The sequence below is a fragment of the Polyergus mexicanus genome, unplaced genomic scaffold (genome assembly GCF_030449975.1).
Source record: "Polyergus mexicanus isolate NDT 795.1 unplaced genomic scaffold, iyPolMexi1.0 SCAF_10, whole genome shotgun sequence".
In the NCBI taxonomy this organism is placed as follows: domain Eukaryota; kingdom Metazoa; phylum Arthropoda; class Insecta; order Hymenoptera; family Formicidae; genus Polyergus; species Polyergus mexicanus.
Genome location: NW_027223330.1, coordinates 4,059,886 through 4,131,974, shown reverse-complemented (window position 1 = coordinate 4,131,974; position 72,089 = coordinate 4,059,886). Strand labels below are relative to the sequence as shown.

General features: G+C 33.3%; 2 protein-coding genes across 6 annotated transcripts; one reads left to right on the top strand and one right to left on the bottom strand.

Moving 5' to 3' along the window:
* The first annotated feature begins 950 nt into the window (after window positions 1–950).
* Window positions 951–8,467, top strand: LOC138936776 (1-acyl-sn-glycerol-3-phosphate acyltransferase gamma). 5 transcript variants are annotated; one of them, XM_070302419.1, is made up of 8 exons: window positions 951–1,128; window positions 1,410–1,649; window positions 3,602–3,846; window positions 3,926–4,098; window positions 4,185–4,346; window positions 4,500–4,838; window positions 5,754–5,973; window positions 6,289–8,467. In XM_070302419.1, exons 3-8 carry the CDS (start codon window positions 3,666–3,668, stop codon window positions 6,375–6,377), a joined length of 1,164 nt encoding a protein of 387 aa, XP_070158520.1. In that variant the 5' UTR covers window positions 951–1,128; window positions 1,410–1,649; window positions 3,602–3,665; the 3' UTR covers window positions 6,378–8,467. The 5 variants fall into 5 exon arrangements, with proteins under 5 accessions (XP_070158520.1, XP_070158518.1, XP_070158519.1 ...); XM_070302417.1 differs by having other exon boundaries at window positions 1,227–1,649; XM_070302418.1 differs by lacking the exon at window positions 951–1,128 and adding an exon at window positions 1,182–1,316.
* An 8,779-nt stretch (window positions 8,468–17,246) lies between these two features.
* Window positions 17,247–40,273, bottom strand: LOC138936939 (uncharacterized). The gene is given in 12 exon segments (XM_070302730.1): window positions 17,247–17,422; window positions 17,797–17,965; window positions 18,218–18,441; window positions 18,591–18,752; window positions 24,813–24,900; window positions 25,513–25,716; window positions 26,323–26,608; window positions 27,612–27,636; window positions 27,639–27,714; window positions 36,227–36,776; window positions 38,936–39,044; window positions 40,183–40,273. Coding segments are annotated over 12 exon segments (2,109 nt in total). The 3' UTR covers window positions 17,247–17,297.
* Between the last annotated feature and the right edge of the window lie 31,816 nt (window positions 40,274–72,089).

The window sequence follows — 72,089 nt, the reverse complement described above, 5'->3', positions numbered from 1 at the left end:
TATCGAGATTCTCCGAATTCTCCATCTGATAGCCAATCGACAAACATTTTGTTTGAATATCAGCATTATGGCTCTTGCAGATAAGCGCGATGACGCGACGCGCGAATCCAATGAGAGCTTTATTTTTTCCGAAAAGCAGAGCTCTCATTGGATATCGCATCATCGCGCTGCTGCGAGAGCCATTACACGACGAAGATACGCGCAGGCGCAGGAATAGCGCACATGGTTTTATAATCATAGTAGCTTAATAATTAACTACCAAACGTTGTAATTAGACTACCAATCACCACCAAACGATTGTCTTTCAATTAAGACCAATTTGAACAAAATTGGTTGGTAAATAATATATTTGTTCGGCTAACTTTACAGCTTCCAGTTAGCCATTCCCACTACTTAACCACACATGGTTTTTTTTTACTTTTTGGATAAATTATGGACCACCAAACGTTGTAAATAAAGAATTTGTGACCACCTAACGATTTTGCATCGAATAAGCCTTGATTTAATCGATTAGACTAAAAATTAAAAATGTCCGGCTAACTTTACACCAATATTTTAATTATTTAATTTAAAAAATACGATTGACCACCAAACGTTTTAATTAGGCTACCAATCATCACCAAACGACCACCAAACGATTAAATAATTTTAATTATCAAAAAGTTAAAGTGATCCGGCTAACTTTACGGAGCCGAATAGAAGCGAGAAAAATTGATATTTCAGTAGAGCCAACTTAACTTTTGCTTATGAATGTAAATAAACATAATCTTTGGCAATTTTTTTGTTAATTTTCCATTTTGATAATTAATACAAACAAACGATAACTGTTACAAACATCGATATATAGATTATATATCGATTACATATTGATGGTTACGAAATAATGAAAAGTAAAAGTTGGCACCATCTACTCTCAACCGTTTCCACCGACTAAATTTCGTGTCAATTCGATGCTACTCCGATAAAGCTTGTAGATCGAAGTGGGAGTGAAATGAACGCAGTCAGTCGTGTTTCCATTGACTTAAATTTGGTTCTACGCCGCACTAGATGCGAATTAATACTTCGGTGGAAACTAGACCAGAGTATGTTTTACAATTGGAGTTCGGTATTAGAGTAGTAGCAGAGGGGGTAAGTAAATATAAATTGTGTGGTGTGTGTGAGTGTGTGTGCGCGCGCGCGCGTATGTGTGTACACATACATGACACACTATATTTTTCGAGATGCAGAATCCAGATTATCATCACTACACATCTCGCATATATAATAGTGACTTCACAAGCTCAAGATATAACAAATATTGTCATTGGCGTGCATAGGTGTTAATTAATTGTCCCATTAACTTTCTGCCGCCAGACTTTCCCGTAAAGTCATTGATATTGTATATTTTCATTTTGTAATATTTTAATCAGGTCGTGCGCAAACGGCCACTCATTTTATCGCACTATCATTTGGGTTCGCGCGCACGACATGGAAACATGATTCCACTGTTTTATGAGGCATAAAACAGCAATCAAACACCAAGGCGCACACATTGAAGCACATTGTTGACGTATTGTCAATGTGAACTTTGGAATTCCATACTTTGATCCTTTCTACATTCAACGCACTTTGACACGCACAATTTTTCTTCACTGGGAACACTAAATTAGGTAAGCTATAATCTACGTTCTCACGACAAATATTCTACAATCGAATCTACATTGTATATGTGGTTAGAATTATATATAGTAGGGGAGATATATAGTTTAAAGTATTATATAATATATATATATATATATATGTATATATATATATATGTTTTATGTATATGTATTTTGCTGAAATATACACTTTGTAGAAATAAAAACTTAGAGAGTTTATGATAATATATGTTTTGTAAATCTGGATCTCTAATAAAACATAGAAACAAATATTTGTTTGCTGCTTGTAATTCATTGTGTATTTTATAAGTTGATCAAGTATATGTTTTTAATTTTTTATCGCTTTTATATTAGTCCCAAATATTATATAGATATCTCCAAGTATTTCCTCAAAGTCTTTAATGATACTAGCTTTTTAAGCCGCTATCAGTTTTATTTCTTAGTGTTATATTGATTTTTTTATAAATATTGTTATGGTTTGTTTGTAGGAGAAATGTAAATAAAATTATATAATGTTATTGTAATAATGGTTGCTGTTTCTTCCAGAAATTAATATTTAGAATTAATACTTAAGAGTTTTTATTTAATCTGACACATTTCTTCCTTTCTTTCTCTGTCTTTCTCTGTCTGTCTGTCTCTCCCCTTCTTTTTCTATTACATTCCTTCTATAATATTTTTGACATACATACATAATTATAGTAATTCAACTTGTAAAAATCAAAATTTATAACAAGTTTAATTTTCAATTTTTTAAATTTAAGCAGCCCTAAGAAAAAAGAAACAAGCTTTATAAAAGCTGTTATATCATTAGTAGCAGTTATAATTATTAATATTGTAAGGATTTATGACAATAATAAACTTAAAAGCAAAATTGAAGGCTTTGATGAGTAATATTACTTAGAGTAATATTACTATTATATAATAGAAAATCGGACTAAATGAGAACTAGGTATGGTAAATGAAGTGTTTCTTTTTAGTGTGAATTTATTAATAATTAAGTTTTGTATGTTTTGGTTTCTAACCATCATTTGCAACTATCATATTCTATATAATATTGTAACACTTGTTGATGATGGTTCAAATCAGAGATCAAAACATACGAAACTGAATTATTAATAAAATCACACCGAAAAGAAAGATTTTGTGCTTTATTTATTACATCTTACTTTCATTTAGCTTGATTTTTTACATTAAACCTAATCTAGCCGATTTATTTAAAAAATTAATTTAAACTTTGATTATAAAACTGAAGTTAATTAAAACTTTAAAGTTGATTAAAAATTAATATTTATTTGTATCCAAATTATTGACATGAATGACATAATTTAATGCTTTTTTACTCTTAAGAATGTATTAAAGAGCAGAAAATGTATTCTGTTTGTTTATATCTGAAGAACAAACTCTCTAGCAAATGTTATTGTATACAAAACTTGTATCTCTATATACATTCGAAATATATATTTTTTTAAGAAAATTTTACTTTATACTGGTATATATTTGATTATTATATATATATATATATATATATATATATACATGTATATATAAACTATAGTTTTTTTTTACTGTATATATTTATCACACCTATATAAACTGAATTTAAATAATGAGCCAATTGATATTAAAGCAATGTAATATAATCTCAATTTGTATGACAACATCCAGACATCAGAAAATTGTACATAACAACGCTACAATAATTTTTTTCATCTTCAGGCAAGTTCTTATATATTTGCTTGTGTAAATACTTGCACATATAGTTATCTATTATCATAAGATACCATCTTGAAATTTCTAAGTCCATTGGTCTTCCACCATAATTATTATGAGTATAATGATAATTGCAACAATTAAATTTTAACAAAAATAAGAAAAATTAAAGACTTTTTTTGTAAATGCGTGTGTGTGAATATAATTTTATCTTATTAATTAAAAAACTGATCCGTGTGCTTTTGTTGCAGGTAAAAAAAGTGAACATTTATGTTTTCTATAAAGTGTACAGTTTAATACTATTTGCTTATCATTATGGGAGTACTCACTTCCATAAAACAATCATCAGTGATACATCTTATGTTTGCTATTACATTTTTTACATCTGGCTTGATAATAAATTTCTTCCAATGCGTTTTATATTTTGGACTAAGGCCCTTTTCCAAGTATCTGTATCGCAAGATTAATTATTATCTCTGTTATTCCTTCTATTGTCGTAAGTTTATTTTATCTCTTGAATTACTTTAGTCTTTCATTTATTTCTAAGATATTAATGTTTTGAATTTTACTTTTAGAGTTAGTATTTATGGCAGAATGGTGGGCAGGATCAGACCTGATATTGTACATAGATAAGAAGGATTTTGACAAATATTTCGGCAATGAACATGGCTACCTTTTAATGAATCATAGTTATGAAACTGATTGGTTGATAGGTTTTCTATTGTGCGATCGCGTGAGATTGCTAGGCGTAAGTATTTTCTCACAAAAGAAAACTTAATTTACACACCACATTTTTTTTAAAAAGATATTTATTTCTTAATTTTTATTCTTTAGAATTGCAAAGCATATGCTAAGAAATCGATACAATTTATTCCAACGCTGGGATGGGCATGGAAATTTGCTGAGAGTATCTTTCTTGAGAGGAGTTGGGAGAAAGACAAGGAAAACATTAAGAATCAAATTAAGGAATTGGTCGAATATCCTGACACAATGTGGGTATGTCTTTTCGTTTCTTTTATCTAATTGTAAGTGCAAATATATATATATTTGATAATTTATTTTAAATGTTGTTTAAAAAATAATAAACATAAGTAATAATAATAAATAATTTGTTGTTAACATTTAAAAATAACTATGAATTGATTATAGCTTTTGCTCTATCCCGAGGGTACGCGCTTTACATCAAAAAAATTGGAAGCCAGTCAAAAATTCGCCATTGAAAAAGGTCTACCAGTATTAAAGTATCACTTAACACCACGCACAAAAGGCTTTACTGCCAGCATTCAGCACATAAGAGGCAAAGCAATGGCCATCTATGATATTCAAATAGCATTCAAACCATCTGATTCAATAAAACCGACCATGAAGAATCTCCTTTTAGGAAAACCACTGGAGGGTCATATGTATGCCAAAAGAATTCCCATTGAAGAAGTGCCAGAGGGAGAAGAGGCTGCTGCCGAATGGCTACACAAGCTTTATCAGCAAAAAGTAATATACTATGTGTACATTTTTTTATTATATTGAGTAGAGAAAATATTATTTTAGTAATAATATACAATACCATATATAATACTGATTATACAATAAAAAATCTGTTCTTTTCAATATACAGAGTGTCCTAGAATTACCGCTAATCTGACACGATCTGCTAATGGCAAATTCTTGAGATCATTTGGAGACGATTTTTCCTCAGCGAAAATGTCGAAAGAGGTCATTATTTTTTGCAAGTTCCTAATTTTTTTCATCGTATATCTTTGTAACTAAGCCTTAAATTAAAATTATCTCTCTTTATGAAAGTAACCCTAACAGCACACGTGTCCAGAGGACATCCAGCGACCATCCAGAGGTTATCTAGAGGATGTTTAATATCCTCTGGATGTCATCTGGATACTCTCCGGATGTCGTCCAGAGAAGGTGTGTTGTTAGGGAAACTATCTGAAATTAACTAAAAAAACTTTCCCTTCTTTTTGAATCGCCTGTAACACGGAAATTATTGATTCCTCGATATTTTTGCTGAGAAAGGTCATCTTAAAATAATCTCAAGAATTTGTCATTAGTAGATGGTGCGGTAATCCTGGGACACCCTATATATTAATGATTTTTGAATTTAAATAAATGTCTAATTGAATAGTTCTGAGTAATTATATATTTCATAAAAAGTAATAGTAGATTGTCATATTATTATTATTAATGAACAATTTAAATCAAGCATGTCTAACTGAAGTATTTTAAGAAAGACATATATTACAAATAAAAGGATTGTTGCTTTAAATGTTAATGAGTATAATAATAATGTTTTACAAGTTGATGATATTGAATGAAATAATGCGCACAGATCACTTTTTATTTTACCTCAATTCAATTAATATAATACACTAACGTTAGATAAACTCTGCTTTGTAGGATCGTATGACAGAGAGTTTTTATAAGACCGGCGATTTTTTTGCCACGAGCGGAGTATCTAGGACAGACTCGTTCACGTTGAAAAGGAGATATTATTCCCTCATTAACACTATATTCTGGGCGATAGTTGTTCTTGTACCAATGTTGTATTACCTTCTAAGGCTTCTTCTATCCGGGTCGATTATCTATTTTCTCATCGGAATTGCAATTATTTTTTTATGTAAGTAGTATCCTTATATTAATTTTTATGTATCATTATCTATAATCATTACTGTTACATTATTGTTCGTATGTTAACTCGAAAGAAGTAATCATTATATTTAAAAAAATTAATTTATAACTTTTTTAATATAACACATATGATTAATTAAATTTGTATTTAAGAACAACTGGATTGCGATTATTCGATTTGCTTGCTTAAGAAACTACTCTTTTTTTTTCCTTAATTTTTTTATGTACTATGATCTTAAATCACAAAACATTTTGATAGATTTTAAAAATGATTTTGTGTTCATGGAAATAAATTGAATTACAGTTTATCTGCTAATGTACAAAACGCTCGGAATGTCAGAAATAAGTAAGGGCTCGTCATATGGCGCAGCGGATGCAAAAAAGGATAAATAATTTGGAAACAATTGCTAACGAAAACCTAACTTAACGAAGAACGACTCTTGAAAAGAAGTATCAAAGGAATCTGGAAAATTTTCAAGTGGTTTAGAGAAAAAAGAAAGAAATTATAGGAGAAGGCAGATATGTATACATTTGATTTATACTTCCATGTAATTCATTCAGTGACAAATTCTTTGTATAGATTCAATATGTAACACATATATACACAGATTTACATGCATATTAAGTGTATAAACATATACGCGTGTACGCGTATGTACAAGTGTATGTGACATATGTGTGTACATATATGTGCGAATGTGCATGTGCTAATATACAGATTAGGTAATAATTTGGTAATAATCGTATCATCTGTCATATAGGTAGAATGAATTAATAAACCGCATAGGAAAGTCTTCTACCGTTTTTCGATTTTCGCAATAATTAATGAAAAAATTAGTTTTAAAAAATTGGTCTATTCGTGTGAGTTATTACCGGACATCCTGTATATGTATACAAGAGATATCTTCTTATAATTGGATGTCCCCTTTTATCTTTTAAACTAATTATAAGGGAGATAGACCATAACATGTACATATTATATTGTATATACATCTTTGAATTTGTTGCACCACATATGCATTTCTTTTCAGTTTAAAACATTCTGGTCATAAACATTCACTATAAACCTAATGATGAATCTCACTCTGATTCACATTTTCAGCTTGCAAAAATCTGATAATGCATTACACGTTTGATTGCATGCATCTCAAACTTGGAATAATTTTTGATCACACCGGCCATTTCGTTCGCTTGACAAACATTGACTAATGAATGGAAAACTACAATGGTTACTATACTCCTTTCCCTCAAGTAACAATACATATCTATGACTTCGAAATTGTGTGCACAGATTACATATAATCAATGCCTGCATCTTTATTATTGGACTGCCTATGTATATCAAATTAAATGTCTCAAATAGAATTCTCTATTACGTGTGTAGTGACAGCTTATAAAAACTATCTGTATTAAAGAACGAAAAGATATGCATATTTTTTCGATATAATAAAAATTGTAGCACTGTTGAAGCAAATACAATGATATATGTTTCAATATAATTATTTTACATATTACAAGAGTTTTATCGGCTTGAAATATCGTGGACAATATCTATTTTTTCAGTATCAGCCTTGCGATATGGCCAACTTCCGACTTTTTTGAACACTGAATATTATGATCAATCAAATGATAAAATAATATATGTCAGTCTCTCTCTAATGTAAGAGTCGCAAGTTGATTATATTGCAGAATCGAAATTTAAAAAATAGATGTTACTTCTGATATTTCAAGACAATAAAACTTGTATAATATATAAAATAATTACATTGAATCATACATCATTGTATTTGTTTTGAAAAACAGTACAATTTTTATTCTATCGAAATTTGTATATTATTATACAAAATTTATGCATACCTCTCTATTTTTTAATACAAAAAGATTTTGTAAATAACCACTATACTTACAAAAGAGTTTAGTTTAAGCTATTTAATTTGATATATATATTTGATATATACAGGGTGTCCGGAGTTAAATGCATCACCCGTTGTGTGTAGGTAAAGTAAGTAAAACCGAATCTTTTATCATTTTGTGACTTTTGTAATAATTATTGAGAAATTACAAAAATTGTATGGTTTTGAGGGAAACATAAGATAGTGTCATTGGTTTGACCTTGGATGGCATTGTTAAGGTCAAGTCAAGGACACCTTTAATTTCTTAAATAGAACTCCCTATTTTTTATTGCACATTATTATAGCTTATGTCGAGAGCTTTCCAAAACACTATAATAATATTTTTTCATAAAGTACTTTTTGAGTTATTTTATATTTTAATCTGACATATTTATAATAAAATATTTCGTAAAATACTCAGTTTTCAATAATCTTATCGTAATACTTTTATGTACAGAATAATGAGACAAATCAACTAGTGCCACAAAAAAACAAATAATTATTTTAAAAAATACATTGTAAATAATTTTCTTAAAAACAATTATTTTTTTATACTAATTAATTTGTCTCGTTATTCTGTACATAAAAGTATTGTGGTAAGATTATCGAAAATTGAATATTTTACGAAATATTTTATTTTTTATATCAAAATATGTCAGATTAAAATATAAAATAACTCAAAAAGTACTTTCTGAAAAAATACTTTATTATAGTGTTTTGGAAATCTCTCGACATAAGCTATGAGAATATGCAATAAAAAATAGTGGGTTCCATTTAAGAAATTAAAAGTGTCCTTGACTTGATCTTAACAATGCCATTCAAGGTCAAACCAATGACATCATCTTATATTCCTCTTAAAACCATACAATTTTTGTTCAAAACGTTTTTCTCTAAAATGTTTAGTTTTTGAAAGAAAAGGAATGTACGGGTGGTCTAGGACACCCTGTATATATATACTTGTCGGACACCCTGTATATATATATATATACAGGGTGCCCGACAAGTAAGTGACCAAACGAAAAGTGGAGGTAGATTGGGTCAAATTGAGTCGAAAAGTCCTGAACCATTTTTTTTTTCATAACGGTTAATAAAGGAATTAGTAGAGAGCCTCTAGGAGAGAGAGGCGCCAACCCAACCAGCTTTTTCGTGATTGGCTGGCATAATATATTTGGTCATTGCGAGGCCAATGCAAAGCAGATGGAATACGAATTCTCGGACTGAAGATATCAAATGTTTGAGGTTATATTACGCATTATATTTTGTAATATGCGTAATATAACCTTAAATATTTGATATCAAACCATTTTTTTATAACGCTTAATAAAGGAGTTATTATTGAGTAAAGTCTGGCTAATCAGCACCGATTTTTAGCTGGGCGCACGTCGGTGAGCCGCGCTCCTGTTAGTATGCGGCGGCACACACTTCACGGCGCGCGGCTCACCGACATGCGCCTGGCTAAAAGTCGGCGCTGATTGGCCAGATTTTACTCAATAATAACTTCTTTATTAAGCGTTATAAAAAAAATCAAGACTTTTCGTCTCAGTTTTTTGTAAGGAATAACACTATATATTTAGTGGGCGATCACTGTATATATATGTATATTGTATAAACACGGTACACCTTATATATACAGGGTGTCCGGGAATAGACAGATCACCTCTCATGTAGATCATGTACATGTAGAACAGGTTAAACCGAGTAAAAAAGTTCTATACCGATCTTCATAATAATTAATGAGATATTAATTAAAAAAGATCGGTCAATTCGCGCGAGTAGAAACGTGGCGAAGCATTGGGAGGGGCGTTTTTCAAAGGACAAGGGCTATGTACGATCGGCGCATAACGCTGAAGTCTGCCGCTCATACATAGCCATTGTTTTTTGAAGAACACTCCTCCCACTGCCTCGCCATGCATTTCTACGCGTGGATTGGCCGATTTTTTAAAATTAATATTTCATTAATTATTATGAAAATCGCAAAATGGTACAGGACTTTTCTACTCGATTTAACTTGTTCTATATGCACACGAGAGATGATCCTTCTATTCCCGAACACTATATATATATATATATATATATATATATATATATATACACAGTGTTTCAGAGCGACCGTATCAGCAGTTTTTTGAAGAAACAACACATTTTCGTGAAAAACGTTTCATACAAAAGCTGTAGAGCTCTAAGTAGCGCATTATATAATAATATTAGTATGACCTTGAATAGCACCATCAAGATCATATAAAATTCACTTTAAATTTTTAAAATGGAGATCCTCATTTTTTATTGCATATTCTTGTAGCTTATCGCGAGAGCTTTTCAAAACACTTTAATAAAGTATTTTTTCATTAAGTAATTTTTGAGTTATTTTATATCTTAATCTGACATATTTTGATATAAAAAATAAAATATCTCGTGAAATATTTAGTTTTCGATAATCTTATCGTAATACTTTTATGTACAGAATAATGAGACAAATCAATTATTGTAAAGAAAAAACAAATAATTGTTTAAAAAAATACATTGTAAATAATTGCATACTTTTTCTTAAAAACAATTATTTTTTTTTATACTAATTGATTTGTCTCATTATTTTGTACATAAAACTATTATGGTCAAATTATCGAAAACTAAACATTTTACGAGATATTTTAATTTTTATATCAAAATTTGTCAGATTAAAATATAAAAGAACTCAAAAAGTACTTGAAAAAAAAAACACTTTATTATAGTGTTTTAGAAAGCTGTCAAGATGGGCTACAAGAATATGTAATAAAAAATATAGTATTACATTTAAAAAATTTAATGTGACCTTTATGTGACCTTTAAATAACTCTTCAAGTTCAAACCAATGGTATCATATTATGGCCCCATCGAAACCATACAACTTTTGTCTAAAACATTTTTGTCTTAAACTTGTTGATTTTAAGATATTTCAGTGGATACATTAAAATGGCCTACCCTGTATATATTATATATATGTATATATATATATATATATATATATATATATATATATATATATATATAATAGTATATCTCTCTTATTTCAATTTTAAATAATAAAAAGGTATTCATTTATGATAGGACATCTTTTGGGTGTATGCATGCGTGCGTGTGATAGACGTGTATACGTGCGTGCATACTTATATAAGCAAGCAATTTTTCGTTTTACTTTATGATTCTGAGTTACTCTCATTTCTAGAGCGACGGAATATTCTTACTTGGTATCCGATATACATAAGGCAGCACTAAATTATACATAAGTCATTTTATATATATAATAAAATTTTGACATTTTCTATTTTATATTGTTAAAAATAATTTTAAACTGAGACTTTTTTTGTAAATGATCTGAGATGTTTGATTAAACTGGTTATTTTAACTAGAAAAATATCTCAAAAATCCATTAAAATTACTTTCATAAAGATAAAATAAAATATGCAAAGATTTTATTGGATAACTTTTTCATGAATGATTTATTACTGTCATATAAATTATATTCAAGTAAAATAAAGCTTATTCAAGTAAAAAAATGTATTCGCTCGAAAAATAGCAGGGATGTTACAAGTCAGCGTCAAAGTGCAGGAAAAAATCATTCATGAAGCGATATAATATTGTGTGTATATGTACACGCGTGCGTGCGAGCGTGTGCGCTTAGTATTGTTATATAATGTTTATACTTTTCTCTGCATTGGCATTTTTTCAAATATAGCGATCGTTATTGTTGAATAAATGGTTCAATCCTCTAATGCGCCATTAGCAATAATTGAAATTTCGGACGCATACTATATTTTCTTCCAATTTTGAATTATATATGACATGTATTTATCAGGTATTATGTATCTTATATTTTGTATAACTCAAAAATTGTCTTAACAAATGTTATTTGTTAATTAATCTGGATTATTTGATATGTATCAATTTATTGATTTAATATTGACTGCAAAACTCTTCTTGCTAAGAGTTCGCGCCCACTCTTATATAAGAATCGCGATATTATTTTCATTATATAGATTGAAACATCTATAAAATAATACATTTAAATATTTTTGTTTTTCTTTTAAATACGAAATAGGAAAATATTGTTTAGTACAAAGTTGCCTTTTTTGGGGTAAATATGGTAATAAAGAAAAAAATTGCTTAAGACTATTTTTTCGAGATTTTAAGATTAAGATAATGTCTGAGGACTATTATAGAATTGATGATTCAGAACATCAAAGACATTAACAACAGAAGATAACAGAGGTCCAATCTGCGAGGAAACGGAAGCACATCAAGTCATAAGATTTGTCATATATGTTTGTCATTAACATTTTTTAAAATAAAATTATATATTTTTTTTGTATATTCTAATTTTTCCTATATATATGTCTCTGCAAAGCGTAAACAGATTATAATAATACATATAATGATATTATTATTATTATTCTTTGATAGTTTAAAGTGATAATTCTTAACATTAATGTAATATATTGAAATCGTAACATTAATGATGCTTATATGTTTGCAACATATACATGATATTACCAATGAAAATATGGAGCGATGTATTATATTGTTGGACATGCAATAATAATATTATAATATGCAATAATAACATAGGACCACAAAAAAAAATTTTTTGAAATACCTTAAACTAGAATAGGTATTTCTTATAGATTTTAGATTTCTGAATACGAATCTGTACTTTATTTGACCGTATCACGTCACATATTTTTTCATCGTAAAAAATAGTCAAAGATTTGCTCAAAATGTATATAAAATTATATGAATAATGAATGGGGAGGATATTTTCAATTCTCCCCGGGTGCGATATTGCGATTAATTACGAAAAGAAAGTGGATTGTATTTTACTAAAGCGAACATTCGAATAACGAAGGCGAAATTGATTCACCGCACAGTGCATACTTTACAGTCTCGTGGCTCGTTCCTCATCCCTCTTATAAGCTCCGAATTCCTTCGTCTTGAGTGAGTCGGAAAGAAACCAGGCGAACAAGCAGGACGATAATAGGCCAAGCAAACACGTCGAAAGATGCACCAGAAGCTTCGTCCCCCGTTGCTGGGAACATCCTCGAAACTGGTCTGTGCAGACTAGATGAGTGCGTTTCTTCGTGAGGACCACTGCCGAGCGAGTGCCGTGGGTCCTGCAAGCGTTTCGCAAGCCGAGTAAAAGCTCGAATTTTCGGCACGAATATTCATCAATGGATCGATGAGGGCAGCACCGATTAATGAGTCGATTAGTGAGATCTGCCGCCCGATTCACCGATTTCTCGCGTAATAATCGATAAACATGCAAATTAAGCAAAGCAAAGACTAATGATTACAATTACCTAAAACCCTAATATTTTATACAACTACTAATTGTCAAGTGATTAAGATTACAACTAACAACTAATGTGAACGTCAAACAAATAAGGATAAGTAATGACTTAAAAAAGTTGTAAAGTATTCTTTTCTTTTAAATAATCTAATAAATAAAATATATTTTCATATTTGATAACGATTTAACTATAACGATTTACTATTGTAAGCGCAGCGAGCAAGCGCGCACGCGAGTCTTACGATAGAACGAGTGCGCGCGACGGGTGCCTGGTTCCGGGATCTAACTTTTTAGGGGATTAACATTCGGGAAATAACTTTTTAGGGAATTAACATTCTTCTGATAACTTGCGTGCTCTGTTCTTGTTCAATTTTCAATAAATAATAAAGACAGAGCACGCTCATAGCGCTGAAAGCGTGCTCCCCGAACGTAGCCTTAGGCTTATTCTTAGAAAACAAAAGAATATAAAATTTGCGAAAATATTTTTGTCAGGAATACATTACACTTTTATATAAATTTAAAAAATTATGCTGCAAATTTGTCCAAATAAATACATTGGTCAAAATATACGAGATAATTTCCTCGGCATATTGATTTATTACCGATACTCAATTGTGAAATAAGCTTGCAGATTCTATTGGTGACCTAATCTTACAATTTTGAATCATTACTTAACAAAATCTACACATACCTGTTAATAAGAAAAATATTAAATTATATTATGTATGGCAATTCTTACGACAAAAAACAATATTTCAAGCACACATTGCGCATACTTGTTCTCTATCGTAAGACTCGCGTGTGCGCTTGCTCGCCCCGCTTAAGGTTACTATAGTAAATCGTTATCAGATACGAAAATATATTTTATTTATTTGATTATTTAAAAGAAAAGAATACTTTACATTACTTTTTTAAGTCATTACTTATCCTTATTCATATAATATACATTTTGAGCAAATTTTCGACTATTTTTTACGATAAAAAAAATGTGACGTGATACAGTAAAATAAAGATTTGTATTCAGAGACCCAAAATCTATAAGAAATACCTATTCTGATTTAAGGTATTTAAAAATTTTTTTTTCATGGTCCTATGTAATATATTGCTTCATATTTTTCAATGTTGTAAACTTGGTAAACATCACTTTTTAGTTTCCTCGATAAAAAAATGTTTAATGAAATAAAGTCCAGTGAACAACTTGGATATTTCACTTTCTTTCGTATTTTTTATTTTTTCCAACATTTAGGAAACTTTTTATTATAAACTATTCTCATGAACATAATGAGCTGGGGTTTCGCCCAGCAAGCTCTATAACGGAGTAAGCCTTCCTTATTGAATGCTTTTCAGCAAAGAGATACAAAGAAACACTGTGTCACATAATTAACCATAGTATATGAGCATTTAATGGAATAATCTAATTTTTGACATAATCATTAGTTCGCGTTGATATAAGTTATTTTTTTTGTCTTTTTAAACATTTATATAATAATATTTATAATATTCAATTTTTATTGCATCTATATTAGTAATTTTGCAGGCGTGTTTTATCTTTACTGTGTTTTCGCCGTCACATTGTGATAGCAGGCTATACTCAATTTTGATGCGTTTCTGTCATGTTGTAACAGCAGGCCCTGTTTGAGTTCTGTCGCCAGATTTGATATGGCAAACTTGCTCGATATTTCCCAGATAGCCAAGAATGTTAAAATCACGTTTTGCCAAAGCTTTGCGACAAGGTTTGCTTTAATTTTGACAACAATTGTCTAGCAAACGTTTGTCTTGTTTTGGTTTGTCAAAAAGTTTGAAGCAAATTGACGGCAACATTTTTTGTCTCACGATGCTGTAAATGTAAATAATAGAAAAAGGTTTGCTCGTAAATTTTACGGAAAGAAGAACATGTATGATGCTATTCACGGTGTAACACAAACTTTACATCAATTACTAGCAAATTTTATTATACACGCTATAATAGCAAATTTACGACAAGAACAGAGCAAACCTTATTGCACACAATATGATAACATATTTACGAAAAGAACAGAACAAAGTATACTCTGGCACAACGAGATGCAAAATTCACGCAAATAACAGAGCAAGCCTTGCCATGCATGGCATGACAGCAAATTTACAACTTTACTTTGTTACAAACTTTACAAAAATATAGTATTCAGCCGATAGTTCGTTTGTTCATCGTTATGCGACGCGCTATATGCATCCATCTCGTATTTGATTTTTAGTCATGAGAAGTATATAAAGCTTGCAAAAAGCAACTGACAGAAGATTAAAAATATAATTATTTCTATCAGTTCAATTACTGATACAATCCCAAACAGGGAATTAAGATATTGGACTGATTGTCTCTCTTAGATCGGACAGATAAATGTCTAAAAAAGTTTAAATCATTCGTTTATTGTTTACTTAAAATGTAAATATATATATAAATATATATGTATATATATGTAAAATTCATATATTCATTATATTTTATGAATTCATTTTCAATTATTTATATATTATCATCATCTCATAATTATAATAAATGCCACCTAAGACTCTTGTCTGCTCGGTCGCATATTCTTAAACGATGGGTCAGAAAACATGATGGATGGTTTCACAAAAAATATTCCTCTCTGCGAGATTTATCGTTCCTCAGAGTTTGTCGCAGAGTTTCTGAATCATCCTATACAGAAAATTATCACAAATTTGCTGTCATCCCGTGCACGGCAAGGTTTGCTCTATTCTTGCCACAAATTTGCTATCATCCCGTGCACAGCAAGGTTTGTCCTGTTCTTGCCACAAATTTGCTGTCATGCCGTGCACGGCAAGGTTTGCTCTATTATTTGCGTAAAATGTGCATCACACTATTGCGACAAGCCTTGTCAGCAAAAGCTAAGCTTTATCCGGACATACCTTGTTACAATTTTGCTGTAAAGACATGTTCGGGTTTGCTGCAAACTTTGTGCAAAGTTTGCAGCATTTTGCTTGCTGGGTTTTTCATAGCTAATATTGGATTCTACCATTTGGTCAATGCATTAGTTTTTTCTTGAACCAACATTGACAATTTTTCCAAATCATGGATTTAAATTGATTATAATAAAAAATTTAGCATTGTAAATTAAATTGTAAAACAGATTTTGCATTATACGCAACATGAATTCACAGCAGTTAGTTTGAAGTTTTGCTTTAAATTCATAATCTGAAAAAATTACATAACAATATTATTATCATTGCTTAGTCAAAATAAATTAACATAATTGCATAAAATCTATAATTTGCAATTTTTGTACAAATTGCAGAAAAATGTTTTTCAATAAAAGTGTTTTCTTCCTCTTAAACATGTAAAGAAATATTACACATTGTACATTTTTCTTGTGATTTTTATTTAAGGTAATCTTATTGTAATAAAAATCCTTTTATTAAAAAATTTTTTACAAAATTTATTTTTTTATTTTATAACATTTTTATATATTGTCTACATACATATATATATATATATATATATATATATATATATACGCATATATTGTATATCTTATACAAGTAAAACATTATATATTATATACATTATTATATAAACATTATATATAATATTAACTTAAAGTCTTTTTGTTCTTGTAGAAATAAGTAAATAGTAATATTCTTACTTTAAAAAATAAATATTTATAATAGAAATAATAAGTGTGTGATACTTAACAATCAGATTATATCACTGTTATTATAAAATATCAAAGCATTTTATAGAAAACATGCTACTAATATAGAAATAAACATAGAATATAGAAATAAACATTTCAGATGCAATATAAGAAATTGAAAAAGGTATTGTATCTTGTAATACAGTAAGAAAAGAATTCTGTTTTAATAAAAGCATATCTTTCCACATAAATTATATTTTAAAAAAAGTTAATAAAAAAAAGTTGAATACGCATTCACCTTTAGTATGAATATGCATATTGATATATTTAAATAATTTTTGTTTAAATATATCTCAATAGCAAGACAAGAACTGTTATTTATACTAAAAAATATCAGAAATTAATTGAACGTAAAAGAGAAAAATAATATTTCAAAACTGCTCTTGTAAATAACTGAAGGAACTTTACATTAATTGACTGAATTAGATCTTTCTTTTCTTCCTCCTTCTCTATCTCCGCTTTCAGCAAGAAACTTAGATATTTTTTTAAAAATTTCATCTTTTGTTGCATTTGGTAACTTTCTTGATACTATATCTATAAACAAAAAGAAAACTTATGCAGATAATTTCTTTTGTTATAGTATAAAACAATAAGTATAAAAATAATTTTCTGTCCTCAAGATACACCAAATATAATAAGATTATTTATAGAAATTCCAAAGAGAAGAGAATAATCTCTTCAGTTGAAAAATAATATTTTATCAATTATATTCGTATTATATGTATAAACACACATCAAAAAATTATTGCTAATTTAAACCTAAAATAGAATATATTTGTATCAAAAACATAGTTTACTTCTAATTAGAATCAAAAAATTTATACCTCAAATACTTTTATGGAGTCATTTTAATAATTTTTTTTTAAAGTACGATTTTAAGCATTAGTATAATGCAAAAAAAGTAAAACAAAACTTATCAAATACTGCAGCAGCAATTTTTGTAGCAGAAAAATCACGCTTTTTTTTCTTCTCGCAACCACTAAACTGTATTGAAATGGCTTTTTTCATAATCAGTTTCATTACTGATGGCACCAACTGCTTAACTGTTTCGCCTGATGCAAGATTGAGATATTTTATCTGAAAATTAAAATATTGGTAAATATAATATAAATATTTATTTAAAATAAACAAGTTGCTTAGAATTATAGATTATATTACAATATATGTCTATTTCATTTTATGATAATATTATAAAGAAACTAATAATCTAAATTTCTGTATTCGTTTCTTTCTATGCAAAATATAATCTAGTATAACACATGCTCATCCCAAAATCTTGTAATATTAATCATTGAATTATTTCATTATTTTACTTTGTTATATTTTTACCAGAGAGACAAAATCCTCTTGAGAGTTTGCCAAGGAATCATCAATTTCGTTGAAAGATTCTATAGAAGTAATTGGAAGTAGCCGACTGAATTTATTTATGTTTATATTATCATTTGCTGTCAGTAAAGCATCTATTGCTCCTTTAATCTCTTGCTGATTTTTTCTTAATGTGGATATTTTAAATTTCACTTCTTCGATCATTGTAAAAATCTTTGTTAGAATCCCTGCGAAAAAAAAGATATGAAAGATATAACGCTTATACTAACAAAAACAATTGGATAAAAAGTATAATTTCTGCTTATAAAAATTGTAAATATTCTTATATAAAAAATTCTACAGTATAAGAATCGAGATGTAAGCAACGGAATCTCACCCTCTTTAATATGTTTGAAATTTTTTGGCCCTGTAACTGTGGTTTCTTCAGTTCTTACTGCAGCCATTTCTATTCTTTCGTTATTATATACAACATGGTTGTTTGTAATTTGATTATCTATTTGTAAATTTTCCTGATATCCAAATTGTGTTAGTGTAGAATCTTTAATGAGAAAATATACCAGATTTTAAAAACTTTTTGTAAAAGAATCTTGAATAATATGTTCAATAATTTCTTGACATAAAAATTAAAAAAAAAAAAAATTAGAAAATAGCTAAAATATATAATATGATTTTACTTAATAAATATACAGAATTATTGTAATAAACAATATAATGTTATTATATAATTATATAATATTTAAAATATATTATAAAATATGTAATATTATTTATATATTAATATAAATATCGATATTATAAAAAAATATACATACAATATTATATAAAATACTTAGAAGTTTAAAAATAATTTAAATACAGAAAATAATCAAAATAATCATCATTTTTCAATCATTTTTATTATATACATTCTCTAGGACTTCCGGTTGGAGAGTGACGAAGGAAAGTTAGACCCAGTCAGCCAGGTCTGTTCTAACAGATATTGCCAAGTGCTTGCTACAAATTATTGTCAGCAAAAAGGCTACAAATTTGGTACAAGAGTTGTTATTACCGATTAAGCTGGCAGATTGCCGGCAAGAATCAAGCAAAGCTTGCTAACATAACTACACAGCAAATTGGCGGCAGAAACCGAGCAAAGCTTGCTGACATGACTGACATCAAATTGTCGGCAAAAACTGAGCAGGATCTAGAGTGCGCAATCTGATGGCAAATTGGCAGCAAAAACCGAACAAAATCTGCAGCTTATTACAAAGTATTATAAAATAGTTCAGTCGCTTATCGCTATGCGGCGCGTTATTCATTATCTATACCCGTATTCAAATTCTTGTCATGAGTGTATATAAAGCCTACAAAATGCTAATAATATTATAATATATATATTTCTATCAGTTCAATTTTTGACATAATTCTTATATAGGAAATTCAGATATTGAATTGATTTTTGGCAAATCGGACAGATAATTGTTCGGTTTTCACTTATTCAAAACAATTTCTGTCCAAAAAGATCTTTAATTTTATAAATTAAGTTATTTGAATTTACTTATAAGTTTTAACATATTAATATATGATTTTATATAATGTCTAATTATCTAATGGTCATTTTATGACCAAAACTTATCATCATTTTGTTACTTAGGGTTAAGGCTTTAAATCTATTTAAATATATACTTTTATATGAATGGCCAAAAGCTGCAGAATTTGTTCGGTTTTTGCTGACAATCTGCTATCAGATTGTCTTGCGCAGATCTTGGTCGATTTTTGCCATCAATTTGGCGTCAAATCATGTCAAGCTTTGCTCGGTTTTTGCCGTCAATTTGCTATCAGGTTATGTCAACAAGCTTTGTCACCAAAACACAAGCTTAATGCGGACACAGATGGCACTGGATTTGTTACCAAATTTTGAGCGAATTTGATGCCAATTTGGCAACAATTTGTTATCAAATTGCTTACTGGGGAGTAGTTATAGAAGGAAGGAAATTGAGGTGATAATTGTGGAAGGAAGAGGAGAAAAACGGAGAATAGGGTGAAGTGAGAGAGAGGGTGACAAAAGGAAAGCAAGGAAGTGGAGGGAAAAGAGGAGGTGAAAGAAGAGCAGAGAAGAAAAGAGGAAAGTAGAGAAGGCGGTTTTAGGTTAGGACAGCAACCATTAAGGTGGAGGAGTGCGAGAAGCGGGAGCAATAAAGAAGGTCGGAGTGCGTAGAGGAAGAGATAGATGGCAGCTAAGGTAGGTAGGCCCACGGGAAGTAAAAATAAACAAAAAGAAAAAACACTAGAAAATTTCGGAATGAGCAGAGATCCGGAGAAGGAAATGGAAAGGAGAATAGAAGGTATAATGAGGATTTGTAAAGAGGAAACAGTGTCAGAAATGAGAGAACACTGTGAGAAACTAATGGAGAAACTAATGGGAAATATATTAAAGGAAATGCAAGAAGAAAGAGAGGCGAGAGAAGAGGAAAGAAGGAAGTGGAAAGAAGAAAGGAAAGAGATGCTAGAAAGAATACAAAATTTAGAGATGGTACAAGAAAAGAAGGAAAGAGAAGAAAGGAAGAAGAACATAGTTATAAGAGGAATAAATATTGAAAAAACAAATATAGAGAAAAGAATAGAAGAATTTGTAAAGGAAAAATTGGGAGTAGAAATAAAGATAGAGAAAGCATATGAGATAAAGGAGAGAGAAGGAAAGAAAGGGATAGTAGTGACAGTAGAGGAATGGGAGATGAAAAGAAACATAATGGTGAGGAAAAAGAATCTGGATAGAGGAATATATATAGACGATGACCTAACCAGGAGGGAAAGAGAGATCCAAGGAAGATTAAGAAGGAGGGCCAAAGAGGAGAAAGAAAAAGGAAAGGAAGTGAAAATAGGGTACAAGAAAATAAGTGTAAATGGAAAATGGTTTAAATGGAACGAAAAGGAAGATTGTTTAAATGAAGAGAAAGAGGAAGAGAAAGAAAGAAGAGGAAGGCAATAGGAAAAAGAGAAAAAAGAGAGAAGAGGAGAAAAAGGGGCAAGAATGTGTTTTTGGAATATAGCAGGAGTTACAAATAAAGATAAAGAGGTGTGGGAATACTTAAGCGGATTTGAGATGGTAGGGTTGATGGAAACGTGGATAGAGGAAGAGGGATGGAATAAAATAAAGGACAAACTGCCGAAAAATCTGGAATGGAAGTGTAGACCAGCAAAGAGAGAAAACAAAAAAGGGAGAGCAAAAGGAGGCATTATAACAGGAATAAGTAAAAGGATAACGACCTTGGAATACAAAGAATGGAGTGACAACATAGTGGAAAGGAGAATAAGATATGACGGGAGAGAGTGGAGAGTGATGACAGTGTACAGTCAGAATGTAAAAGAAACAATGCACACAATTTCAGAAGGAATGGAAGAGAACGAGGAAGGCGTATTGTTAATAGGAGGAGACTGGAACGCCAGAACAGGGGAGGAAGGGGGTTGGATAAACGAAGCGGTAAAAAAGGAGAGAGAAAGAAAATCGAAGGACAAGGTAATAAACGGAGAAGGAAGAAGACTAATAAGTGAAATTGAAGAAAGAGGATGGGTGATTTTAAATGGAAGCAAAGGAGAAGAAGGAGAATGGACATATATAGGAGAAAACGGAACATCAGTTATCGATTATATAATAGGAAACCAAGAGGCTACAGAGGAAGTAGAGAGTCTGAAAATAGGAGAAAGAACGGACTCGGATCACGTACCGTTGGAAGCGACATTATATGGAACAAGGGAAGAAGAAAAAGAAATAGAAGAGGAGAAAGAAATAGAAAGAAGAGAATGGAAAGAAGAAACAAAGGAAGAATACTTGAGGAGCTGTGAGGAGTGGACCAGTAAAGAAGAGGGGATTAAAGAATTATGGAAGAAAATAAAAGAGAAAGTAGAGGAAGCAATACCAAAGAAGAAGAAGAGGAGACATAAATGGAAGATAGGAGATAGAGTATGGCATGACAAGGAATGGAAAAACAAAAAGAGAGAATTAAGAAGGAGAATGAGAAAATGGAGGAAGGGAGAATGTGAAACGGAGGAATATATAAAGATGAGAAAAGAGTACAAAGAATGGTGCAAAGAAAAGAAAAAAGAATATGAGAAACAGGAAGAGGAAAAAATAGGGAAGATCAAGTCAGAACAAGAGGCATGGAAATATATAAACAGATTCAGAAAAAGAAGAGAAGAGATAAACGAAGAAATAGGCGAGGAAGAATGGAAAAGGCATTTTATGGGGATACTGGAGGGAGAAGAGCAATTGGCAGTATTAGAGGAAAAGGAAGCGGAAAGGGGAGAGGAAGAGGAAGAGGATGAAATAACAAGAGAGGAATTGATAAAGCAGCTGAAAAGATTGAGGAAAGGAAAAGCGCCAGGAGAGGATGGTTTGGAAAATGAAGTGTGGAGATACATGCCAAGAAGTATAGGAGAAGCAATGTGGAAAATGATAAAGAAAATATGGAAGGAAGGAGGAATACCGGAGGACTGGAAGAAAGGAGTAATATGCCCCATATTCAAAAAAGGAGAAAAGAAGGAGGTAAAGAATTACAGAGGTGTAACACTGATGGACACAGCATATAAGATTTACGCTAGCATTCTAAATGAGAGATTAATGGGAGAGATCGATGGCAAATTAGAAGAAGGTCAATTCGGGTTCAGAAGAGGAAGAGGGGTTATGGATGCTGTATATGTATTAAATCACGCAGTGGATAGAGAGGTAGGAAAAAAGAAAGGCAAGGTCTTTGCATGTTTCGCTGATTTGAAGGCGGCATTTGATAGAATAGACAGAAAAATACTGAGAGAAAGGATGGAGGAAATTGGGGTATCGAATAAGCTGAAAAAGAGAATAATGGAGACGTATAAGGAAACGAAGAACGTAATTAAGGTGGGAGAGAAATATACAGAAGAGTTTTGGACTAGGAAAGGAGTTAGACAAGGTTGTCCAATGAGCCCGACGCTATTCAACATCTACATAGCAGATCTGGAAGAAGAAATGGAAAGAGGACAGACGGGGGGAGTAATGGTAGGAAGAAGAAAGATATGGACGCTAATGTATGCGGACGACATAGTTTTACTGGCAGAGAGAGAAGGCGAGATGAAGGAAATGCTGAGGAGATTTAAGAAATATTTAGAGAAAAAAAGTCTAACATTAAGCTCGGAGAAGACAAAAGTGATGGTATTCGAAAAGGGGAAAGGAAGAACAAAGAAGAGGAGATGGAAATGGGGAGAGGAAGAATTGGAGGAAGTAAAAGAGTTTAGCTATTTAGGATACATTATGCAAAAAAATGGAGGAGCGGAGAAACATATCTTAGAAAGAAGAAGAAAAGCAATGATTGCAATGAAGAAAACGTGGAGCATAGGAGAGAGATTATTTAGGGAGGACTACATAAGAAGAATGAAGATGTTTGAAGCATTGGTGGAGAGTGTGAGTTTGTTTGGAGCAGAAATATGGGGATGGAGAAAAGAGGAAAGACTGGACGGAATTCAGAGAAAATACGTAAAATGGATACTAGGTCTGGAAAGGACAACGCCGAATTACATAGTAGTAGAGGAAGGAAAGTTAGTGAAAATTAAAGAGAAGGCGTTGAAAAGAGCACTGAAGTACGAAGAGAAAATAGGAACAACGAGGAAGAAACTGGTGGAAGAATGCTGGAAAGAGAGGAAGAAAGAGTGGGGGGCAGGAAGAGAAGGAAAATGGGCGAGAATAAGGAGGAAAATATTAGAGGAGGAAGGAGAGGGTACTGAGATAAGAGAAGGAAGCAGAGAAGAGGAGGAAAACACAGTACAAAAAATAATAGGGAAGATAAGAGAGAAAGAAAAGGCGGAAAGAAGGAAAAAGATAGAAGAGTCTACGTACAACAGAGAATACAAGAAGATAATAAAAGAAGAGAGAGCAGAATATCTAAGTAAGAGAATGAAGCAAAAAGATAGAAAAACGATAGCAAGGTTCAGGTGCGGCAATGAAGCAAGAGAAAAAGAATACTGGAAAGCAGAAGAGGAAAAAGTATGCAGGCTATGTAAGAAAGAGGTAGAAAGCATGTGGCATGTACTCAAGGAATGTGAAAAGACGGGACAGAAAGAGGAGATAGAAAAAGTGTTGGGGGAGGATGGACAAGGGCTGATAGTACTAAGGAGAATAGAAGAAGAAAGGAAGAAGGCGGCAGAGGAAGGATAGAGATGCGTTTATATTTATTTGTATATTTATTATTTTGATTTTGATTGTGTTTTTGATTCTTGATTTTATTTTATTTTATTTTATTTTATTGTAAAGTTTATCCAATTCTATTTTATATAGCCCCAGCGTCAATTGGAATTTGAATTATGAATTTGATTTTGGTTTTAATTTTGATTTTAATTTTAATTTTAATTTTAATTTTAGTTTTAATTTTAGTTTTAGTTTTAATTCTAGATTTAATCGAGTTCCTATTAAAGGCAAATCTAAGTTTAAATTTAAATTGAAATTTATATATAAGCGCAGAGTGGATGAAGAAAATTGTGTAACCGGAAGTTCGTCCTAAGCCGAAAGGCAAGGACTAAGCTCAAATAAAAAAATAAAAAAAATAATTATATACATTCTCTACATATATATGTATGTACAATATATACATCTTACCTTCAGATTCAGGAAAAGGTGGAACAACAGGACGTGTAGATAAATTTTCTGAGTCCGTAGTTTCATTCTTCTGAAATCGTTTTTTTGGCTATGTGAGTGGTTCTTTTTGTGTGCTTTCTTCATCAGAAGAAATACAAAATCGAGAAGGTTTTTTTTTCGGTCGTTTCAATGGAAGAAATGTCTCCCGGTCCGAGTCACTGCTTAAGTGAGATGTACCTCTGCCTTTTGAGCTTTTTTTCTGCATTAGCACAAGAGTGTCTATAAAAATACGTCAAATAATGAACGTAAAAAATTCAAGAAATAAAATGAAATAATAAAGTAAAATAAAAATTACATATAAAATTAAATTATGTAAAAACACTTTACCAATTTCGAATTACGCGATAAATATTTTGTAGAAAATTACTACATAATAATTAATTTGTTTCAAAATATGTTCCACATAATTTCCAACAAAAATTAAATTTGTATTGAAAAAATATTATAATTATACAAATATAAATCGAATATTAATCTTTAAAGTTGTACAAGATTTTATGGAAACATTGTTTTATATAGTATTATTTTCCATAAAAAAATATATCACAGTGATACAATGTCATTAATTTTTCATTAAATAAGATGTATACTATAAATGTGTATAATACTAGGAAATGCTCAATAACTTAATTATTCAATAGGAAATAAATAAAAAAATGACTATACCTGCTTGTCCCAAAACTCTTATCTTAACAGAAGACCAATCGGCAGTGGGTTCAGTACGACTCTTTAAATATCTTTTTAAGATTGACGGAATTATGCCTTTAGGCCACAAAGCAGTTTTATTATCAGGTAAAACCCAGGAAGAAGGAATAATTTCAACTGTGCTCTCTTCGATAAACTTTACTATTGAATAATTATTCATCTACGTATAAAAAATAATCATATTACATTTATACTATCTATCTTTCTGGAATAATTAAAGTATTTCTGCAATGGCTCAACATTTCTTATATACTGAACAATGCTATTACAAAAGTAGAAAAATGTGCAGAAATACATTTTTTATTAATAAAAATATATACTATACATGTATCAAATAAATGATTCTATATGAACATGTTAACGAAAGAATCATATATTTAAAAAATATATATATGGTACATATTATTAGCTTATTTAGGTTACATAGTGATTGTGTGTAAAAGAGGATATGCAATAAATCATGTATTGTCCTGAAATACAATACATTTGGCTTTTATTTGTGACAAATTAACTATTTTGAATGAATCCTGCAATTTATTAATTCTAAATATTTGTAATTTTTGAGATTCACAAGGATAATTGAAATAGTTATCGTATTTCGTAAACTGCTTACAAATTAAATTAGTATTTGTTGTGAACTTTTGATAATGATATTAAAAATCTATACAATAGTCCCATTTTTTAATAACGCATAACAATCAGAATCAGATTGATTACGAATTATGAAGTGAAATTTATCAAAAATTATTTCTTTATATTGATTTACAGAGCTTTCTACAACAAAAAGCGGTTCATGTTCGTGCTTATGTTTTAATTCCCGTTTAGAACTATATTTGGAAGAATTGAAATTGCTTTCCGAAAGTCGTCGCGATAATTGTGATAATGGTTTATTCCCAGAACGAAGAGATCTTTTTATCTTTCCAAGTAAATTTTCAAAATCAAAAGTACTTATATCATCCAATGGTTTGCCAAAATTTTTTACATCATCTGGAAGATGAATACGACTGTGAATATTATAAATTTTAGAGCCTGGTCCAAAAAAATCATCGTAACCCAGACAGCACAAGGATGTCCTTAGGACGTCCAAAGGGCAGCCAGGACATATATGTAGGATATCCTCAGGATATCCCATTGTAATCCTCAGATCTCCTCTGGATGTCCTGAGGAAGAGTAAATGATAGCCGTATATTGACCTCTGGAGAATCCAGGGAGATCCTGTGGAACATCCTAAGGATTTTTATAGGATATGTTAGGGATATTTTTCGTATGTTTTAAGGAGTAAATTTTAAAATTTAAAAATAAATTAAAATTATGTTTTGTTATTTACTGCCAATATTAAAAATAGTTCACCGTTCTTTAATATTTGAGGCTTTCGTGCTGTATATGAATATTTTAGGTTTGGCTCCCGGGTTTGAGTTGTGTAATATTTTCTAAACAATCCAATATCTGAATTCCCTATGTTGGGATTGCATCAGAAATTGAACTGATAGAAAATAATTACATTTGTAATTTCCTGTCAGTTGCTCTTTGCAAGCTTTATATAATTCTCATGACCAAATCTCAAATACGAGTTCGCGTGTCGCATAGCGGTAAACAAACAAACTAGCGGTTGAATACTATTGTTTGTAAAGTTTTTGAAATGTTGCGAATAGTAACATTTCTCATGAAATATTAAATAAATAATAATTTTGGATATATGAAAATGTGCGCATCAAATTCATTTATTAATATTAAACGAAATTAATGTTAACAATTAATTGCACATGTATATGTCCTCTGGAAATCCAAAAGACATCCAATATAATAGACAGGGCAGATATATCCTACGGACATCCAGGGGTTATCCACTGGACATTTATAAGACATTAATACTTATTATAATACTTAAGATTTCTAAATTATATTAAATAGCTGACACAATTAAAAGTAATTATGTATGCATATTAAATTTTTATAAATATATTTATAATAATATCTTAAAATATCCTACAAATGTCCTGAACCGTCCTGGACATATTCAGGATGATCCTGAGGATGTTTTGTGCTGTCTGGGAAGTCTTAACAAATTGTATTAACAAAGCTGCGCATAATTACATAATTGAACTGCTAACTTTGGATGAGAAAGAATAAATATAGCTGCATGAAGAATTTTAAAATGCCCAGATAGCCAAGTCTGTTCGAACAGATTTTGCCAAACGTCTGCTACACATTTTTGTCAGCAGAAAGATTCCAGATTGTATACAAAGTCTGTTATATCAGATAATGATAGCAGAATATCAGCAGAAATGTTACAAAACCTGCTGACATAATTTGACAGCAGATCAGTAGCAGAAACCGAGCAGGGTTTGCATAGAATTATTATAGCAAATAGCCAGCAGAAACCGAGCAGGATCTGCACAACGCAATTTGATGTCAAATTAATAGCAGAAATCGAGCAGGATCTGCGCGCGCGCAATCTGACGGCAGATTGGTAGCAGAAATCGAGCAAGATCTGCTAACATGACTTGATATCAGATTGTCGGCAGAAATCGAGCAAGATCTGCGCGCGCGCAATCTGATGGCAAATCGGCAGTAGAAATCAAACAGAATCTGCAGCTTTTAGCATTCATATAATTTATTAAAATAGTATAGTTTAGTCGCTTACAGCTATGCGGCGCACTATTCACTTTCTATATCCGTATTCAAGTTCTTGTCACGAGCGTATATAATGCCTGCAAAATGCTAATAACATCGTAATTATTTCTATCAGTTTAATTTCTGATACGACTCCCGTACCGGGAATTCAGATATTGAACTGATTTTTAGAAAATCAGACAGATAAATATCCGATTTTCACTTATTTGGAAAGAAATTATCCAAATAAGTGAAATCGTTCGTTATTATATCTTGTTGAGGTATTGAATATACTCGATAGACTTGCCGATTAAAATAATTTTATTTGGATTATAAATGGATTATAATTAATCGTGAATAACTGCGTAAAAAAGAGGAGAATAAACGAGCTCACGTTTCACAGGTGAGATTACATAAAAAAAACTGGGAGTATATAAAGATAGACAGAGCGACCTCTGTACTTGGTTGCTTTATCCACTAGTTACTTTGGTGACACACCAGAGCGCGCTAATCTGAACATTCCCACTCGTTCTGTGTGTCTTTATATTAAATTTAAAAGTGAATAATTAAATTTAAACTTATTGCATGACAAATTTTTAGTCAAAATATCAGCTAACCAATTTGAGCTTTCAATGTGTTTAACTTCAATCAACCCATTCTTTACTTGCTTACGGATGTAGTGAAATTTGACATCTACATGCTTTGTGCGTCTGTGGTAAATTGGATTTTGGATCAACAATTGTGCTGCTGCGTTATCACAGTAAAGAACAGTTGCATGTTCTTGGTGAATTCCGAGCTCGTTGAGTAGTCGTCGAGTCCACACTACTTCACTGCGTTACAGCGTCACACATCGCCACATATTCGGCATCAGTGGTTGATGTCGCGACAATACTTTGCTTCCTGCTCGACCAAATGACTGGACCGTTGTTGAACATTAGAACAACGCCGCTGATACTCTTTCGAGTGTCTGGGCATGATGCGTAGTCGCTGTCTGAGAAGGCCACCAATTGGTTCCTCTGATCACAATTTTCATCGAATGTGATGCCGACGTTGAGTGTTCTTTTCAAATATTTGAGTACTCGTTTTGCTGCATTCTAGTGAGCATTTGACGGTGTTTCAAGAAATTTGCTCAGAATACTGACCACATAACTAAGATCTGGTCTTGTAGCCATAGCGAGGTACATGATTGATCCCACGATTTGTCGATAAGGTACGTCTGCAATTGGTCCGGGTTGTCCGTTTTCATCAAGATTTCTGATCAGCTTGATGCTAGATTCCATTGGTGTCTGTGTTATGTTACAGTCTGACATACCAAACTTTTCGAGTATTGTCTTCATATACGCTGTTTGTGACAAGCGAATTTTCTTGGACTTCCTTTCTCGAATTATTTCAATACCCAAGTAGTATTTTGCAATTGAGCTTGTTATATCGAATTCCTTGCATATTTCATATAGAAGTTTCTTGATTTCAGTTTTCGATCGTCCTAGAACTAGTCTATTGTTAACCCATAATGTTACGTAAATGTCACAATTTTCGTTTGAATACACACATGGGTCTGCATTTGTTGGCTTGAAACCGAACTTCTTCATAAATGTGTCAAACCTAGAGTTCCACGCTTTTGGTGCTTGTGAAAGGCCATAAAGTGCTTTATTCAGTTTGCACACGTGTCCAGTGTTATCAGCAAAACCAATCGGCTGTTCCATAAATATAAGATCTTCGATCTCGCCATTTAAGAACGTTGACTTGACGTCCATCTGATACAACTCGAAATCGTTAGCGGCTGCGATTGAAAGTAGAATTCGAACTGACTCTAAACGTGCGACTGGAGAGTACGTTTGATCGAAATCGATGCCTTCGCGTAGCGAGCATCCTTTAACAACTAATCGCGCTTTGTACTTATCCAGTGATCCGTCTGGATTGGTTTTTATTCGAAAAACCCACCTGTTCTTGATTGGTTTGCAATCAGGAGGACATCATTCCACTAGTGTGTATGTATTATTTTGCTCCAATGCCTTTAATTCCGAATTCATTGACTGCTCTCACTGTTCCTTGTCTGGCAACGCTCGAGATTCTTCAACTGTCTGGGGAATTACGTTTGCAATAAAAGCTGTTGCGCTCATAGCAAAGTGCATTTTTGGTTTATTTTGAGCTTGATTACTTCCGGATTGTTCATCTTGAGCTTCTTTAACTTGCTTTCGTGTGCGCTTTGCAATAGCTTGATCTTTATTAGTAGTTGATTCTTGAGTTGGTTCAATTAATTGTTGCTGTACTTCTGCTTCAAAATCGAGATCAGGATTACTTGATTCTTTGACATCAGCTGGCACAAGAACTGCTTGTTGTTTAGATGGAGGCTCAACTATAATCACGTCTCGACTTACTTCGACTCGATTAGTACCTGGCAACCAGAGTCTGTACGCTTTACGTTTCGGCTCATAACCAACTAGAATCATCTGCTTACTTTTTGGTTCGAACTTTGAACGAAACTGTTCATTTACATGGACATACGCTTTACTTTCATAAACTCGAAGCTTTTCAATATTTGGCTTCTTACCAGTCCACAGTTCAGCATGTGTTTTCCCGTTGAGTCTCTTTAATGGCAACATATTTCGGATTAGAGCTGCAGTTTTACATGCCTCGGCCCACAATGCCAACGGCAAACCAGCTCCATTCAACATCGAATTTCTCCATTCGCCATCTCCACTATTGTCCGGTTTTGACGTTCAATTCGACCATTTTGAGCTGCACAATAAGGAGTAGAATATTCATGTACGATAGAGTGCTTGCGTAACAATGCTTTCATCTGTTTACTTGCGAACTCCTTAGCGTTATCTGATCTCACCCGCCGTATTTGATATCCAACTGCCTCTGCCTCACTGATCATATCGGCCATACTCTCCAATATTTCATCCTTTGTCTTTATCGCATATACATTAACAATACCTGTGTAGTCGTCACAAAATACAGCAAGTAATTTGTTTTTACCATAGCTTTCAACACTCATCGGACCACAGAGATCAAAATGGATCAATTCGGCTGGTCTTGAAGCACGTGTATCGCTTTCATTAAATGGCTTACAATAATGTTTACCAAAGATACATGCCTCGCAGAATTGATCATCACTTTCATTTCCTTTAAAATTTGTAACTACCATTCCGCTGACTGCATCACCTTTCATCATTTCTTGAATTGTCTTGTAGCTGCAATGACCACAACGTTCGTGCCATATTTGAAGAGATGCTCCGGTAACTGCTGCCGGAAATTTGCTTTTGATTCAACTTGAGTTTCAAAATGTAATGCATACAATCGGTCAGACACACGAAAACCAATAGCGACAACTTGATTATTTCTCATTAATTGTAAATTGTCCTTGCTGATCTTTGCTTCGATTCCATTATCAGCAGCTGAACCTAAGCTGAACAAGTTGCACCTGATCTCCGGCACGTACAGAACATTAATCAGTTTGTGTTTAATGATCTTATTATCAACATGTGCGCTTACTTGAATAGATCCACGACCTTTTGCATATACAACGCCACTGTTTCCTACGGTGATGGACAGCTTGTAACGATACGTTACTAGCCTCGCGGGCCGACCAGCCGCCCGCAATTCTGAGGCTCGGCGCCTATGGCGCCCCTAAACTTCCACATCCGTGTCTCGGCCCCACCACGCACCGACTCGCGTGAGTGGGAGGCCGGCCACCGGTATATAAGGCGCTCCGGCGAGTGACCGTGACCAGTTCCCGATCCCGACTTCTGTCACGAACAACTCTCCGGATCCCGAACCGACTCTCGCGTTATACCAGGCTACGGGCTTCCCGTAGTTAGGCCAGGCTTCCCGGTTGCTGGGACGGCGCATCCTGATACCCCGCGTTACACCAGGCTACGGGCTTCCCGTAGTTAGGCCGGGCTTCCCGGTTGCTGGGACGGCGCATCTTGATACCCCGCGTTACACCAGGTTACGGGCTTCCCGTAGTTAGGCCGGGCTTTCCGGTTGCTGGGACGGCGCCTCCTGCTAGTTAATAAGTCCGCATCGCGTTACCCCCTAAGACCGTTTGTATATACCGCGACCCGTTTGTACCGAAAGACCGCTTTGGTCTCCGCGCTCTAATAGATTCTAGTATCGCCTTGTATATACCGCGACCTATTTGTATCGTACGACCGCACTGTATATACCGCGCATTATAACTGTAGAGCCACATTACGATTTCCGTTAGTATCGCGCCGACTCCACCTGTACATCCGGCCTTCGGACTACACAAGCACGCTAGCCCTTCTAAGGGTAGGCCGCGGAAAGCGCCGACGCCCCGTCCTTCTCAGGATAAGGTGGTCAGGCCGTTGGAATTACGAACAAAGGCCACGCGACACCCGTAGTATTTAAGATCCAGTCTGTCCCGCTTAGAATAACCCTAGTTTACTCGCATGCGAACACCGCGATAGCAGAAACGTCCGCATGAGCCGCGTTCGCTTCCCGAGCTCCACGCGCACCAGCCACGGCGCGCAGCTCTGTACGCAAAACTCTGTACGCACCGCCCTGGCATGTCGCATTGTGAATAACCACCGCTCACGCGAAACTCTGTACGCACCGCTCCCGCATGTTTCATTGTACATATAATATAGCTCCATGTCAGACTTTGATAATCGCTTGAATAAACCTAATTGTTAACCACTTGTACCGAAGTAAAGTAAGTTGGAGTTTCCCCCTTCTCCCGAATCCTGGCACCGGCGAGCCTTGATCCGCGGCGTACGGGAAAGGAGAACCGTTACAAGCTGATTTTCGATAATCGGCTCAAACTCGCAGAGCCAGCTTCTATTCATTGTCATATGGTGGGACGCTCCTGAATCCGCCAACCAATCTTGTTCGTGATTTCCACTGACATTTGATGCCATCATAAGTGACAAACTATTTGCCATTGACGCGCTCGCCATTTGTTGTGTACCGTCCGTTTGCTTTTCAGCTTTCAGTTTTCTGCAATCTCGTTTCAAATGCTCCTTTTTTCCGCAATGATAGCAGTGTTGTGAGACGGGCCGGGTTTTCTCGCGCATGCGCGGCCATGATAACCATTAGCAACGACGTATCTATCTGCAGTAATGACAAGGTTATTAAATATTTTTTATTGTAACAGATATAAAAAATCAAAAAAGAAACCGATTAGCTAACGATACAGTCTCTTCAATTTGTATAGTTTGGTCTAGTTTTTAAGCTCAAAATATTAATTGTACTTATTTCGAAATTGATTCAAGACATCTAGAACTGCATAATGGATTAAATTTATATGGAGAAAAATGCAAATCTGATAATCTTTAATATATTTTTGCTTATTTATTTTGCTTTTTTTTTTACTCTTGCATAATAATTTTTATATACAGAATTTCAGATATGTAGAGCCAATATTTTTTAATGCATGCAATATAGATATATATATATATATATATATATATATAAAAGGAAAAATGTATAATATGTCTGTGTGTATATATATATATATATATATACACAGATATATTACACATTTTTTCTTAAATTACAAAAACTTTTGCAAAATTATGTACGGGTGGTCAATGGCACACCTTTTTATCCATATATATACTTCATTGATGCTACATTCGCCGCGCATGCGCGAGAAAACCCGGCCCATCTCACAACATCGAATGATAGCACTCACTTTTCTCCTTTTGTTTTTTCTTGCTGTCGGTTTTTACTTTAGCTGTTAAAGCTTGATTTTCATTTGAAGATTTCGATTCAATGTCACTGTTTGTTTCGATCATTAACAGTTGCTCTCTTAACTTTTCAAATGGTAACGTAGTACCGGCGGCGGCTTGAATCATATACGTGTGTTTAAAATGATCAAATCGTTTATCGTTTTTAATACTAATGCTGCATCAGTTACTTCTTCGCCGACCGTTTTCAGCTTTTGACTCAAAACTAGAAGCTTCGCACAATAGCTTGAAATCGTTTCGCTGCTCTCGAATTTTAACCTAAAAAATTCTTGTTGAAGCAAATACTTATTTTCGGACGTTTTCTGCTCATATATTGACTTAATTTTTGCCCAGATTTCTTGTGTTGATATGCAATCACGAATTGCAGCGTGATCGTCGCTCAAGCTATACGTTAGTATGCGACTCGCTTTTCCGTCTCGTTTATCCCATTCTATCACCTCCTTGCTTTGTCCGAGTGGACGTTTTTTCCCTCCTTCCATAACCGAAAGCACTCCTAAGCTTCTGGCACAAGACTTAACCTCGAATGACCATCTCTGATATGTGGCCTTCGACAAAGCAGGCAATTTCAGATCGTCGGTTTCGTTCCCCATCTTGGTTGCAAAGAAAACGACGTACACGAGACAACTTTTTACTTTTTAGCTTACTGAATTCACTATTTACTTTTAATCACGGCGTGCTCTGGGCCCATAACCTGTTGAGGTATTGAATATACTCGATAGACTTGCCGATTAAAGTAATTTTATTTGGATTATAAATGGATTATAATTAATCGTGAATAACTGCGTAAAAAAAAGGAGAATAAAGCTCACGCTTCACAGGTGAGATTACATAAAAAAAACTGGGAGTATATAAAGATAGACAGAGCGACCTCTGTACTTGGTTGCTTTATCAACTAGTTACTCTGGTGACACACCAGAGTGCGCTAATCTCAACACATATCTATTTAAGATATAAAATAGAAATTAACTTCCATATAAATAAAATATTTTAATTTTGATTTAATTTCATAAATTAATTATTCAAATTTTCATATATATATTACATTAATACATATTATTAATTGTTCGGAAGTTGACCTCGACGAGATCGCCCGAAACTTGAGAGTTGAGCGAGAAGCGGTGTGTAACGCGAATCCGTAGATCCGCTGGAGGACAAGGAGAGTTCAGAAAAGTCTCGAATGCAGATTGTTTTAACTATTCGTTTTATTTAAAATAATAGGAGCGAGCGACGGCACGTATTCCGCGATTCCGACGGAAATTTTCAAATTGTCCTGTTAATCACTGCCCCTTTTTCGCGGTTCGGAAATCTTGAGTAAGAGCTTCTTGCTAGAAACTCTCGCGAGAACGGAAATCTTAACCGCGAACGCTGGATGGAATTTAGTGCGAGGCAGAGGATATTCGCGATGCGGATAACGAGCGTTGACTCTCGGACTCCAAACAAGTCACTTTCACAATGTTTTAGCACGAAAAAAAAGAAAATGATACAGCGTGAGGTTTTCCCGAATTGACCGCCGTGAGAATATGTGCGCGATCGGATGCAAGACAATGCGAGTTTGAAACGAGTAAGCCTATTGCGTACACGACACGAGCGAGAATAATAGAGATGCAAATTGAGACGTGCGATTATTTTTGACTGGCTCGAATCGTTGTCGTAGGCAGACTAAATCCATCGACCGCGGAAGCTCGCGCTCTGCCGATGGGAATAACAAAGTTTTTTCGACGTCGAACCTTCGAGATCCAGCTGATTGTCACAGTTTTTCATTTCGAATATCACGCGATCACGCGCTGATCGGCTGATCGATGGTGTTTACCCTCGCTCGTGTTTTGATTTTGGCTCTTACCGTTCAGATTTGTCGGTTGAATTTACCGTTTAAATTTATCGATTAAATTCAACGTTTCGATTTTGAACATTAATATTATAAATTTATGTTATTAATACAAACGTCGGAAAATGACATCCCGTGAATGTGAGATATCAACTCATTTTTGAATCTTATGAGTCCTAACTTTAGGATTAACTCTAATTGGTTATTTTGTGACCAAAATTTACTGTCATTTTGCTACTTGGACTCGAGACCCTTTAAATGTTTAAATCCATTTAAATGTACCATTTTATATAAATGTCTAGAAATTGCTCGATTTCTGCTGTCAATCTGCCGTCAGATTGCGCGCAGGCTCTACGTGATTTCTGCTGTCAATCTGCTCACATTGCCTGTCAGCAGGCTCTGTCGACAAAACCTGAGCTTAATGTGGTCACAGATGGCTATGGTTTTGGCATGGAATTCTGATTAAATTTGCTGCCAATCTGCGCGCATGCTGCTAGCATTTTGCTATCTGGGTGGTCAATATGATTATTTGAAATAATTCCATTAATAACAAAAGGTCCAATATATAAGAGAAATAGACGTAATTCTGTAGCTTTCCAATTTTTAATTTTGTTTAAACTTCGCGGTTTTCTTGCAAAATCTACAGGAATATGCTTACGCAATGATTGTAATCTTTCTGACAAAAGATTAACTCTTCTTCCATCTAACTTACAATAATAATTATTTCCTTGCACTAACTGAAAAAGTATTCTTTTCATAATTCCTAAATATACTAAGTGCATTGAGTCCAATATAAATCTTGTAATCATAGGAAAATTCATTTCTGCTAAAGGTGAAACACCATTGTGATGCTCGAATTGCGTTTGTAGCAAAAAGTTTTCATTTGTTCTTAATTCAGTATTAATTTCGTTAAATATCGTCGCATTAAATGAATGAGCTCCTTTTTGTGTGCATCTTTCACAACCATAAAAACCAGTATGTCCTTTCACTTGTTTAATAAAGGCTCTAGCAGGTGCATCACAAATAAAACCCGAAATTGAAACTGAATATAATTTTGTATTAATACCCAGCAAACACAGATATATAACTGTAACATTGCCATAATGAAACGGAATGTAACAAGTAATATAACATATTTGTTACATGTAACATTTACGTTAGTTGTAATTTCCCACTCATACAAAATTGCAGTTATATAACAGGAATATAACATGTTACTAAAATGTTATATGATTGTTACAGTCATGTACATCCAAGTAGCAAACTGATGTCACAATGACAGTAAATTTTGGTCACAAAATGACCAATTAAACATCCTAAGTTAGGTCTCAAGCAAAAATTACGTCAATTTGTCACATCCACGGGACATCATCTTTTGATGTTTTTTTGGCAGCAGGACCAATTACAATAGTAACCTAACACATATTAATGTGATATATATTATAGGTAAATTTAAATAATTTAATTTATAAAATTAAAGATTTTATTTATATAAAAGTTAATTTCTGTTTTATATTTTAAGCAAATAATAACAAACGATTTTCACTTATTCGGATAGAAATTGTCCGAATAAATTAAAAACGGATATTATCTGTTCGATTTTTCAAAAATCAATTCAATATCTGAATTTCCTGATACGGGAATCGTATTAGAGATTGAATTGATAAAAATAATTACAATGTTATTAGCCGCATTTTGCAGGCTTTATATACGCTTATGACAAAAATTTGAATACGGGTATAGATAGCGAATAGCGCGCCCCATAGCGGTAAGCAAATGAACTATAATCTCAATATTAGTTACAACAGAACTTTATTTGGACGATCATAGGATGTCTTCAAAATTACATCTATGGCTAATCTAAGAAATGAGGCCTTTTAAACGTCAATTATTAGTCGCCGACATTATAGACCAAAAATAAATTATGTCGTCTTTTAACGTTACTCTGTTACTTGGGCTGTTACATTATAATATTACTCCCATGTTACATAGCAGTTATATTCTGGTGTTATATTGCATAAATAAAAGACACCCAGTCAGCCAGGTCTGTTCTAACAGATATTGCCAAGTGCTTGCTACAAATTATTGTCAGCAAAAAGGCTACAAATTTGGTACAAGAGTTGTTATTACCGATTAAGCTGGCAGATTGCCGGCAAGAATCAAGCAAAGCTTGCTAACATAACTACACAGCAAATTGGCGGCAGAAACCGAGCAAAGCTTGCTGACATGACTGACATCAGATTGTCGGCAAAAACTGAGCAGGATCTAGAGTGCGCAATTTGATGGCAAATTGGCAGCAAAAACCGAACAAAATCTGCAGCTTATTACAAAGTATTATAAAATAGTTCAGTCGCTAATCGCTTATTCATTATCTATACCCGTATTCAAATTCTTGTCATGAGTGTATATAAAGCCTACAAAATACTAATAATATTATAATATATATATTTCTATCAGTTCAATTTTTGACACAATTCTTATACAGGAAATTCAGATATTGAATTGATTTTTTGCAAATTGGACAGATAATTGTTCGATTTTCACTTATTCAAACAATTTCTGTCCAAAAAGATCTTTAATTTTATAAATTAAGTTACTTGAATTTACCTATATGTTTTAACATATTAACATATGATTTTATATAATATCTAATTATCTAATGGTCATTTTATGACCAAAACTTATCATCATTTTGTTACTTAGGGTTAAGGCTTTACATCTATTTAAATATATACTTTTATATGAATGGCCAAAAACTGCAGAATTTGTACGGTTTTTGCTGACAATCTGCTATCAGATTGTCTTGCGCAGATCTTGGTCGATTTTTGCCATCAATTTGGCGTCAAATCATGTCAAGCTTTGCTTGGTTTTTGCCGTCAATTTGCTGTCAGGTTATGTCAACAAGCTTTGTCACCAAAACACAAGCTTAATGCGGACACAGATGGCACTGGATTTGTTACCAAGTTTTGAGCGAATTTGATGCCAATTTGGCAACAATTTGTTATCAAATTGCTTACTGGGCAGTTATATAATATCAATATAAATTAGGTATAACAAATGTTACATTAAATGTTACTCCCATGTTACATAGCAGTTATATTCTGTTGTTATATTGCATAAATAAGAGACAGTTATATAATCTCAATATAAATTAGGCATAACAACTGTTACATTACATGTTATTCCCATGTTATATAACAGTTATATTCTGTGTTTGCTGTGTAGTTATTCCAACATCGCAAAGCGTCTTATATTCATGTATAAAATCTTTAAGATAATCATGTATATTTGAAGATTTTGATTGGCCACAATAAACAGCGACAATAAAAGGTTCTAATTTATACAAAGATTGATTTATTTTACAAAGTATCGGCCAAAATTAGATTGAAGAACTATTGACTAATGGTATTCCATCAATGTTAACAAATAGATTTATTTTTTGTAATGATTGTAGTACAGGTACTTTAGAAAATATTATTTTCAAATTATTAGCAAATCCCAAAATAATAGTATTTGCCATCATGCATATCAAGAACAACAGCTTTTCTTTGCGTTTTTAATAAAGTTCTAGCATCACTAGGCAAAGTAAAATTATATTTTTTCATACATACAAGAGAATTTACAGCTGTATGAGAAATTTTAAATTCAATAGCCCACTGAGCAAGGTCATTTGATAAGTTAGAGTTCGTGCGATCTTTAAATATATTACTATTATTACTAATATTATTAAAAAATTCTGCATTATGGTTATTACTATAACCTTCTTCAGTTATATCATCTTCAATTAAATAATTTTCTATTGAAGAACAAGATTCGTTATCAGATATATTATTTGCACCATAAAAAATGTTATCTATGTTTTCTATTATAGAATTATCGTCAAAAAAGTCAAATTCATCAAATTGTTGGCAATGCTCTGAAACATCAGAATCAAGAATATATTTTGTTTTGATAGTTTCTTTAGCAGTTTGACTATTATCAAGCTGAATTTCTCTTTCTTTCTGAAAACTATCTTCTGTTTCATTGTATTCATTATCTTGTATTTCAAGTGTTGCCAAATGTTTTTTTACTCTTTTATTTATTATTTGCCACTTGGCACGTCGTGCAATGACCAAGCTTATTAAATTTTACGTTTTAAAATCTCATTGTAGACGCCGCTTGCACGTAAAAAAATTTTAGTCGTAACCGTAAGACCGTAAGCGAATTGGTCAATCACGGTCAAATATTTTCATGACGTAATAAAAATGTTTGATTGTGATTAATCGATTTGCTTACGCCGGTTACGACCAACATTTTTTTACGCGCAATTATGAACCTGAAAAGTAACAACCTGAAAAGTAACAAAGACAGATTGTAGCGCGTAAAGCGATTTTTTTCGAACTTTGATTGGCAAGCAATAAATAACTGTCTGATACAGCCGAACAGAGGACTCGTTCGTTCGAACGAATATTCATTTTCAACTAATTGTTACGTCCTGGCGACTCCACGATTCCTTTCTTCCGCGACGTGCGGTAACGATCGTCATTTGGTGATAAGAACGAACCGTTCAATAAGCAAAGCATCTTGTGCCATACGTTTCTTTTAAACACTGTCAGTAACAATATCTACGAGTATCCGTGGGAAAGACGCAAGGAAATCGGTGATGGAAACCATGCTGGTCTTGAGATAAATAAAAAATAACAGCTACCCCTTGCAATAGAATTTCCGGCGGAAGAACAATGAGATAACAAGAACTTTTAACGAAATGTTTAATAAACTCAGCTGCATTAATACTGATAATAATTTTCTAACGGACAAGTAATAAACACAGCTGCATCAACGTTGACAAAAATAATTATAAGGAAGTAAGATCCTTTTCTAATCAGATCATATGCGCGAGGTTTCCCCGGAAAGGCTAATGTTTAAAGAATTTTTGAACTAATATCGAACTCACCAACCGACGATCAGCACGGGTAAAAATACGAAAATAGGAGACACTCCTTGCCGAATGAGGACACTGGCACGATTCTAATTCGTTAAAATCTTGAAGAATCCCTACTTTTGCATAATTTCAATTCGTTAAAGTTCTGAAAGATCCCACTCTTAAGATTAGAAGACGCCCTCAAAAAAAGGTTATATAAAAGAAAGAACTCGTAAGACTGGGGCATTCAAGTACCGATACATTCAAGCAGTTATAGATTCAAGTACTGATACATTCGAGCAGTCATAGATCCAGAGACTGAAAGATTCGAGTATTCAAGTATTCATAGATTCGAGCATTCATAGATTCGAGCATTCAGAGATTCATAGATTCAGCATCCATAGATACAGCATTCGGGAGTGGTGCACTTGGACACAGTATAATTGGACACGGTGCAAATGGACACGTGACAAATGGACACGAGATTTTGCACACGGTTCAATTGGACACAGTGCATTTGGACACAGTAATTTTGGATACAGTAGCTTTTGGACACATAAGAAAATTCGCATCGTTTACTTGGACACCGCTCAATTGGACACTGTTCATTTGGACACCGTTCGTTTGGACACAGAAAGATGCGCACCGTTCATTTGGACACCGTTCGTTTGGACACCGTTATTTGCCCACCGTTCGTTTGGACACCGTTCATTTGCCCACCGTTCGTTTGGACACCGTTCATTTGCCCACTGTTCGTTTGGACACCGTTCATTTGCCCACCGTTCGTTTGGACACCGTTCATTTGCCCACCGTTCGTTTGGACACCAAAATGTGATTTAAGTTATACGACGTAATCCACACCAAATTTTTGTTTTAAATAAGAAATAGGTTTGGGTTAGGTTATATCTTCCGGAAGTGGAGCCCCCCCGCAGGGGGGGCGGAACCCACTGTATCCATGCATGATATCCAAATATGCGAAAGGCTAAACAAAGTGCTAAAAGCAATGTAAAATTAATGACATCAGTATCAGAGATATATAAGTATGAATATATTTTATTTTGACAGATATTATAACCTTCAAATGTATCTCCTTTTCACGATTTCATATTTTACATAGATTTACCAGTATAAAGTGTTATAAGAATACTGATTATATTTTCCCAAAATGATTTTTATTTCTCTCCATCTGTTACATATTCAAACAAACAGTGCGCATGTTTCTGTGTACAAATGAACGGTGTCCAAACGAACGGTGGGCAAATGAACGGTGTCCAAACGAACAGTGGGCAAATGAACGGTGTCCAAACGAACGGTGGGCAAATGAACGGTGTCCAAACGAACGGTGGGCAAATAACGGTGTCCAAACGAACGGTGTCCAAATGAACGGTGCGCATCTTTCTGTGTCCAAACGAACAGTGTCCAATTGAGCGGTGTCCAAGTAAACGATGCGTATTTTCTTATGTGTCCAAAAGCTACTGTATCCAAAATTACTGTGTCCAAATGCACTGTGTCCAATTGAACCGTGTGCACAATCTCGTGTCCATTTGTAACGTGTCCATTTGCACCGTGTCCAATTGTACTGTGTCCAAGTGAAGGCCACTCCAGCATTCATAGATTCAGTGCCGGACAATTAGTCTCGTGTGCGCGCATTAAGAGAAAAAGAGTGACCAGTTCAACATCAATGTCCTCACCTTGGCATCGTCTCCAGGGCAACCCGGCACCAGCACAGCATTACACGTCAACGAAGGACGACAAGTTTTGTCAACCTACTCAACCAATTAAGGGTCAGCAAAGAAAGTATCTCTATAATTTGTTTAATTATATTTTTATTCCCGCAATAAATAACGTTATCATCGGTTCCATAGTGAGAACCAGATCAGGAAATATTTACAAATTCCGACCCGCTACCGCAAAGGTCCGTTCCGCGAGTCAGAAGACGCGAACTTCCGTAAATTTTAAGTCAACGTTAGCCAACAGTAGTAGTAGTAATTACACAAACACCACACACACAGAAACAGTCATTGACTTCCCCCCAAGTTACTCCCCAATATATCTTTCAGAACCATCTTCTCCTGAACTGCCGCTTTCCCCCCGATCGTTCTCCTCGTTGTCAACGATCATCCTTGAAAATTAACCCCCTCCTTCTCCTCCTTCAGAATTAGACGAGTTCGAGAAGGCAGTGCAGGATTTCTGCAACGAACTCCCTAATCTAGAGGACGAATCCTGCTATCAATCTCCACTCCCTCTCCTTTCTTTCCCTCCTGAATCCGACGAATTCGAAAGAGCACTGGAAGAGTTCTGCCATGAACTCCCAGATCTCGATGACGAATCCTCATACCAATCCTAGAATAACGAAACCAACCTCCTAATATTCCTACTCACACTCACTCACACAAATTGTTTTATTTTTTTTTCTAACAGATATTTTGTAATAACTAGTCAGAAATTCAATATTAATAATAGAACCTTGCCTCATTATTCTGACTGATGTCCTCCGTACGATTGTAAGAACCGCGACAACCAAACACATACACACACACATACACACACACACACACACACACACACACACACACACACACACACACACACACCCATGCGCATATTAAAATAAATTGTTCTCATCATTTGATATAATGTACACCAAAGTAGTTTAATTTATTATGAATACATTTATATTCTAATTTAAATCCAATCTTTATTTACTCTCATCCTCCAGTCAAAAGATCGCACCTGGTCCCATTCCGCGTAATAGAGATTAAATTCTTTTACCAAAAAGGGACCGCCGAGCGAACTTCTGAAAAACAGAGTAATAGCGACCCTAACGGTCGTTTACCTGATTTTCGGACTGTCAAGTTTGTTCGACCCGATTCTAACGCTTCGAGACGTTTAACTTCGGGATCATAAAGATAGTGGTTGCGCCCTTCCACTGACTCATCCTTCCTCGAGTCTGGACGTAACATAATAAAGACACTAATAGTCTTGGTCAATGCACTTTCAATGTAAACGTAATACTGTGTAATTATTGGCAGTATATTTGCATTTATTCTGTAACCGATATTAACATTACATTGGGAAATCTTGGCCAAGGAATTTTCAATGTAAATGCAATACCGTGTAGTTATTGACACGTAACATTGGCAGTATATTTGCATTTATTCTGTAACCAATATTAACATTACATTGGGAAATCTTGGCCAAGGCCTTTTTAATATAAATCCAATATTATATAATTACTGACGTGCAATATCAGGAGTACATTTGCATTTAATCTATGACCAAGATTGGCTTTATATTGGGAAATAGTCGGCCAATATAACACTCCCAACATAACCAATGTTTAGTCAACGTGGAGCCAATGCACTTTGCTACTAGGGATTATTTCGATAAACTGCTGTAAAATTTAATTAAGGAATTAATATTATCAGGTTATAATTTATCAGATTCTTTTGATGTAAAGTTAATATCAGCAAAGCTCAATTTTTATTTTTCTTATGATATATAGCAGATATAATTATATAAATTATATATAGCAGATATAATTATATAAATTATATAAATAATAATTATACAAATTATATTAAATAATAAAATTATTTATAAATATTTAATAATTCTAAACAATTGGTGCTTACGATGTTTATATATTACATGTTCTGTAAATAAATTGTTTTTACAATCCATAAATATTTCTTTCCCAATAAAACATGAATGCTGTACAGCATTATCAAGTGATAATTTTTCATGATAGTATTTCGCATAGTGTTTGCATTTATTTTCTTATTAATTTAGAAGATTAATTATAGAATTAAAAAAAATCTTAATGCGATGAAATTATTTGATATATATTAAATTTTAGATTTGTAGATAATTGTTTCGTGGTGACGTTCTTGATAACCATTAATGGGGCCTGCGATGTAATTGATAATTTTGAGTTGTCCTTCTGCATCGTAAAAACCATATCGACCCTTAACGCTTCCATCTTGAAGACGCTCCTCCATTTTGAATTGCCGATTTTTTCTACAATAAATTATATTAATCTTTGTAGTGATTGTTTTTTCGAAAGTCTTTATAAAACTTTTAACTCACAAACGACTTACTGATTCTTTGTGTATACGATAATTAATAAATAATAATATGATGATAAATTATATGGTGTCCGATAATAATCGTATCACCTCTTGTGTACAAGTAGAGTGGACTAAACCAAGTACGAAAGCGTTTTACGATTGTTTACAATAATTAACGAGAAATTAATTTTAAAAAATCAGCTAAACCGTGCAAGTAGAAGGGTGAGAAAAGACAGTCCACTATTACACGTTTACTAGGCTGATTATTGTCACATGCTTGATTATTTTCCCAATGTAAGAACTTTATTAATGGTGTGGACGCATATGTGATTAGATAAGCAAAAAGCGAGCGATTTATGGAGGTATAGAATTGTAGATAGTGGAGAAAGGAGATGATAGGTGGAGGAGGAAGAGAGAGGAAGAATATTGATTAATAAGTAAGTTGAAAAAAGTATAGAATAAGAATTAAGTAGGAATTATAGGATGAAATAAAGGAAGAAGTTAGGCAAGCGAGAAATGGTAGGCGAAGTAGTACACATAAATGGATAAATAATACAATAACAAAAATTTTTTTCTTAAAATAAAATTTTTTTCTTATTGATTCTATAAAACAAAATTTCTCACGAGATTATCTGAAGATGAATACATAAGGTAGAACAGATCAGCACTTGCTGTGAGAGACAGCGTGGAAACATATGAAAGACAGAAATAGCATTCTGTCTCTTTTGTATGTATAGTGGGAACTAGTAAGGGAAAGTAAAGAAGAAGCGAACAAGTGCCTTCTTTCATGCACATGTATTCCCCTCATTCACTTTTATCCCTACTACTCTTACTCAAGCAAGAACAGAAATAGCATTATAGGGGTTGCTATAGAAATTGCTGGCCGATCTATCTTATATGTCTATAATTTTCATATATCAAAAAATAAAATGAGCAGAATCATGAAAAAATAAAAGAGAAAGAAAGAAGAAGAGAAAGAGCAAATTCAACATTAGTAATGGATCTGTGGGCAGACAGAAAGTCACAGAAGAAGGGAAAAAGGATAAAAACGAGATAGAAAGAAGAGACTAAGAAAGATAATGATTGTAAGAAAAGCAATAAATTAGTAAGATTGTGATCCAATAAAAAAGTTAAAAAAAAAGAATGAGAAGAGAAAAGAGGAAGGAAAGATGATGGCAATTCTGAGAGAAATAAAAAAAGAGATATGGCAGATATGAGAAACGAAATGAGGGAAAGAAGAATGGAAGGTAAAAAAGAAAAGAATTGTGAAGAGATTATAGATGAAATAAAAGAAAGGCTAACAATAAGAGAGGTATAAGGAAAGATAGAAAATAACATAAAAGAAGAAGATAAAGATATGTTGGAAGAGATGACAGAAAAAGTATTGGAATGAATAAAAAAGAAGGAGGAAAATATAAAAAATCAGATGAAGAGGCTCTCACAGCACCAAACATTGCAGTAAGATTATAGGGAGGTTACAAACTTACACATTTTAATGATCATATTACTGATATATATTACTAACCTTATAATGAAGCCTTACTTTATAATATTATCGGAAGATTAATGGAATCTTATTTCAATATTTCAGCAACTTTATGTGCAAACATTTTACTTTTTGCGTATGCTAAAAATATTACAAAACTATGAAATATCATTTAATATTAATATTTAAATTTAATGTGCATGTTTTCATGTATCCAAAATTATTACTTATTTGATATTTTATGAGAGATGTTACTGCGTATAATATTTCAAAAACTTTACAAAAAAATAGGGTAAAACTTTACAATAACGGATCCAGCCTCAATGACCTTGACCTTGACATATGCTGTTAAGGTCATGACCCTGAGTAACCTCCAAAAGGTTTTAGCCGTCGCTCGTTGTTTATTAAACAGTTATTAACAAATGAATTTCTATGAATTATATGCAATTTTTGGACACCATGTACATACATATAGGGTGTGTGATAATTTTTGACACACCCGAAGTGTGAAGGTAGATTTGGTTAAACTGAAAAGAAAAGTCCTGTACCATTTTACGATTTTCGTAATAATTATTGAAAAATTAATTAAAAAAGATCGACCAATTCGCGCAAGTATTACCATGCGGTGAGAACGAAAGGCCTGATATGAGCGAATCCATCATTATGTACCGCTCGTACGTAACTATTGTTATTTGTAGAGCGCTCCTCCCAAAACTTTATCGCATCTACTTTTGGATTGTCTTTTCTCACTGCGCGCTTATACTTGCGCGAATTCGTCGATCTTTTTTAATTAATTTCTCAATAATTATTACGAAAATCACACAATAGTACAGGACTTTCCCTCTCAGTTTGAGTCAATCTACTTTTACTTTTGAATGTGTCAAAAATTATCAGACACCCTGTATATAAAATGTATTGTTAATTTCTAAATATATTCCTTCCTTATTTATATAGGATATCTCTAAAGTGACCCCACCTCTGGATCTCGGAAACAGCTTTAAATATGGAAAAATGTTTCAGACAAAAGTTGTAGGATATTGAGGAGGACACATGATAAAAATTAAAGCTCATCGGTGTTTTTTTTTAATGGAACTCCCCATTTTTATTGCATATTCTTGTAGCCCTCGTCGAGACGTTTTCAAAACGCTACCTATTTTTGCTCTTTACGCAAGTCATTCCCAAGATATGAAGCTTCAAAGTTGACATACCGCCGGCATTCGCATTACCCAAGGTGTACCGCATGGAGGTTGCACGATCGGATTTACGCCTCTTGTGTGTGTGTGTGTGTGCGCGCGCGCGCACGCGTGTGTGGCACAGTAGAGATAAGGATCCAACGGTTCGTCACTCCCGTAATATTTTCCGACCCCAAACCCTCTCCAATGTGTGAGCGCGCGCGCGCTCGCGTGTGTGTGTGTTGTGGCCCTAAAAAGGATCAGTTTTGTGTGTAATGTGTTTCTTCAGTCAAAATTCTCCCCCTCCCCGTCTTTCTCTCTGACTATCTCTCTCCACCTTTCTTCTTCTCTTCCCCCTTACATTAGTTATTTTCTTGCCGTTATTGCAGAAGATGCTCAAAATGAGCACCATTAACTTCCATGCAGTGAAACAAGCGATCGTGAAACTTTCTCCTTACATTCTGAAATGTTTGAGGAGAAAAATGACAAAGGAAGGCGAAATATGAAAATAACTAATGTAAGTGAGCGAATCCTCACTCTTTTTCTTAGAATCGTCCAATACAACAACAAAAATAGAGCGAAAAGAAAGCCTTCTTTTTAGGAAAATCCTTTCTCAGCAACAGGTTTTTTGAAAACTGGAAGAAGATCGTAATATTTTTTCTGAAATAAATTAAATTTTTCTAAATAAGTTAAGTATTGAATTATATCGCGATCTAAGGAGGATAAAGTGGAAATTATTTTTCTTTATGGGGAGTGTGGCTGCGCTTATCACGCAACCGCAAGGCGTTTTAATGAATTCTTTCCTGATCGTCCTATTGAATATAAGTCTCCAAGTTGGTGACCAAATTTCGCGAAACTGAGAGTGTTAAAGACCGGCCACGTAGCGGAAGACCTAAAGTCGACGAGAATACAGTTATTGAAATTATTGGTCGTGTTACAAAAAACTCTTAACAGTCCATAGCCGATTTATATAATGAAAGTAATATCCCGTACAGCACAATTGGTAAAATTGTAAAAAAACATAAATTTCATCTTTACAAAGTGCAAATAAAACATGAACTTGGAGATGGCGACTATGATCGCCATATTCAGTTTTGTGAAATAATGATCACGCTCATTGCACAGATGAACATTATTTGAAAAATATTTGTTTTAGTGACAAAAGTACTTCTTATTTAAGCGGTGAGATAAACAAACATAATGTTAGGTATTGGTCCGATTTCAACCCGCACGTTTACAGAGAAGAACATACGCAACGGCCTCAGAAGTTAAATGTTTGAAACGTCATTTTAGGTAATTGGATCTTTGTTCATTAATGAAAATTTAACAGACAAATTTTATTTAATATTGCTGCGAGACGTTATTGATCCTTTGATAATTCAAGTTGCTGAGAACGCTGTTGGTGAGGATGACCAATTAGAATTCGATAACATCCATTTTTAATAGGACCGCTGTCCTGCACACTATCATCATGACGTGCGCAATTATTTAGACGAAAATTATCCAAACAGGTGGATCGGGAGCAGGGGTCCAATTAAATGATACCCACGGTCTCCCGATTTAGCCCCTAACGATTTCTTCTTGTGGGGTTATTTAAAATCGTAGTTTTCAGAACGTTTCCAGATACAATCGAGGCAGTGAATTTCGATTGCACACATTACCGATCGGACACGACAATATTTCCCAATCGGACACAAACCCAATCGGACACAATTCCGATCGGACATATATGATTGCAATCAGACACAGGCCCGATCGGACACAGGCTCGATCGGACATATATGATTGCAATCAGACACAGGCCTGATCGGACACAGGCTCGATCGGATACAGGCCCGATCGGACACAGACCTAATCGGACACAATTCTGATCGGACACATATGGTTGCAATCGAACACAGGCCCGATCGGACACAGACCCAATCGGACACCTTCCCGATCGGACACAGGCCCGATCGGACACAGGCTCAATCGGACACAGTTCCGATTGGACACAGTTTTCATCGCGAAGCTAGGTCCATCCTATAATCATTGTGTAGATGGGAAAATGTATGCGTGGACACAGTGGGTTCCGCTCCCCCCCCCCTCTACGGGGAGGGGGGCACCACTATCAAAGAACTAGATACATAGGTTTGCGTTGAATCTCGCTTCGCGTGGAAAGTTGTAAACCTATGTGGAATCTTACTACTCATTAAAAAATGGCCTGTGTCCGATCGGGAAATATTGTCGTGTCCGATCGGTAATGTGCGCAATCGGGACGACTCCAATCAAGAAACTCCGAAATAAGATAGTTGTAACTTGTAGAGACATTTCTCTTCAAACATTTCAGAATGTAAGGAGAGAGTTTCACGATCGCTTGTTTCACTGCATGGAAGTTAATGGTGCTCATTTTGAGCATCTTCTGCAATAACGATAAAAAAATAACTAAGTAAGTAGAAGGAGAAGAAGAATGGTGGAGAGAGACAGTGAAAGAGAGAGGGGAGGGGGGAGAATTTTGAATGAAGAAACACATTACACACAAAACTGGTCCTTTTTAGGGCCACAACACACGCACGCACACACACGCACATACACACACAGTGGAGAGGGTTTGGAGGCGAAAAAAACTACGGGAGTGACGAACCGTGGGATCCTTATCTCTACTGTGCCACACACGCGTGCGCGCGCGCGCACACACACACACACACAAGAGGCGTAAATCCGATCGTGCAACCTCCATGCGGTACACCTTGAGTAATGCGAATGCCGGTGGTATGTCAACTTTGAAGCTTCATATCTTGGGAATGACTTGCGTAAAGAGCAAAAATAGGTAGCGTTTTGAAAACGTCTCGACGAGAGCTACAAGAATATGCAATAAAAATGGGGGGTTCCATTTAAAAAAACACCGATGAGTTTCACTTGACCTTCAATAGGTCACTCAAGGTCAAGTCCATAATTTTTATCATGTGTCCTCCTCAATATCCTACAACTTTTGTCTGAAACATTTTTCCATATTTAAAGCCGTGTCCGAGATCCAATTGTGGAGCCAGACTTTAGAGCTACTCTATATATTTATATGTTTACTGAATAAAATCCTAGGTTAGTAAAAAAAAGTTCTGACTACTTAAACAAGGTTTATAATTATACAACTTTACATGAGTTTGCAATTTTCTGCGCAAAGCAACGTCTAGTTTTAAATCAGAAATAGGTTTGGGTTAGGTTATATCTTCCGGAAATGGAGCCCTCCCATAGGGGAGTCGGAACTCACTGCGCCCATGCATGTAATTTGCAAGATGAAGAATTTGAACGATTAAACCAGACTGATCAAAATATGCACGTCATCATTTTGATACTTGTTTTTATCGTATAATTTGATTGTTAATAACTTTTTAATAAATAACCTTGACAATATATGTCAAAGTCAAAGTTATTGAGGATGGGTCCTTTTGTAAAGTTTTTGTAAAGTTTTACCCAGTCATGAGAATTATACAAAGCTTGCAAAAAATAACTGGCAGAAAATTAAAAATGTAATTATTTCTATCAGTCTAATTTCTGATACAATCCCAACATAAGGACTTAAAATATTGGACTGATTGTTTCTTAGAAATCGGGAAGATAAATGTCTGAGAAAGATAAAATCGGTAATTATTCAGTTTAGCGACCTCATCTCAGATATCAATAAAATTATGCTCATTTGACGCGTTTTTGCAAAAAAACGAAAAAATAGCAGAAAAACGTGCTGCTCTGCCTTGCGAAACGAGATATTAATAGTTAAAGTTAACGACTATGTGTTTAGAAAACCTGTCATTATCGTAATTATTTCTATCGGTTTAATTTTTGATATGATTCCCGTATCAGGGAATTCAGATATTGAACTGATTTTTGGAAAATTGGACAGATAAATGTCCGATTTTCATTTATTCGGAAAGAAATTATCCAAATAAGTGAAAATCGTTCATTATTATATCTACTTAAAATATGAAATAGAAATTAACTTTTATATAAACAAAATTTTTTTAATTTTAATTTAATTTTATAAATTAAATTATTCAAATTTTGCTATATATATTACATTAATATATGTTATTAATATTATATATTTATATGTTATTAATACAAACGTCAGAAAATGACGTCCCGTGAATGTGACATATCGACTATTGACGTCTTATGAATCTTATGAGACCAAACTTTAAGACGTCTAATTGGTTATTTTGTGACCAAAATTTATCGTCATTTTGATACCTGGGGTTGAGACTTTTTAAATGTTTAAATCCTTTTAAATGTACTATTTTATATAAATGTCTAAAAACTGCTCGATTTTTACTATCAATCTGCCATCAGATTGCGCATAAGCTTTGCATGATTTCTGCTGTCAATCTGCTCACATTGCCTGTCAGCAGGCTTTGTCGACAAAACACAAACTTAATGCGGACACAGATGACTATAGTTTTGGTATGAGATTCTGATTAAATTTGCTGCCAATCTGCGCGCTTACTGCTAACATTTTGTTATCTGGGGGTATTCTACCTATTCGGTAATGTTTTTACTATTCGACCGATCATCGAATATTAGTATACTATTCGACCGAATACGGAATAGTTTTAAATGTAAAATTGAAAGGAAATAGTAGCTAATAGACTGTTACCATCTCAGCCGCGGATGCGTAATTTTAACATGCTCGAGTATCTAATTTATTTATATATCTAATAAAATTAAATAAAATAAAACACATTTATTGTTATATAATGTATTTATGCGGGGAGGTACGGTTGGGAGTGCCGCGCGCCCGCTGCATTGTCTTCGAGTCTATGTTGAGCCGTTGGCGTTAAAACTGTGCCTAATATTCGCCAAATATCCGGTTATTCGGCACATGACTTTGTCAAATATTCGATATTCGGTCAAATATATTCATTGCATCTCTTATATATACAGGGTGTCCGACAAGTAAGTGACCAAACGAAAGGTGGAAGTAGATTGGCTCAAACTGAAAAAAAAGTTGTGTATAAGCGCGTAGCGAGAAGAGACAAAAGCAGGCGCGCGACAGTTTTGAGAGGAACATTCTACAAGTTACGTACGAACGGTACATAATGGATTTTCGCGTCCTACCAACCACATATCAATGCCGCCTATATCAGGCCGTTCTTTCTTACCGTACGGTAATACTCGCGCGAATTGGCCGGTCTTTTTAAATTAATTTCTCAATAATTGTTACGAAAATCGCAAAATGGTACAGGATTTTTCTTTTCAATTTGACCCAATCTACTTCCATCTTTCATTTGATCACTTACTTGTCGGAAACCCTCTATATACAAGGTGGACTAGTAACTCTTGCTGTCTCAAATATCTTCGAGTCTAGAACAGTTACGAAAAATTATTTTCTACAAAAGATTTATAGTTTCAAAGGGGATTTTTAAAACGAAAATCCTAATATACAAAAATGTCGAGGCTATAATAATTTTTAAACGGGAAGCGATCATATTTTACGAATGACAGAGCTGAAATTTTGCATGCTCAGGCACATATGTACGTATGTATGTATGTATGTATACACACACATATATGTAGCATATAATTGATTATATAAATTCAATAGATTTAAATGCAAACAGTGAAGGAGGAATTACCTTAGAAGCATTTAGAAATGATAATGGAAAAAATGAAACATATTGCAGCTAAGTAAAAAAAATAGTAAAATATAACATATTATATAAAAATCAGAGAATTATTTAATAATTATGTATTCTGATTTATATCAAATGAATAGAATATCAATATCAAGAAATCGACTTTGAACAAAACAGATCCCAGACAGCACAAAACATCCTCAGAATCATCCTGAATATGTCCAGGACGGTTCAGGACATTTGTAGGATATTTTAAGATATTATTATAAATATATTTATAAAAATTTAATATGCATACATAATTATTTTTAGTTGTTTCGGTTATTTAATATAATTTAGAAATCTTAAGTATTTTAATAAGTATTAATGTCCTATAAATGTCCAGTGGATAACCCCTGGATGTCTGTAGAATATATCTGCCCTGTCCATTATATTGGATGTCTTTTGGATTTCCATATACATGCGCAATTAATTGTTAACATTAATTTCATTTACTATTAATAATTGAATTTGATGCGCACATTTTCATATATCCAGAAATATTATTTATTTAATATTTCATGAGAAATGTTACTGTTCGCAACATTTCAAAAACTTTACAAACAATAGTATTCAACCGCTAGTTCGTTTGTTTACCGCTATGCGACACGCGAACTCGTATTTGAGATTTGGTCATGAGAATTATATAAAGCTTGCAAAGAGCAACTGACAGGAAATTACAAATGTAATTATTTTCTATCAGTTCAATTTCTGATGCAATCCCAACATAGGGAATTCAGATATTGGATTGTTTAGAAAATATTACACAACTCAAACCCGGGAGCCAAACCTAAAATATTCATGTACAGCACGAAAGCCTCAAATATTAAAGAACGGTAAACTATTTTTAATATTAGATTTTTAATATTGGCAGTAAATAACAAAACATAATTTTAATTTATATTGAAATTTTAAAATTTGCTCCTTGAAACCTACGAAAAATATTCCTAACATATCCTATAAAAATCCTTAGGATGTTCCACAGGATCTCCCTGGATTCTCCAGAAGTTAATATACGGCTATCATTTACTCTTCCTCGGGACATCCAGAGGAGATCTGAGGATTACAATGGGATATCCTGAGGATATCCTACACAGGATGTCCTGAGGATGCCCTTTGGACGTCCTAAGGACATTCTTGTGCTGTCTGGGATAGTACTGCTAGCATTAGTACGATGCACTGTACAATCCAGCTGAGTGATATAATATCAAGTAATAGTTGATTTTTTATACATAATTTCATATTTTATATGAATTTTATAACCATATATATTTTTGATTTTTATAATATTGATTATCTCTTTGATTTTAGGTTTAACAGAAATCTATTGATATTTTATAAAGAATGGACATAAAATGTCGTAAACTGGAAGATAAAAAAAAACTTAAAGTAATCAGTTCTTTAACACAAATTTATGAAAAACAATTAAACAATCAACCAGATATGTTTAAAACTTTAATAGAAAAAAAGAGAAAAGAAGCTTACTTAAAAAAAAAAAAATAAATAAAAAAATAAAAAAAATAAAAAGCAAATAAAAATTCATAACTTCATACATCAATTAAATATATATACATATATTATATATATAAATTAAATATTTGCAAACTTTGAAGTTTGTTTATTAGTTTATCTAATTTAAAAAGAAATTTTTTTTCTATAAAGTGTTTTCTGTAATATGTTTAGTTTGATTGAAACTGTTTTCTTCTCTTTTTTGCTACTTTTTTACTCTTTAAACTAATAAAATAGAAAAAATATTAACTGAGTATGCTTGTTAATACACGAATTGATTAATTATTGTATAAATATTTGCATCTTTTATATGTAGACATTTATTTATTGTTATTAACTTCAACAAACTAATATATTGAGCTTATAATTGAAAAAAATATTATATAATAAAGTCATAAAGGCTCACAATGTTAAATAACAATAATAATATGTAGCGGGCTAATAGGAGCCGTGCGTATGGTAGAGGACGCAAAATAAATCTAATAATTAAAAATTAATTATTTAATAAATAAACGTTTCAGTCCATCTTCGGGCCATCTTCAGTACAGATATAAAAAAAGTCAAATGTCATCGGTAACTAAAAATTGATGCATAATAATCGGTGTAATATATATTATATTTCAAAAGAAAAATGGATAAAAACAGTACACGTAATAAAATCATAAAGGTTCACAATATTAAATAACAATAGTAGTATATAGTGGGCTAATAGAAGCCGTGCGTAAGATAGAGGAGGCAAAGATAAAAATATACGTTACAAATAAAAAAAAGGTCAAGAATCGTCAATTTTTTTTTCTTCTTCTGCTTCTTTGTGTGGAGGTTGGCTCTGACGAATACTCGTCACACGGCCATCAACTAGTTTATAGATGATAAAACAATTCTTAAAAGATCGATTGTAGATAAGAAGGTAAAAAAGACTACAGGACTACAGGACTACAGGACTACGGGATTACAGGATCCAGGATAAAGGATACAGGACATAGGATGGAACGGAGCTGCTAACGGACTCGAAGCCCGTGAACAACTCCAAATTTGGAGCTTAATGAGATTCCCTCCTCTGGGCTGAATTTCATATTAAATATTTTCAACTTTTTTCATTCGACAGTGCAATTTACAATCGAGGAGGGTACCGACAACCGATTGAATTTTTTAGATGTTACCATTATTATAAAAGATGGACTCATTGAGTTCGACTGGTATAACAAGCCTATGTTCTCGGAGAGGTACCTTAATTTTAAGTCGCAGCACCCCCTCTGCCAGAATAAGGGCACAATCATCGGCTTAATAGTGTAACGATACCGTTACGAACAGCGTCGCGGGCCGACCAGCCGCCCGCATTCCGAGGCTCGGCGCCTATGGCGCCCCTAAGCATAGATAGCAAGTTTTGCGTTTTGTGCCCGCTGCTAGTGCGTGTGGAGGGGATACGTACACAAGCATAAATCGTGTATGTGTAATTGAATAAAAGGAATCGAATCACTGACCGATATTGCTCTTTTTCCATGGTTGCAAACAAACACAAACTTGCCCACTTTCAACTATCAAAACAAAACTACTCGATAAATCTGTTTGAAATTTTGACAGGCTTCCCAGACAGCACAAGGATGTCCTTAGGACGACCAAAGGGCATCCAGGACATACATGTAGAATATCCTCAGGATATCCCATTGTAATCCTCAGATCTCCTCTGGATGTCCTGAGGAAGAGTAAATGATAGCCGTATATTAACCTCTGGAGAATCCATGGAGATCCTGTGGAACATCTTAAGGATTTTTATAGGATATGTTAGGGATATTTTTCGTATGTTTCAAGGTGCAAATTTTAAAATTTAAATATAAATTAAAATTATGTTTTGTTATTTACTGCCAATATTAAAAATCTAATATTAAAAATAGTTCACCGTTCTTTAATATTTGAGGCTTTCGTGCTGTACATGAATATTTTAGGTTTGGCTCCCGGATTTGAGTTGTGTAATATTTTCTAAACAATCCAATATCTGAATTCCCTATGTTGGGATTGCATCAGAAATTGAACTGATAGAAAATAATTACATTTGTAATTTCCTGTCAGTTGCTCTTTGCAAGCTTTATATAATTCTCATGACCAAATCTCAAATACGAGTTCGCGTGTCGCATAGCGGTAAATAAACGAACTAGCGGTTGAATACTATTGTTTGTAAAGTTTTTGGAATGTTGCGAACAGTAACATTTCTCATGAAATATTAAATAAATAATAATTTTGGATATATGAAAATGCGCATCAAATTCAATTGTTAATATTAAACGAAATTAATGTTAACAATTAATTGCACATGTACAGGGTGTCCCATTTTAAAGGACCCACTCAAATATCTCAGAAACACTACGTTAAATCGAAAAATGTTTCAAACAAAAGTTATGTGGCTTCAAGGGGGCCATAAGATGGTGACAATGATTTGACCTTGGAAAATCATTTGAAGGTTATGTGAAGGTCAACTTTAAAATCTTAAATGGAAACCTCCATTTTTTATTTAGTATTCTTGTAGCTGACATCGAGAGCTTTCCAAAACACTATAATAAACTATTTTTTTATTAAGTACTTTTTGAGTTATTTTATATTTTAATCTGACATCTTTTGATATAAAAAATTAAATATCTCATAAAATATTCAGTTTTCGATAATCTTACCGTAATACTTTTATGTACAGAATAATGAGACAAATCAATTAGTGCAAAAAAAAAAAAACAAATAATTGTTTAAAAAAATATCGTAAATAATTTTTTTTTAAACTATTATTTTTTTATACTAATTGATTTGTATCATTATTCTGTACATAAAAGTATTACGGTAAGATTATCAAAAACTAACTATTTTATGAGATATTTAATTTTTTATATCAAAAGATGTAAGATTAAAATATAAAATAACTCAAAAAATACTGAATAAAAAAATAGTTTATTATAGTGTTTTGGAAAGATCTCGAGGCAAGCTACAAGAATACTAAATAAAAAGTGGGGGTTTCCATTTAAGATTTTAAAGTTGACCATCACATGACCTTCAAATGATTTTCCAAGGTCAAATCATTGTCACCATCTTATGGCCCCCTTGAAGCCACAACTTATGTTTGAAACATTTTTCGATTTAACACAGTGTTTCTGAGATATTTGAGTGGGTCCTTTAAAATGGGACACCCTGTATATGTCCCCTGGAAATCCAAAACACATCCAATATAATAGACAGGGCAGATATATCCTACAGACATCCAGAGGTTATCCAGTGGACATTTATAGGACATTAATACTTATTATAATACTTAAGATTTCTAAATTATATTAAATAACCGACACAACTAAAAATAATTATGTATGCATATTAAATTTTTATAAATATATTTATAATAATATCTTAAAACATCCTACAAATGTCCTGAACCGTCCTGGACATATTCAGGATGATCCTGAGGATGTTTTGTGCTGTCTGGGTTCGTTCCAAAGATGGTGTTAAACAATGGTATACAGATTTTGAGTCAGTGGCGCTATCAGTCGTTAAACACGGGTACTTATCATACAGCCCTCATGTTTAGAGCCAAAATTTGAAAAAGTTAATTTTCAAAAAATTGTTACTCCTATTTGGAAAATTCTAAAAAAACGTTTGAGGTGTGAAAATGTTTGTCTTTTTAAGTCCTTCCCATAAAAAAATTTTGGTATAATCTTGGCTTTTTAAAAAGAATATGCAAAAAACTGTAAAATTCAAGATGACGCCAAAAAGATTTTTTTTTTCTTATAAAACGAACTTAAATCTCGTAGGGCCGAAAAAGAAGATAGCCACTTTTGGTCAGACACTTTGTGTATCATATGAACCGTTCTCTTAGCGTTGCTATATACAGGGGCATAAGATAGTACCATTGCTTTGACCTTGAGTGAACGTGCCATGGTCATATGAAGTTCAATTTTATTTTTTTTAACGGAACCCCTTATTTTCCATTGCATATTCTTAATTCCTAATTTATCTTGAGAGCTTTTCAAAACATTATATTAAAGTATTGTTTTATTAAGTTTCAATTAAAAAAAAAACCAAATTGACCTCGAAATGATCTTTAAAATCGCATTCCAAGAACAATCTAAGGTTACGGTGTTATACCTCTTGGAACCCTACAACTTTTATCTGGAACATTTTTTGATATCTCACTTCGTTTCCGAAAAATATGCTCGCGTCACTATAAAATGCCCCATTCTGTATATACAGGGTGTCCGACAAGTAAGTGACCCAACGAAAGATGGAGGTAGATTGGATCAGACTAAGTCGAAAAGTCCTGAACCGTTTTTTTTTATAACGCTTAGTAAAGGAATTATTATTGATTAAATCTGCCCAATCAGCGCCGACCTTTAGCCGCGCGTTTGGTAGTGTGCGTGAATGCTTCGTCGCTATAGCGACGCACACTACTAGGCGAACAGCTCACCGACGTGCGTCCGGTTAAAAGTCGGCGCTGATGGGGCTAGACTTTACTCAATAATAACTTCTTCAATAGACGTTATAGAAAACAATAATACAGGACTTTTCTTTTCAGTTTGACCCAATCTACTTCCACCTTTTGTTTGATCACTTACTTGTCGGACACCCTGCATATACAGTGTTTTATTTGAATCGCACCAAGCAAGTATCTCGGAAAATACGAAAGATATAAAAAAACATTTCAGACAAAAGTTGTTTGATTCGAAAGAGGATATAAAATGATGTCATTGGCTTGATCCTGAGTGAACGTGCCAAAGTTATATAGAGTTCAACTTTATTTTTTTTAATAGAATCTTCAATTTTTTATTGCATATGCTTATAGCTTACCTCGAGAGCTTTTCAAAACACTATAATAAAGTATTTTTTATTAAGTACTTTTTGATATTATTTTATATCTTGATCTGACATAATTTGATATAAAAAATAAAATATCTCATAAAATATTTAGTTTTCGATAATCTTACCGTAATATTTTTTTGTACAGAATAATGAGATAAATCAATTAGTGTAAAAAAAACAAATAATCGTTTAAAAAAGTATATTGTAAATAATTACATACTTTTTCTTAAAAACAATTTTTTTTTAATAACTTAATATAGTAGGCTCTAAATATAAAATAATATTAACGAATGATGAGACGGGCAACTAAGAGCCGATGCGCTGGGTGAAGGGCGCCAAATTGTATAACTCCGTGAATCTCATGTGAATTATATTTATTAAACGTTTCAAACGTCCGAAATTTGGACCATTTTCAGTAACTGTGTCACAAAATTATAAATAATAAGATCTAAAAGGAATTTACATAAAAGTAGACGTACGTACTTAGACAAATAAAAGTAATCTCAGGAGCGTGTCGAGCGAGCGTGCCGCACTTGTCAATAGTGACGATATTACTTACGTGTAATTTTTTAAGGCACAAGATTAACGATCGAAGTATAGACAATAATGTCGTAGAAGCTTAAATTTTTTCCATGTTGTCTATTATTGGAAAATATTTTTTGTCTAATGGATCTGTATCGGTTTGTAGATTTAAACTGTTCTTTTGGCGTTTGATATAAATCATTTCAGATATCAATTTTTTCCCTAAAATCGGTTCGTCATCCAAGATATCAATTTTAGACCAATTAAATTCGTGGCCTAATTGTCTATGATTCGTAATCGAATGTTGTTGTGTAATACGGTATATATGGCGATAATGTTCGTTAATTCTGGTTTTTAAAAGTTTGCAAGTCTGTCCGACGTACGATGCATCGCAGTCTTTACAGGATATTTTATATACATTGTTATGTGATTCTGTGACTAGTTTGTCCTTATGTACTTTTATAAAATGTTTAAGATTATTAATCCCTGTGTAAGAAAGTTCGGGGTGGAGTTTCGAATAGGCGAACCCTCCGATTTTTTTGAAACTACACTATTTTTTGTATTTTTGAACGCTGATTACGAATATGATAATGAAAATTTGCGACAAGGTCATTTTCAAGGTCAAAACTCAAAAAAACTGAAAAAATATAACTTTAAATATTATTTCGATAAATATTGATGTAAGAAAAAGATGTTTCAAATAAAAGTTGTAGTTCTTGTAAAAATACATCATTTATGTTCTATAAATTTTTTGCGTAAAACTGAAAGTTTTCGAGAAAATCGATGTTAAAGACTAAAAACGGCGGCTGAAGTTCCGAAAAATGCTCACCTCTGATTTTTTTGAAACTCAGTATTCTTACGTATTTTGATGTACTGATTACGAATATCATAGTGAAAATTGGTGCATCTCTCATTTTCATAGTGAAAATCATGAAAAACCCATAAAAATTTTAGATCTTACAGAGAAAAACATTTTATGTCCTATTAATTTTTACCGTACGAGTGATAGTTTTCAACAAAAATGATGGAATCTAAATCTTATATCTGTTCGCCCATCTAAGCATGTACCTTGCAGTACATATACGATTCCACATGGGTTTACAACTTTCCACGTAGAGCGAGGTTCCACGCAAACCTATTTGTCTAGTTTTTCGGTAGTGGAGCCCCCCGCAGGGGGGCGAAACTCACTGTTTCCACGCATACACTTTTCCACGCGAAGCGAGGTTCCACATGGGTTTGCAACTTTCCACGCAGAGCGAGGGTCCACGCAAACCTATTTGTCTAGTTTTAATTCATGATACATTCTTCGTTGCATAGGGGTCTTGCTAATGTTTTCTGTACCTAATATTTTTAGTATATTGTTGACTCATCATATTTTTAGTAAGGCGAAGATTTAATAAATATAAACTCTTTGCGCGCACATATCTTGCGACTTTTCGTGCAAAGAAATGGTTAGCATCCATCGTTTGGTGTTTTGGATGCAAAATTTATTATTACACTGCTTTACATGGGTTTGTGAGTTTTCGTGCAAAGTAAGGTCTAACTCTTATCGTTCTGTGCTTCGGATGCAAAACTAGGTTTATAATTATAGACGGTTTTATATGGGTTTGCGACTTTTTATGCTAAGCGTAAATTTCGAATAAAAGTTTTGGAGTCTAATTAATAAGGTTGTTTCTTTTAATTTTTTTTGTTATGAAAAAAATGGATAAAACATACAATTTGTTTTTATTGGCGTCTATTTTTCAAAATCGTTCATCAACTCTTCAGTGGTTGAGAGAAGTTGGTTTGATTCCTACACAAAGGTTCTGCAGTCATCATAAAAAATACATGAATTTGCTAGAATCTGATCTTGAATGCGGAAGATTCCTTTGTATGAAAAAAGGAAAGTATCGACATACTGCGACTGTTGCGGAAGATACATGGTTCGAGAGGTGTCATATTTCTCCTGCGGCATGTATTCTCATAACGTATTGTTTTTCTGTCAATATGTCGTTTGACCAAATGATTCGAGAAAGCAGTATTATTGATGGGCAGCAGATATCTCGTGAAACTGTAGTCGATAGATTTTCTTTTTTTCGAGAAGTCTGCATGGCTGCACTTGATGAGGAGTTTTAGGAAGAGGATCTTTTGGGAGGTGTTGGTGAAATCATAGAAATTGATGAGTGTAAGATTGGTCGTCGGAAGTACGAACGGGGACGTGTTGTTGAGGGATCATGGATTCTCGGAATGATTCACCGTGGACACGCTAGTAATTATCGGCTCGAAATTTGCCCGGACAACAACAGAGACAAAGATACTCTTGTAGCTTTAATAAAAAAACATGTGATGCCTGGGACTGAGATCCATACGGATTGTTGGAAGGGATATATAGATTTGGAACATCACGGATATGTCCACAAGACGGTGAATCATTTTGAGTTTTTTGTAGATCCGGAAACTGGGGCTCACACTCAGAATATTGAGTCGTCCTGGCGCTGGATGCGTCGTGAATTATCTCGCGGTGGTGTTCAAAAGAGTTCAATTGTTGATCATTTGTGTGAATTTATGTGGCGTCGTCGAATTCGACGATTTGGTCAAGATCTTTTCAAGCAATTGCTTATCGATATTAAAAGATGTTATCCGGGAAAGGAGTAATATATTTAACGTTTTATAAATAGTTCTGAAAAATAAAAAAGCGTTAAAAACTCCAATTAAAAATGTAAAAAAAAATTCAAAAAATATAAAAAAATTATTAAAAAATATTAAAAATATAAAAAAATTATAAAAAAATATAAAAATTATAAAAAGAAAAAAATGGTGTCAGTTTTTCATCACGTCCTTGTCGTTGACTCCGGGTTCGGCTGAGAACGAAGAATATATTGATATATATATATTGATATATATATATCAATATATATCAACATATTGATATCAATACATCAATATATATCAATATATATCAACATATTGATATATATATATATTGATGAGAATATATATATTGATGTTTGAGAGTGTTTTTCTTATCTAATTTTTTTCGAAAACTATCAGTTTTACGCAAAAAATTTATAGAACATAAATGATGTATTTTTTTAAGAACTGCAACTTTTATTTGAAACATTTTTTTCTTACATCAATATTTATTGAAATAATGTCTAAAAAGTTATATTTTTTCAGTTTTTTTGTTTTGACCTTGAAAATGAGCTTGTCGTAAATTTTCATTATCATATTTGTAATCAGCGTTAAAAAATACAAAAAATAGTGTAGTTTCAAAAAAATCGGAGGGTTCACCTATTCGGTGATATATAAATGATATATAATATAATATAACTTTATCCAAAGTTCGAGATTTCGCCATTATTACTAATGATGGTGTGGTCGAGTTTGATTGACAAATCTACAACTGGTAACGGTACGCTCGCCGGGCCGCCTTATATACCAGCGGCCAGCCTCCCACTCACGCGATTCGGCGCGTGGTGGGGTGGCGCGAGTGGCCTTCACTTGGACACAGTACAATTGGACACGGTGCAAATGGACACGTTACAAATGGACACGAGATTGTGCACACGGTTCAATTGGACACAGTGCATTTGGACACAGTAATTTTGGATACAGTAGCTTTTGGACACATAAGAAAATACGCATCGTTTACTTGGACACCGCTCAATTGGACACTGTTTATTTGGACACCGTTCGTTTGGACACAGAAAGATGCGCACCGTTCATTTGGACACCGTTCGTTTGGACACCGTTATTTGCCCACCGTTCGTTTGGACACCGTTCATTTGCCCACCGTTCGTTTGGACACCGTTCATTTGCCCACTGTTCGTTTGGACACCGTTCATTTCCCCACCGTTCGTTTGGACACCGTTCATTTGCCCACCGTTCGTTTGGACACCGTTCATTTGTACACAGAAACATGCGCACTGTTTGTTTGAATATGTAACAGATGGAGAGAAATAAAAATCATTTTGGGAAAATATAATCAGTATTCTTATAACACTTTATACTGGTAAATCTATGTAAAATATGAAATCGTGAAAAGGAGATACATTTGAAGGTTATAATATCTGTCAAAATAAAATATATTCATACTTATATATCTCTGATACTGATGTCATTAATTTTACATTGCTTTTAGCACTTTGTTTAGCCTTTCGCATATTTGGATGTCATGCATGGATACAGTGGGTTCCGCCCCCCCTGCGGGGGGGCTCCACTTCCGGAAGATATAACCTAACCCAAACCTATTTCTCATTTAAAACAAAAATTTGGTGTGGATTACGTCGTATAATTTAAATCAAATTTTGGTGTCCAAACGAACGGTGTCAAAACGAACGGTGGGCAAATGAACGGTGTCCAAACGAACGGTGGGCAAATGAACGGTGTCCAAACGAACAGTGGGCAAATGAACGGTGTCCAAACGAACGGTGAGCAAATGAACGGTGTCCAAACGAACGGTGGGCAAATAACGGTGTCCAAACGAATGGTGTCCAAATGAACGGTGCGCATCTTTCTGTGTCCAAACGAACGGTGTCCAAATGAACAGTGTCCAATTGAGCGGTGTCCAAGTAAACGATGCGTATTTTCTTATGTGTCCAAAAGCTACTGTATCCAAAATTACTGTGTCCAAATGCACTGTGTCCAATTGAACCGTGTGCAAAATCTCGTGTCCATTTGTAACGTGTCCATTTGCACCGTGTCCAATTATACTGTGTCCAAGTGCACCACTCCCGGGTGGCGCTACGGTGAGGCCGAGATACGGTTGTGGGAGCTTAGGGGCGTCATAGGCGCAATGATGCCAGAATTGAGATGCTAGCAACACGACTCTGTAATGGAGGGGATAAACACACGAACGTGAACCGTGTACATGTAATGCGCAGAGCGTTCTCTTCACAACACAAGGAAAGCAACAAGTACGGCGGTTATATATTCCGGCATATAAAGTGTCGATCAAAACTAATATGATATACTCTCTAATATATACAGAATGCAATGCTGCATTTACTGAAACAGATGCTTTATATAGAAAAAGTGCATGACGACTCGATATCGATCTTTTTTGAGCTAAAAACTTTGAACTTCTATTAAAAAAGAAATATCGTGTGCACAGGGGCACGGTTTATTTTAAAATAATGATGGCGCCAATCTAACACAAGTTAGCTATAGATAGCAGCATTTATTACGAAAAAACAGGGATACCCGGTTTTATTCGCTTACCCGGTTTTACCCAATTTTCCCCTATATATAATATTTTTAATATTCATTATTTTTTCAACTATTGTATACAATATATTTTTCAATTTTTTTTTATTTACTTATTATTTTTTATGAATATAATCTATTATTATATACACGTTATTCTTAATGGTATATAGTGTAGAAAGTCGTTTTTCGGGATTTATATTATCAATAAATATTATAGTAAATTGAATCCGTATGATGTCAATATTTTCAATTCTCCTTCATTCTCACAAAATCCCGTTCCCCAACAATTAAGTTGTTGGTAAAATTTTACATCAAAAGAAGAGTTCATTTCCAGACGAACTAAAACAGTTTATCAGTACATTGCATTTTTATTTGCCGGCAGCATATGAATATGTAAGAGACATTAATGAATATTCTTCCGCATCACAGCACAATTCGGAAATGGTTAAGTGCAGCCAATAATGAACCGAGAATTTCGGTTAATGCGATGTGTCCGAATTATGTAAAAATGCCGAAGCCAGAAATAAGAAATTATATTTTTCTTTAACATGCGATGAGATGGCGATTAGAAAATCGGTGGAATTTGACGGAAAACAATAGTATAGATATGTTAATAGATAACAGCAGTGACAATACGGAAGCAACAATTGCTGTCGTATTCATGTTAGTAGACATTAATTTATATTTTAAAATTATAGTCGCCTATTACTTAATCCATACATTAATGGGTAAAGAAAAAAGTAATATTCTGAGTGACATATTGCACATTCTCATACAATTCCAATTTGTAATATTACTTTTGATGGACTACAAATATTTCTATGGTGGAAAAATATTGGGAGCCAAAATTTAAAGTTCTCCAGATAAGTTAATTAGTTAATAACTCACTTTGAAGATCCCGTAACAAAAAAGCCTATAACAATTATGTTGGATGCTGCTCATATGCTGAAATTAATAAGAAATACATTGACTGCAAAACCATTCTTAACATATATGAACGGAAATACTTGATTTTGCTTATAGAAAAACAAGAAGAAGAAGGGCTTCATTTAGCAACTAGAATTTGTCATAAGCACATTAAAAAAATGAAAGATCGACTAGCCGCTCAGATCTCCAGTTCCAGCGTTGCAAACGCTCTGAAAATCTGTGAAAAAGATTTCAAGTTAATACAATTTCAAGGTGCACACTAACGGCAGAATTTTCTCAGATAATTAACGATATATTCGATCTGCTTGATTCAAGAAACCTTCTGAAAAAAAAACCAACCCAGCAATTTCTGTTGAAAATTTAAACATTTAAAGGATATAAAAATGAGCGCGGAAAGTTTCATTGAATATATTGAAAAGCTAAAAATAGATACAACACCTATAATCCAGACTAGAAATAAAACAGGTTTTCTAAGGATAATAATATGTTTAAAAAGAGTGATCTTTTTTGCCGAACGATTGTTTTCAGAAAAATACGTCACCTTCTCTTGTTAACATATAAAATGTCTCAAAATCACCTAAAGACGTTTTTTCTTCTTGTATACGACGTTGTGGTGGATTTAACAACAACCCAACTGTTCGAAAGTTTATAACAGCTTTAAAAAAACTCTATGCGTCAATATTAATATTATCTTTAATGAAAATTGTACACTTAAAGATGATACTGTCCTTCTCAAAGTAAATACAATGAACTACAGTGGTGAAGAAACAAATTGGATAGAAGATTTCATTTGGAACGTGGAGCATGATTATACAATACAACCATCAATTACATTTAGCGAATATCAAGCTGATATTCTAGCATACATTGCAGGATTTGTTGCTAAAAAAACGGAAACAAAATGAAGTTATCATTCGTGCATTGAATGCTTGAAGCAAATAAAATCACCATCCAAGCTGCAAACAAGAAAAGCTTATGGTAAATTATTTAATGCGTCCGATAGTGTAATTAAAATTTATAAAACAGCAAAAAATATTATTAGAACAAATGGAAATATCTTGACTTCTAAAAATGTAATCAAGAAACTTATACATTTAACACTAATAAGACTACGAGTAAATGAATTATTCACTGAAGTAGCTTTTGTTCAAGCTCCCTTGACGGATCACAGGAATTAATTGATTCGCATTATTTTAGAAAAATTTTTCATTCTTCGTATGCATCATTATGCAGCTTTACAGAATAACAAAATTGGACGGATAAGATCAAAATTTAAAAAACTTATTTTATTCAAAAATCAATTATATATATATATATATATATATACTGGGTGGCCCATTATAATACATCCAGTCGAATATCTCAAAAACCAAGCCCGGAAGAGAAAAATGTTTCAGACAAAAGTTTGGTTTTAAGGGGACCATAAGATGGTACCATTGGTTTGACCTTGAAGAGTCATTTGAAGGTCACGTGAAGGTCAACTTTAAAATCTTAAATAGAAATCTCCATTTTTTAATTAGTATTCTTGTAGCTTGCCTCGAGAGCTTTCCAAAACACTATAATAAAGTATTTTTTTATTAAGTACTTTTTGAGTTATTTTATATTTTAATCTGACATATTTTGATATAAAAAATTAAATATCTCGTAAAATATTTAGTTTTTGATAATCTTACCGTAATACTTCTATGTACAGAATAATAAGACAAATCAATTAGTATAAAAAAAAAATGGTTTAAAAAAAAATTATTTACAAAGTATTTTTTTAAACAATTATTTGTTTTTTTTAGCATTAATTAATTTGTCTCATTATTCTGTACATAAAAGTATTACGGTAAGATTATCGAAAACTGAATATTTTACGAAATATTTTATTTTTTATATCAAAATATATCAGATTAAAATATAAAATAACTCAAAAAGTACTTAATAAAAAATACTTTATTATAGTGTTTTGGAAAGCTCTCGATGTCAGTTACAAAAATACTAAATAAAAAATGAGGGTTTCTATTTAAGATTTTAAAGTTGACCTTCATATGATCTTCAAATGATTTTTCAAGGTCAAACCAATGGTACCATCTTATGGCCCCCTCGAAACCAAACAACTTTTGCCTGAAACATTTTTCTCTTCCGGGCTTGGTTTTTGAGATATTTGCCTAAGGAGATTAAAATGGGACACCCTGTATATATAAATATCTAACTTTATCTTCTGTTCGTTTTACCGATTCTTCCCTTTTACCAGCAAATAAGTGTTTGTATAATTATTATATATATTATTAATAATTATAATATTATTTATTTTAATTATTAATTATAACACTTTATTATAGTACTTATACTATTCTACAAGTATTATAGTACTTACCAGGTATATAAATATGAAACCGGAATTTGCCCATAGATGGCCCTAGCTGTCAATGTAGTTACCGTCAAACCGCGTCATTGGCGCCATTTTCTTGTTTTGACATCTGATAAAGATTTTCAACTCACAACAATACAAGTTTCATACAACAGCATAGTTTTTAATAGCGTTGACATGTCGAATTTTGTGCCTGGAAACTACGATTTGCGGACAGCATTGATTTTCTGTTACCATTTGAAGAAAATGCTGCAGAATCGTATCGAATGCTTGTCGAAGCTTACGGTGAGCATGCTCTTGGTAAATCACAGTGCTTTGAGTGGTTTAAAAAATTCAAAAGTGGCGATTTTGACGTGAGAAACGAAGAACGTGGAAGACCACCGAAAAAGTTTGAAGACAGCGAATTGCAAACATTGTTGGATGAGGATGACGCTCAAACGCAACAACAACTCGCGAATCAATTAAACGTGACACAAGAAGCCATTTTCATACGTTTGAAAGCCATGGGAAAGATCCAGAAGATGGGAAACTGGGTTCCACATGAACTGAACGAAAGACAGCAGGAAAACCGAAAAACCACTTGCGAAATGCTGCTCGCCAGGTACAAAAGAAAGTCATTTCTCTATCGAATTGTGACTGGCGATGAAAAGTGGATATATTTCGAGAATTCTAAGCGTAAAAAATCATGGGTAACTCCAGGCGAACCATCGACTTCGACTGCAAGGCCAAATCGCTATGGACGGAAGACAATGCTCTATGTTTGGTGGGATCAGAAGGGTGTGATCTATTGTGAGCTGCTAAAACCTGGCGAAACCGTTAATACTGAACGCTACCGACAACAAATGATCGATTTGAATGAAGCTTTGCGTGAAAAACGACCAGAATATCAAAAAAGGCAACACAAAGTGATTTTGCTTCATGATAATGCACCATCACACACAGCAAAACCGGTCAAGGAAACGATTGAGGCGTTTAGTTGGGAAATACTTTCGCATGCGGCTTACTCACCAGACTTGGCTCCATCCGATTACTACTTATTTATATCGATGGGACACGCACTTGCTGAGCAGCACTTCACTTCTTACGAAAATGTACGAAAATGGCTCGATGACTGGTTTGCTTCAAAGGAGCAACAGTTTTTTTGGCGTGGCATCCACAAATTGTCAGAGAGATGGGAAAAATGTATAGCTAGCAATGGGCAATACTTCGAATAAAATATATTTTATCATTTTCATACAATAAACGTGTATTTTCTATACAAAAATTCCGGTTTCATATTTATATACCTGGTATACTATTCTACAGGTTTTCTTCCCTTTTCAAAAATAATAAAGCAGTTACATCGAATGCGCTATATGTATTCTCCTCCATGCCTTTCAATTCCCTTTCATTTCTCTTCATCCCCTCTATTTCTCCGTTTCCCAGTCGACAAAGTCCCAGTCCCTTCTTTACCCTTCTCTACCACGCGTTGTTAGACAAAGACAGATTGGTGATCGTACAGCAGCTATTTCTTTCTATTTTTTGACGCGTTCTAACTACGGAAAATATAGAGACGGGAAATATATAACGCGATCTATATATTATACATCTATGACTATATTATAGTTAGTCAGAGGGCGTAAAATATATGCGGTGCTGCTGACAAAAAGATTGAGAAAGGAGATGGAAAAAAAAAGTATTGCGGGAGTGAGAATCACCAGTGAAATTTAGAAAAGAAAGAAGAAGGATAATGTGACGATATATGTTGTAAAAAGATAGAGCTAAGGAAAAAAAGAAGAAGGATTTTTTATAGACTGGAAAGCAGCATCCGATAAAATGGATAGAAAATTGTTTTGGGAAGAAAAAGGGTATAAGAAAAAATAATAGAAAGAATGAAAGAGTGTGAGAAGATCAGTAAGGATGCATAGATGGGTGACGGAATAATTTTAGTCAGAAAAGCGTGTGCAGGGCTGTCTACTTAATCTGCTTTTGTTTTCAATAGTAATTGCGGATGCAGAGGAAGAAATCAGGAAAGGGCAGCTGGATGGTGTTCAAATGGGAAAGGAAAGATTCTAGTCATTAGCAGATGCCGATGATCTAATTCCACTAGTAAAACATGAAAAAGAGATGAAGGAAATGATAAAGAAAATAGAGAAGTATCTGAAGAAGAAAAAATTGCAGCTATGTAAATACGGCAAAATCTAAGGTGATATGCTTTAAGAAAGAGGGAGTAAAGGAATAAGAAAAATGGGAATGAAGAAGAGAGAAAATAGAAGAGTCCTTAGAATTTAAATACCTGGCTACATGTTAAAAAAGAATGGCGAAGATAACGAGAAGAAATTAAAGATCTGAAAAAGAAGGGCAATATAGTGATGAGGCAAGTATGAGGATTGAGAGAGCGTAAATCGAGAGACGATTTTAAGAAAAGAATGATACTTTTTAAATATTTAGTATTAGGGGTAATAATGTTTGGAATAGAGATTTGGGAGTGGAAAGAAATGGAAGGATTGGAAAGAATTCGAGAAGAAGTATATAAAATGGACTCTCAGTCTCGATTCCTGCACGTCAAATTATATTATACAGTGTGTCCGGAAATCGCCGAATTTTATTTAATTTTATTATTTAATGATTCTAATTAATTTTAATTTTTAATTTTAATTTTCTTTTAATTTACAATTTTAATTTTTTTCAATATTTCGACATTTGTAAATACGATTACATTATTTCTAAGATCAAGGATAAACACGAACAAGTATTTAAATCGAATTAAATAAGATGTTCAAAATGATCATCTTCAGCACGAATGCAGACTCTTAGTCTTCACCAAAGAAATTCCAAACTCTTTGAAGAACATTTGGATCTTTCTTTATTTCTTCGAATCCATGAATTATTCTTTGTCTTAAGTCAGTAATATTATTGGGCGCATTTCTGTAAACAATTGACGTGACCCCGTAGATAAAAATCAAGTAGATTCATGTCTGATGATCTTGGAGATCAGGCAACCGGACCTTCACGCCTTATCCATTTCTGGATAGGGCGTGGAGGATTTCTGGACCATAATATCAATTCAAATGATTTCTGGCTACACAGCTAAAATGCGCAGGTGCACCGTCATACATGAACCACATGTTTTGTCGTATTATTAAAGAGACATTTTCAAGAAAGTGGCTAACTCTTCTCTAAAAAATCGTACATAATTCTGATAATTTAATCTCTTCTCAAAGAAATATGGCCCTATAAGTTCATCATCAATAATATCCGCCCATTCCATGCAACTAAACTGTTGTTAATGCCTCCTTTGATCAATTGCTTTAGGATTTTCTAAAGCCCATTCATGAAGGTTGTAATAGTTAAAAATTCCATTTCTGTCAAAGCCTGCTTTATCAGTAAATAGAATATTTTTGGATTTTCGGACAAAAATTCGGATTTTCATCTATTCTGTTTACAACCCATTGGCAAAATTGCAAACGGGGATCATAATCTGCAACAGAAAGGCTTTGAACTCGTTGCATGTGATATGGATACATTGAATTTCTTGATAAAATATCCCATATCGTTGATTTTGGTAAAGAATAAAAGCCTGCATTCGTGCTGAAGGTAATCATTTTGAACATCTTATTTAATTCTATTTAAATACCTGTTTATGTTTATCCTTAATCTTAAAAATAATATAATCGTATTTACAAATATCAAAAAATTGAAAAAAATTAAAATTATAAATTAAAAGAAAATAAAAATCAAAAATTAAAAAAATTAAAAATCAAAATTAAAAAAATAAAAATTTTAAATTTTTAAAAA

Excerpts from the sequence above, each read along its gene's own strand:
- LOC138936776 (XM_070302419.1), top strand. The coding sequence starts at position 3,666 with ATGGGAGTACTCACTTCCATAAAACAATCATCAGTGATACATCTTATG. Across the intron at positions 4,099-4,184 it reads ATCGCGTGAGATTGCTAGGC|AATTGCAAAGCATATGCTAA; the intron begins GTAAGTATTTTC and ends TTTATTCTTTAG. Across the intron at positions 4,839-5,753 it reads ACAAGCTTTATCAGCAAAAA|GATCGTATGACAGAGAGTTT; the intron begins GTAATATACTAT and ends TCTGCTTTGTAG.